The 54,344-nt window shown below is 42.2% G+C and overlaps 1 pseudogene; it reads right to left on the reverse strand.

Moving 5' to 3' along the window:
- Window positions 1-11,030: 11,030 nt before the first annotated feature.
- On the reverse strand, window positions 11,031-11,625 carry LOC103160188 (annotated as a pseudogene).
- Window positions 11,626-54,344: the final 42,719 nt, after the last annotated feature.

A 54,344-nucleotide genomic window follows, 5' to 3' on the forward strand; every position in this document is an offset into this window, starting at 1 on the left:
TCTTCTTTGATTTTTCCTTTTGTCATCTTGATCGTGATATGCACTGAAGATGTTTTCCTCTGCTCATGATATCTTGTGTTGGGGGGCGGGGATGTCCTTTGTACTTAAACATCTATTTCTTTCTCTTGATTTTGAATTTTTTCTGCTAGTGTTTCATTGGATAGATTTCTTTTATATTTGTTTAGTTTTTAATCTCAGTTCCTTCTGCTCCCTGATTCTCAGGTTTGTCCCTAGAACATTGTAACCTTGCTCCCTTTTTTGTTTTTGTGTTCTCTGTTGATAACTGAACAAAGTAATTCTTTGATCTTGTCTTCCATCCCTGATATTCTGTTCTATTCTATTCTATTTCATTCTATTCCATGGCAAGTTTATTGCTGATATTTTTCACTGTGCTTTTTATTTAATTTTTTCATTTCCAACATTTCTATATGAAAATCCCAATATACTTAAATGCCAGAAATGACCACAAAACATAAAATAGCAAAAAAAAAAAAAAAGTAAAGTGTACTATGAAGTTAAAAATCACTCATGGTAAGTGTATAATAGTGTATAAATGAGATAAAAGAAGACAGAAAGAAAAGCTATAAGGGAAGCAAGAAGCCAGGATAAATAAAAGAAGAGGAAAATAAGAGTGGAGGAAAATGTCGTGGAAGAGAAGAGGAAAAAGGAAGGAATCTAAACAGAAAGGGGAGACACTGTCTAAAAATGGGAAAAGTATAAACAAGTTTGAATATAATAAAGGGAATTTAAAATGTTAAAGCTTTTTTAAAAATAAGATCAAGTAGAGTGGCCCGGCTCAGAAACATCTGACACCAGGGGTTTGCTCACTGGATCCAAGCTCAGCAGCGGGATCTGACACACCTGGACACTGCCAAGACCCTGGTGACAGTCCCACCTCCATCCACTGGCCCGGGTGGGCCAGGGACTGTTTCTGGTTCCAGTTCAGCGGCCATGCTCAGAGGCATCTGACGCCAGGAGTCTGCTCAGGGGATCGGAACTAGGTGGCAGGATCCAACACACCCAGAACCTGCCAAGGGCCCGGTAACAGTGCCACCTCCATCCACGACAAGAGGCAGACATCAGAGTATTGGAACTGTTTGCATCTACCAGAAGGGAACCTTGGTCCCATACCCATCAGGAGAGGAAGGGACTCCTGCTACACCTACCAGTAGAAAGGATGAGAAGAGGACAAGGTAAAAGCACATTGAACAACAGAAAAACCCAATATGACACCACCAGAGACTAGGAACCATATACCAGCAAGACCGGAACATCACAATGCAGATGAACCAGAAGAGAATGACCTTTAAAACATCTTCATGAAAATGATAGAGGACCTCAAAGAGGACATGAGAAAATCCCTTAAAGAAATGGAAGAAAAAACAAACCAAAAAAATACAAGGTATCAACAAATCTCTCAAGGAAACAGTTCAAGACCTAAAAACTGAAATAGAAACAATAAAGAAAGCACAATCTGAGGGAATGCTGGAAAGAGAAAAGCTGGGTAAATGATCAGGAACTACAGACACAAGCCTAACCAACAGAATACAAGAGATGGAAGAGAGAATCTCAGGAGTTGAAGACACACTAGCGGAAATAGATTCATCAACCAAAGAAAATCTCAAGTCCAACAAATCCCTAACACAAAATATCCAGGAAATATGGGATACTGTGAAAAGACCAAACCTAAGAATAATAGGCACAGAAGAAGGTGAAGAAATCCAACTCAAAGGCACAGAAATCATATTCAACAAAATCATAGAAGAAAACTTTCCCAACCTAAAGAAAGACATATCAATGAAAATACAAGAAGCCTACAGAGCACCAAATGGACTGAACCAAAAAAAAGGCTCCTAGACACATAATAATCAAAACATCAAACATACAGAACAAAGAGAAAATATTAAGAGCAGCAAAGGAAAAAGGTCAAGTAACATATAAAGGCAAACCTATGAGAATTACACCTGACTTTTCCATGGAAACTCTGAAAGCCAGAAGGTCCTGGATAGATATTCTACCTACACTAAAAGACCATGGATGCCAGCCCAGACTACTATACCCAGCAAAGCTTTCAATCAATATAGATGGAGAAAACAAGATATTCCATGACAAAACCAGATTCAAACAATACATATCCACCAATCCTGCCTTACAGAAAGTTCTGGAAGGAAATCTGCAACCCAAGGAAGTTAACTGCAACCAGAAAAATAATAGGTAATAGATAATCCCACTTTACCAACAGCCAAAAGGAAAAAGGGATAGAATCCCTCACACAATTTCACCACCATCACCAAATCAAAAACAAACAAGAATGAACAATCAATGGTCATTAATATCCATCAACATTAATGGTCTTAACCCCCCTATAAAAAGACACAGATTAGCAGAATGGATAAGAAGACAGAATCCATTCTTCTGCTGCATACAAGAAACACAACTCAACTTCAAAGACAGATGGTACCTAAGAATTAAAGGTTGGGGAAAATTTTTCCAATCAAATGGACCCAAGAAACAAGTGGGGGCAGCAATCTTAATATCCAGCAAATTGGACTTTAAACTAAAATCAATCAAAAGAGATGAAGGAGGTCACTTCCTACTCTTCACAGGAGACATCCATCAGGATGAAATGTCAATTCTGAACATTTGTGCCCCAAATACAAAGGCATCCATGTTTGTAAAAGAAACATTACTAAAACTCAAATCACACATAAAACTGCACACAATTGTAGTGGGAGACTTCAACACCCTACTCTCACCACTGGACAGGAACACCAGACAGAAACTTAACAAAGAAACAAAGGAACTAATCAAAGTTATGGCCCAATTGGACTTAACAGATATCTATAGAACATTCCATCCAAATACAAAACAATTTACCTTCATCCCAGCACCACATGGAACCTTCTCTAAAATAGACCACATACTTGACAACATAGCAAACATCAACAGGTACAAAAAAATTAAAGTAACCCCCTGTATCTTATCAGACCACCATGCTTTAAAGTTAGAATTCAACAACAACACGAATTGCAGAAACCTACAAACTCATGGAAATTAAGTAATGTCCAATTGCACAATTCCTGGGTCAAGGAAGAAATAAAAAAAGAAATTAAAGATTTCCTAGAATCCAATGAGAATGTGGACACAACATACCCAAACCTATGGAACACTTTGAAAGCAGTGCTAAGAGGAAAGTTCACAGTGCTAAGTGCCCACATGAAGAAACAGGAGAATAATCTCACTAGAGAATTAACAGCACAACTGAAAGCTTTAGAAAACAAAGAAGCCAATATACCCCAGAGGAGCAGATGCCAGGAAATAATCTGACTGAGGGCTGAAATCAATAAAATGGAAACTAGGAGAACAATACAAAGAATCAATGTAATGAAGAGTTGGTTCTTCGAGAAAATCAACAAGATAGACAAACCTTTATCCAAACTTACCAAACAGCAGAGTGAACATGCAAATTAATAAAATCAGGAATGAAAAGGAGGACATAACAACAGACACAGAGGAAATCCAGAGAATCATCAGGTCATACTTCGAAAACCTATATTCCTCAAAATTCGAAAACCTAAAGGAAATGGACAATTTTCTGGACAGATTTCACTTACCAAAATTAAATCAAGAACAGATAAGCAACTTAAATAGACCTATAACCCCTAATGAAATAGAAGCAGTCATCAAAAGTCTCCCAACCAAAAAAACACCCAGGGCCAGATGGCTTCAGTGCAGAATTCTAACAGAAATTCAAGGAACAGCTAATACCAATACTCCTCAAATTATTCCACACAATAGAAGCAGAAGGGTCATTGCCAAACTCTTTTTATGAGGCTTCAATAACCTTTATACCCAAGACACAAAGAAACAACTAAGAAAGAAAACTACAGACCAATATCCCTCATGAACATTGATGCAAAAATTCTCAATAAAATACTGGCAAATCAAATCCAAGAACACATCAGAGAAATCATCCACCATAATCAAGTAGGCTTCATTCCAGGGATGCAAGAATGGTTCAACATACGAAAGTTCATCAATGTCATCCACCATATAAACAAACTGAGGGGATAAAACCACATGATCATCTCACTAGATGCCGAAAAAGCCTTTGACAAAATCCAACGCCTCTTCATGATAAAGGTCTTGGAGAAATCAGGGATAACAGGAACATAGCTCAACATAATAAAAGCAATATACAGCAAGCCAACAGCCAACATCAAATTAAATGGAAAGAAACTCAGTGCAATTCCTCTAAAATAGGGGACAAGACAAGGCTGCCCACTCTCTCCATACCTCTTCAATATTGTCCTTGACATTCTAGCTAGAGCAATAAGACAACAAAAGGAGATCAAGGGAATACAAAGTGAAAAGGAAGAAGTCAAACTCTCACTATTTGCAGATGACATGATAGTCTACATAAGTGACTGGAAAAACTCTACCAGGGAACTCCTACTGCTGATGAACACCTTCAGCAAAGTATCAGGATACAAAATTAACTAAAAAAATCAGTAGCCCTACTATATGAAAGAAGAGAAAGAAATCAGAGAAAGAAATCAGAGAAACATCACCCTTTACAATTTCCACAAACAACATGAAATAACTTGGGGTAACACTAACCAAAAAGTGAAAGACATATACCGTAAGAATTTTGAGTCTCTAAAGAAAGAAATTAAAGAAGATACCAGAAAAATGGAAAGATCTCCCATGCTCTTGGATAGGTATGATCAATATAGTAAAAATGGCAATCTCGCCAAAAGTAATCTACAGATTCAATGAAATCCCCATCAAAATCCCAACACAATTCTTCACAGACCTTGAAAGAATAATTCTCAACTTTATATGGATAAACAAAAGACCCAGGATAACAAAAACAACCCTGTACAATAAAAGAACTTCTGGAGGCATCACCATCCCTGACTTCAAGCCCTATTACAGATCTATAGTCCTGAAAACAGCTTGGTATTGGCACAAAAAATAGACAGATAGACCAATGGAATAGAGTTGAAAACCCTGATATTAACCCACAGACCTACAAACACCTGATTTTTGACAAATAATCCAAATTTATACGCTGGAACAAAGAGAACAGCTTCAACAAATGGTGCTGGCATAACTGGATGTGGACATGTAGAAGACTGCAGATAGACCAAATCCTTTCACCCTGCACAAAACTTAAGTCAAAATGGATCAAAGACCTCAACATAAACCCAGCCACACTAACCCTATTAGAAGACAAAGTGGGAAATACCCTTAAATTAATTGATACAGGAGACCGCTTCCTGAACATCACTCCAATAGCACAGACACTGAGATCAACAATTAATAAATGGGACCTTCTGAAACTGAGAAGCTTCTGTAAGGCAAAGGAGACAGTCAGCAAGACAAAACGGCAGCCCACAGAATGGGAAAAGATATTCACCAACCCCACATCTGACAGAGGGCTGATCTCCAAAATATACAAAGAACTCAAGAAGCTAGTCCCCCAAACACCAAACAACCCAATTAAAAAGTGGGGTACAGAACTAAATAGACAATTCTCAATAGAAGAATCTAAAATGGCTGAAAGACACATGAGAAAGTGTTCAACATCCTTAGTCATCAGGGAAATGCAAATCAAAACAACTTAGAGATACCATCTTACTCCTGTCAGAATGACTAAAATCAAAAATCCCAATGACAGTTTATGCTGGAGAGGATGCGGAGAAAGAGGAACACTCCTCCACTTTTGGTGTGAGTGCCAACTCATACAGCCACTGTGTAAATCAGTATGGCGACTCCTCAAGAAAATGGGAATGAGTCTACCACAAGATCCAGCAATCCCACTCCTAGGCATATACCCAAAAGAAGCACATTCATATAACAAGGACATCTGTTCAACCATGTTCATAGCAGCATTATTTCTAATAGCCAGAAACTGGAAGCAGCCTAGATGCCCCTCAACCAAATAACGGATAGAGAAAATGTGGTACATTTACACAATGGAGTACTACTCAGTGGAAAAAAAACAATGGAATCTTGAAATTTGCAGGAAAATGGATGGAACTAGAAGAAGCCATTCTGAGTGAGGTAACCCAATCACAAAAAGACAAACATGGTATGTACTCACTCATATGAGGATTTTAGACATAGAGTAAAGGATTACCAACCTACAATTCACACTGCCAGAGAAGCTAGGAAACAAGGAGGACCCTAAGAGAGACATACATGATCCTTTGGAGAAGGGGAAAGGGTCAAGATCCCCTGAGCAAATTGGGAGCACGGGAAAAGGGGGGAGGGAGCTATGGGAATGAGAAGGGGAGAAGAGGAGGGATGCAGAGGACATGAGGGAGCAGAAAAGTTGAGTCAGGGGAAGATTAGAAGATAACAAAAATGGAGATACCGTAATAGAGGGAAACATTTTAGGTTTACAGAGAAATCAGGCACTAGGGAAATGTCTGGAGGTCTACAAAGATGACACCAGCTAACCATCTAAGCAACGGAGGAGAGGCTACCTTAAATGCCCTCCCCTGATTATGAGATTGATGACTGAGTTATATGCTACCCGATCGCATGCATCCAGCAGCTGGTGAAAGTAGAAGCAGACACCCACAACTAATCACTGAACTGAACTGGAATCCAGATGCAGAGAAGGACAAGTGAAGAGCAAAGGGGTCCAGACCAGGCTGGTGAAACCCACAGAAACAGCTGACCTGAACATCGGGGAACTCTTGCTCCCCAGACTGATAGCTGGGATACCAGCATGGGACCGAACCCGACCCAAGGAACATGGGTTTCAGTGAGGAAACCTCGGAAATCTATGGGACCTGCTGTAGTAGTTCAGTACTTATCCCTAGCATAGGTGTGGACTTTGGGAGCCCATTCCACACAGAGGGATACCCCCTGAGCCAAGACACACGGGGGTGGGCCTAGGCCCTATCCCAAAGGATACGATAGACTCTGATGACGCCCTATGGAAAGCCTCACCATCCATGGGGAGCAGAAAGGATATGTGATAGGTAGGGTTTCAGTTGAGGGGGGGTGGTAGGGGCGGACGGGAAGGAGAAGGGAACTTAGATTTTCATGTAAAACAATCTTGTTTCTATTTCAAATTTAAAAAAAAATATGGAAGAAAAAAATGTAGTGGCTTCTGCATGTGAACTGCTCTTCAAATGTTTGTCAGTTTCCTTGTGTGTTTGGTTGTTTGTTTATTAGGGAATGCAGTGTTGATTCAGGGGGCTGCATGCATGGGACAAGCATTCTACCACTTAGGTACATCCCAAATTCTCAAATAATTTTAAAGGAAGACCCTAACACTAATGTCTATAAGCAAGAACCTGTCTTGGGTTCTGACAAAAGTTGTGACTGAACAAACATGCAGAGATCACCATGTCACTTTATGTGCTGCAAAATTTACAGCCTTTGCCAAACTGATCTCTTACAATCCTATGAGATAGGGCCTAGCAGAAAAAAAAAATCAAGTAAAAATGCTACTAAAAGGAAAAAAGAAAAGAGGAAACTAGGACAAAGTTGTTCAGAGTGTGGGTGGAGTTTCTGTCAGGTCCTCTAAATTCAGTCTTCAGGGTCAATACAGAGGGCAATTGAACATACGTGAGTACTGCATTTACATAATTTCCACCCTCCAAGCCCTCCCCTGCTGTCCAGCTGCTTCTCAAATTCATGAAGAAGGAGGGGTGAAGGAAAGAGGAAGGAGGATCTGTCTGTCTCCTGCCACTGAAGGGACACTAATCCTGGAGCCCCATGCTGAAGAACCAGGACTACCAGATGGCAGCAGACTCCACCCTGGGGCATCAGTACCCAGCTCACTCTCTGCAATGCACAACTCTGAAAGGGTTCTCATTTCTTTATAGTCAAGCACTCCAATAGCTCCTGGCATTACACACCCAAATACAACAACTTCTGTCCTTTGGAGGCACTTTCATTTCTTCTTCCCACCTGTTTCTCCTCCTTTGCAGAGCTGAAGACCACGCCCAGGGCCTTGAACATGCTAAGCAAGTGCCCCATCATGGAGCTACATTCCTACACCCCAGCTGAGTTCCTCTAAGAGTGACATAAATTCTCAAATCCTAGGAGCTCAAAGATTACAGGAGTGGAATATAAGAATCCATGGCTTCTTACAAGTGAAGGTACGTCAATTTGATAGACCTTTCTCTCATATCTATAACCATTTGGTTCAGCAGGAAACATCCATAGTAATAAGAATCAAAAAGAATTTAAGGAGACCATCTCTAAATGAATAAAGTGTCTAGGCAACACCAGAATGTGTCCATCTAAATATTTAATGGCAAATGGCCCAGATGTAAAAAGCTTAGAGTTTGCAAGAAAATGCTTTAAAAAAATAATTTAAGAATCTTTTTAAAGAGAGTTAAAACTCTCTGCTGCTGTGGCCCAACACCACAAGAACTACACTAGGCCTTCTCCCTAGGTGGGCCACTGGTCCTGAATGTCAAGTACCACAGTGGGCTGATGTATGGATGCCCTCAAGGGTTCCATGTGTACAGGTGTTTGCAATCACACTACGTGACTTGCAGCTTCTCTGGTGTTTGTATCTTTGATTTTTACACCGATTCTGGTCCCCTTCCATGTTGTTCTCCTGTTTGTGCCTTGATCAAGCTGCTGACCATATTCCACTATAAATTCGTTGTAGGCTGGGAAACCAAGGGGTGTTTGTTTGTTTGTTTGTTTTTTATGTGACCAAAATAAGAATCCATAAATGCTAAGATGGCACATTCTCTGTTTGGAGTCCATCTCCTTCCAGATCTATGTGATTTTTTAGCTGCCAGAATCACAGCTAATTTTTCTGCACAATTACCACGGATGGCTTTGCTTAGTTACTTTTTCCCTCAAACTCCAGGCTGGGTCTGAGAAAGAAAGCTTGGTTGGTGGGTGATACTTGGTCAAAAACAATGTCAGTGAATAAAATAAACTGCATAATAAGTGTTTGCAAAAGAAAAAAATGGGGTTCTTGGAGAAATGATACTGGAAAAGCCAAAGTGAAACCAAACCACTAGGAAAAGGGAAAAGGCCTCACTTGGTGCTGCCTGTTTCCAAGTACTTGGATGAGAACATGCTGTTTCACACTTAGAAGGTGTCTGTCTATAGAAACTGGCTGGAACCTATATAACTTATGTAACAAAAGAAGCTAGTGAGTTAGCTCATGAAGGGTACTGTTGGGGACCCACACTCTGTCTATCTCTGCTTAGCCATCACCCAGAAATTGTCAGTGTCCTTGTGATCATAAATGGTTGTGGAAATCCAGGTATCACAGCCAATGTTCAAGGCAAAATGAAGATGAGATGCTAAAGGCTTGTGACATCTGAGACCAGTTCTATTATCATCCATATCTAAGCCATCATCCCCCAGGGTTTTTCCCTATTATCTGAGATTTGCAGATAGATAAAGAACACAGATCTTCAAAAAAAAATACATGCTAGCATGAAGAGGAAGGCTACTTTCTGCTCTATAAAGAGTTTTCCATGGGACAACCTTCCCAAATTTTGAAGGAAGACTTTCCATCACCACAGAACCAGGGATAAAAAACATTCCCAGAAGTGTTGACAGTAGCCAAGAGCCTGTCTTGTTCTGTTTTACTTTCGTTGTAACTGAACACCACAGGCTTGGAAATGGATAATGGATAAATGTTTATTCGGATCATGGTTCTAGAAGCTAGGTGATCCGTGGCAAGGGTTCTTATCTGGCAAGTACTTTCTTGCTGAATGGGGACCCTGTGCAGACTGGAAGGGGGTACTGTGAAGTCTGGATGGGAACCCTGTTGCAGAATCTCAAAGTAACATGAGGTGCAACACGGTTAAACAGAGCAAGCATGCCACACAGCACCAACTTCTACAGCAAAGCACATGAATCGGTTAATCCACTGAAGACACCAGAGCCTGCATGACCTAATACCTTCTGTGGTGGTTTGAAAGAAAATTGCCCCCAAAGGGAGTGGCACTATTAAAAGTTGTGGCTTTCTTGCAGTAGGTGTGGCCTTGTTAAAGGAAGTGCGTCACTGTGGAGGAGGGCTTTGAGGTATCATATATGCTCAAGTCATGTGCAGTGTCTTGGACAACTTCCTGTTGCCTTCGGATCAATATGTAAGGACTCTTAGCTCCAGCAACATGTCTGCCTGCATGTTATGTCCCACCATGACAATAATGGACTAACCCTCTGATAATGGACTAAACCTGTAAACAAGCTACCAATTAAATGTTTTCCTTATAAGAGTTACCGTGGTAAACCTTCCCAGAGGCTAAAGACCACTGACAGGACGCTGGGAGATTAAGTCTCTGTGATAGCTACTTTTCTCAATTTCTGTGGCCAAATATCTGACAAAAGCAACTCAAGAGGAAAGAGCTCATTTTCACTCACAGGTTAAGGATAAAGTCTATCATCAGGGGAAACATAGCAATGGGGATGAGGTGTCTACAGTAGGAAGCAGAGAAAGATAAATGCTGGTGCACAGCTCACTCCATCTTTTTATGCCTTTTATTTGTCTGGTAGCATGGCTGGTGAGAAGGTACCCCCCACACACAACTTGGAGCATTTTCCCTAGGCAGTTCAATTTCTTTGGAAACTTTCTCACAGAGATGCTCAGAAGTATGGCTCTCAGGTGATTCCAAATCATTCCACATTGACAATGAAGACCAACACACAAGACTTGAAGGAAAAGCATTCAACAACAGCATCACACACTCTCTTCTCATGGTTCTGGAACCAGCACTGCTCTCACAGCCTCTTGCCATGCTGCCAATCCATACCCAGCAGCTCCACCATGCAGTATGAGAGAGTGTGTTAGGGTTTCTTATTGCTACAATCAAACACCAAGACCAAAAGGCAAGTTGGAGAGGAATGGGTTTATTTTGGCTTACACTTCAGCATTGCTATTCATCACTGAAGGGAGTCAGGACAGGAACTTAAACAGGGCAGGATCCCAGATGCAGGAGCTGATGCAGAGGCTATGGAGGGAGCTGCTTACTGGCTTGCTTCCCAAGGTTTGCTCAGCCTGATTTCTTTTTTATTTTATTTTTTTTACTTTTATCTGCATTTATTTTATGCTGAATTTATTCCCGTGCCATAAGTTTTTGTTTCTTCAGTTTCTTCTGGGATATCTTTTTCTTCTGTGCAACCTCCTCTTCTGGCTTTGGAACAATCTGTTCCTTTTCCGTGAGGATCATTTCCATGTGGCAGGGGGAGCTCATGTATGGGTTAATCCGACCGTGAGCTCTGTAAGTTCGGGCAACGTATCTTAGGTGATTTGTTCACCTGGATGTGTTCAACGACCAGAAAATCTACGTCTAGACACTTAAGCCCAGCATTACTCTCTGCATTTTTAAGCATGTGCAGCAAAAATTCAGCACTCTTTTTTGGCCACCGGCCCTGTGTCCAGCCCCACTGTTTGGCCCGGGCGCACCTGCCGACTCCACCATTGTATCACCGGAATGGCACACATTGCTTCTTCAATGTGACATCTTTCAGGTATTTGGTGGCTTTTCGGATATTCATACCCCTTGATGGCCTGGGTATTCTTAAAGTGAACCCGGAGATTTGAACCTCTTGACTTGCATGATTTTGTAGGGTTTTCTGGGTCGAGAGAGTAGCGAACCATCTTCACAGGTTACCTCAGGTCACTTACAGGAAAAATCAGCCTGCTTTCTTATAGAACCCAGGACTACAGGGATGGAACCACCTACCATGAGCCAGGCCCTCCCCCGTTGATCATGTATTGAGAAAATGCCTTACAGCTGGATCTCGTGGAGGCACCTGCCACACTACATCCTGAATGCTCATCAGCACCCTAACCTGGGAACTGAGAAGCAACAAGCCCAACCTTCCCATGCTCCTCTCGCATCTCTGCCTAACTCCAGTGAATCAAGACAAGGTGGTGTCAACTCAGGTACCTTCCCCCTTTCCAGCAATGCTATCGTTTGAGAGTACACTGTGGGAACTAAAATCAATATTCCTTTCTATCTTATTAAGACTCCTGCCTGGGACTCATGATAAGCAACCTTATTAATTTTCTTTTGTATTTAAATGTTTCCAGAAGAAAATAATGCAGCATTTTACAAAGGTATGAAAGAGTGGTGATTGCATGTTAATTCTTTTCTCAGTACTTAGAAACTCTCTCAATTCCTATTCATCGCCACATTCCTTCCATAATCACTGTTCTGAAATGTGGGCACAACTGGGTCAGCTAAATGATTGGGGCTGCTTAAATACATCCCATTATCTACAGAAAAAATTCTTAACCTTGGGACCCTTGGGAAAACTTCATGTCCTCCTTTATATTGAAAGCAAAATTATTACATGCATATGTGTCTTAATATGGAGACAGGGTCCATAGATGGCATTGAGTTGGCCAAGGTTATATGTATCATTTTCCTAAAGTAGCCATAGCAAGTCACCAGAAAGGTGGTGCCTTTAAACCACAGAGGTGTATTCTCCTGGAGTTGTGAAAGTGTGAAATCAAGGTGCCAGCAAGGTCGTGTATACTGCAGAGGTGCCAGAAGGGACTCTTGCCTCTTCCAGATCCTGGTTGAAGCTGACATCCAACCTCTGCCTCCATCTTCACATGACTTCCCTCCTGGTGTTTCTACGTGCCTTTGTCTGTCTTGAATGAAGGCACTGTCATTGGATTTAAGGACTATCCCAATCTAGCATGATCTCAACACTATCCTTACCTTAATACATCTGCAAAGATTCTAATCCCAAATAAAGCCACATTCTGAGGTTTAGGATTGACTGAATTTTGGGGCGACACATTTCAAACCACCACAAGGATCCATGACTTTAAATAATTAAATAATGGGAGATGTATAGGATAAAATCCCAAAGACCTAGTGTGACCTCCAGGGTCTGAAAGCTCTGCCCATCTCATGTCTCTGACCTCATCTTCTACAGCTGTACTCCATCCATCCTACATACTGTTCCTACTTCATTCTCTACTGCCCTGCTCTGCTTCCTGCCCTCTCTGGACAGCTCCCCTCAGCAGCTCTTCCACATTCTTGCACCTTTGGTTTGCTGCTACTTACAATGGTGACCCTCAACCACCATGTTCCCTTCTAGGCTCACTGGAGAACTCAGACACTCTTAAGGTTGTCTCTACTTCCTTCTGAAAGACTTGACAACTGAAACCTGCATCCCTGACACAATGACACCATGCACAGAAAGCAAACAGTCACCAATACTTCCTTTGTTCCTTCAGGAGGTAACCCACTCTATGCAACCCACTCCCAGGAGGTAGGCAATGTATTGCTCATTTACAGATTACAGAAATGTGGGTATACGAGCAAGACATCTACCTAATATTGTTTAGCTAGCAATGAATGACTTTGGATTCAGTGAAATCCAGAGCCTAAGCTCTTGACCATGAAGAATATACTCAGCCTATTAAGTACCAAGAGAGAAGGTGTGCCTGGAACAAGGCTAAAGGGAAAGCAAGCAGAAAGTGGGATCTTGCTAGGTAAGTTTCACCTATATCTAAGGGCTAACAGCAACAGTGTCTGTGGCAGTAGTCCAACTGGGATGCTACACTGGATGATATCTCAGAGGCAATTATATTCGCTTTATTTTGTTGTGTTTTGTTTGCTGTTGGGGTTTTTGTGTGTTTTGATTTTGTACTGAATCCAGGGCCTTTCACAAGCAAGGTAAATGCTCTACCACTGAGCTACAACCACAGACCTAAATGTTATTATTTGAATTATGTGTGTGCACCTGGGCAGGAAGACAGAAATGGGTGGCAAATCCCCTGGACTTGGAGTTACAGAAACTTCTGAGGGACCTGATGTGGGTGCTAGTATCTGAACTCAGGTCCTCTGATATGTGCTCTTAACTCCCAATCCATCCCTTCAGCCCCTCTTTTCTTTACTATTTTTTTATACAAACAGTTTCACTACATTACCTAGGTGAACCTTGAATTCACTCTAGACTAGGCTAGCCTTGACCTTAAACTCCTCTTGTCTCAGCCTCCAGAGAAGTGGATATTACAAAGAACCAATGATGTACACAATGGGGATAAGGTAGAGTGACCTTGGCCTTCACTGAGCTTATATTTTGTAGAAAGAGAAAGGCAATAAGCAAATAAACAATCAGACAAGCCAGTGGAGATAGCCATAGGTACTGATGGAAGATTACAGCTACTCCAGATTGGCAGGAAGCAGGAGAACGGTATGGAGACTATTCAGGGAGACAGCATTTGAACTAACTAACATGTAGTTGATGAAGGAAAAGCCAGTGAAGATGGACGGGAAGATTCAGAGGAAACCAAGAGAAAGAGACCAAAGTAAAGAGAGCTAGTTTGCTAGTGCCAGGATTGAGGAGAGGGAGGAGACCAGGGACTCAGCATATCAGATATTAATGTTTCTATTACAGCATCTACACATCCCTGATAGGGCTTGGAAAGGTGAATTCTATCATCTGGATGCCCTGGACATTTCATTAATACTGGTTAGTTGAGGATGATAAAATCAGGGCAAGAATAACCACTCAGACTGTGGTAGTTTGAAAGAAAATGGTCCCTAAAGGCAGTGGCACTAATATGAGTTGTGGTCTTTGTTAGTGTGATGGGGAATGTCCTCCTGTGTATGTTTACCTTATTGGTTGTTGAATTAAGTACTGTTGGCCAACAAAGAAGCAAGTTAGGCAGGACTAGGAGTCAAGGAGGATTCTGGGAAATGTAGTAAAAAGAAGTCTTGTGATATAGGCAGGAAGTGACATAGCAGGCAGACTCATATATAAGCAAGGACAAGAAGGAAGTCATCTCTTTTCTCTTGCTCTTCCTCCTGCTCCTGCTCTCTTCTCTCTGGAGCTGCCATGTGAGCCTGGGAAGAGGACGCCAACAGAAGGCGTCCTCCATAAGATAAGTCTTATGATTATGCTTGATAATTAAGACTGAGCTAGCATATAAGAAATCCCAGTCATTGGCCAAGCAGCATTGTAAACTAATATAAGACTCTGGGTGTTATTCGGGGTGCCATGTGGTGGTGGGGCTCGAGAGGATGGAGTAAAGACTTATCATAACAGGAGTGGGTGTGGCCTTGTAGGAGGAAGTGTGTCACTAGGGAGCCAGGCTTTGATGTCTCATATATGCTCAAGCCATGACCAGTGTCTCAGTCCACTTCCTGTTGTCTTTGGATAAAGATGTAAGGATCATCAGTTCCTGTTCCAGCACCATGTCTGCCTGTATGCCACCATGTCACACCATGATGATAATGGACTGAAAATGTAAGCCAATTAAAGGTTTTTCCTTTATAAGAGTTGCCATGCCATGGTGTCTCTTTGCAGCAATAGAAACCCTAACTAAGACACAGCCCAAGCATTGCCATCTCTAACTCTTCCTTTTCGGCAAGAAGCCTCTCCAACAGTGTTTGCTATGCTGGGCATCTGAGCCCTCCCAGAGCTACAGGAGACAAGGCAGACATGAAGTTTTCAGTACATCCAAATCAACACTTTCAGGGGACAGGTATGAAAGAGGACAAGAAGCTCATCTATCTTCAGAAGTCTGTGACATCACTGTAAACTTGTGATGCTGTCAGAAGCCTGGGCACCAGCCCTCCCCTCCCCCCTCCCCCGTGCCTTCTACCATATCTCCTTTCTACAACAAGGCTTCTACAACAAGGCTGGCCAAAATGGAATTAGGACCCAGACCCTGGGCCTACCAGGCTGCATATGTCACCAAAAGACCTTCAGAAAGTCCTGAAGGACATTTCAAATCTGTGTAGGGAACATTGGTCCACAGAGACTCATGACAAAGCAGAGCCCATTCTGAATAACTGGCAGGTGTCACTATCATTTGACAATTCTCACTGACTGTTCTGTGAATCAGATGACCCTTAACCCTATCTAGCTTGCTAAGGGCACATTTTATTTTATTACACAAATAAAAAAAACATCTCAAGGAGCCAACTCTTTTGTTAACAGTTGTCCTATGACTGGTCTTTTCTCTGGAAACAGCAATGGGCAGGATAAGGGCATAGTAAGGCTTGAACATCTGATAGCTCTGTGTTTTCTTGCTGCTGAACCTCACTCATCTTGCTCTCTCCACCTCTCCAAATACACACACACACACACACACACACACACACACACACTAACACACACATGCACACACACCCTCTAACAAACACACTCACACACATGAGACACAAGGCTGTTATGTACTGTTATGTTTTCCTGGGACTTTTCTAGATAAGAGAAATGATTAGTATCAAATCTCTTCCTAGGATGGTTCTCTTATGCTGTCCCGCAATCCCTCCTCAGTCCCTCTCTCCATCTCCACCTCTCTAAGGGCAACTCTTATAAATGAAAACATTTATAATTAATTGAGGGGGTTCACTTACAGTTTCATAGGTTCAGTCCATTAGCATCATGGTAGGACATGACAGCATGAAGGCAGATAAGGTGCTGGAGAAGGAGCTGAGAGTCCTGTATCTTGTAGGCAACAGGAAGTGGTCTCAGTGTCACACTGAGTGAAGCTTGAGCAAAAGAGATCTCAAAGCCCACCCACACAATGGCCCACTTCCTCCAACAAGGCCACAACTACTACAACAAGGCTATACCTCTTAACAGTGCCCCTCCCTTTAGGGGCCATTTTCTTTCAAAACACCAGAGTTTACTCCCTGGCCCCCAAAGGCATGTAGTCTTATCATAATGCAAAAATGTATTCAGTCCAACTTCAAAACACCCACAGTCTCAACAATGTTTTAAAATCCAAAGTTCAAAGTCTCTTCTGAGATTCATGCAATCTCTTAACTGTAATCACCTATAAAATCAAATAAAAAAAAAACAGACCATATACTTCCAGCATATAATGGTACATGATATACTTTTACAGGTCCAAAATGTGGGGAAGGGAGCAAGGAAACACTGAACCAAAGAAAGACCAAAATCCAACTGAGCAAACTCCAAACTTTTGACATGTCTGATGTCAAAATATTCTACAGATCTCTAACTCTGCTCAGTTTTGTTGACTGCAACACACTTCTTTCTCTTGGACTGGTTAGCAGCTCTCCTAGGCAGGTATCCCATAACTCTGGCATCTCTAACATCTTGGAGTCCCCAAGGCAATACAGACTTCAACTTCACAGCTTCACACAATGGCCTCTCTGGGCCTCCATTCAGAGACACCCCTGACACATCCCTGGCCTTGGGGGCTTTCCTTAGTTGTGAGGGCAAATTCCATAACCCCTTTTTTCTGTCCTTTATGCTAAAGCCAGAACCATGTGACCAAAGTTGTCAAGTTCTGCTGCCTGCTGAGGCTGGAACATGGCCCCCTCCTTCAATTATGTCTTCACCAGCTTTCTGTTTTCCACCTTCACTGCCTAAGCTCACCTGTCCTGAAATTGGATCTGTAGACCAGACTGGCCTCAAACTCAGAGATCTGCCAGCCTCTGCCTTCTAAATTCTGGGATTAAAGGTATGCACCACCACCAACTGGCTCTAAGATTCCCTTAGTTCCTTTTCACAAATTGGAAACATGGCTAGGTGGAATCTTGCCCTGAGGTCACCACTCCCTTTATTCTATTTCTTACTCTGTTTATCTCCTTGAACACAGGATTTAGATCTATTCTACTTCCGGGTGCCTTTCTTCTCAATCTGTACATTTTGTGTTTTTATTTTCTCAGCTTGCTCCTTTTCATTATAAATCTTCATAAGCCCAACAAACCTAGTCTGGATTGTGTTATTGGCAACAGAAAACAAAAACAAAAACAAAAACAAAACAAAGAAAAAAAAACACTCTTTCTGCCAGAGACCTGAGGATAATTAAGTCAGATGAAGTCGGTTATCACAGTGAAGAACTCGGGTCCCAGTCCCAGATATCTGGGAATTCTAACCCTCCATCTGTACTTGGTACTTTGTTTAAGTCTATAAAACTGTTGTAAAATTTGGGTCCCGGGAGACGGCTCAGCAGATAAAAGTGCTTATCATGCAAGTGTGAGAACCTGTGATTGAATCCCCAGAACCCGTATTAAAAAGCCAGTCTTATGGGGTAAATCTGTAATCTCAGCACTCATGAGATAAGTGGGTAGCAGTCAGGAGAATCCCTGGGAGCTTGTGGGCCAGCTAGCCTGGTGTATACAGTGGGAGAAAAAACAGCAACAGAGACATTAGAAGAGACCCACTGACAAGAGGGATGGAAGGCAAGGATCTACACCAGAGGTGTCCTCTGAACTCCACACACCTACCTACACACACACACACACACACACACACACACACACACACACACACACACACACACGCACGCACAATAAACTAAAAAAGAAATAAAATGGCAGCCCAGTTACCATGAAATCTTTTCCGTACTAGGGGAAAGGTCAGTAGGACCATGACTCAGTCATTCCAAGAGCTGGAAGAAATACTTTGTTTTCACCTTTTACAAAAAAGTTCATCTACTTTAAAGATCTTCCTGTTTTCAAAATCTAACCAGTAAAACTCAGGATCCTGCTGTCATCTTATTTATGTTAGAGGAAGCTCCTGGAGTCAGAGGCTGCCTGCTTAGGCAGATGCTTTGCTATTTATCTCTTTATACAAACCCTCCAACAGGAGCTTTAATATCTTCCAACATTGCCATGGTATGCGTTTTTACCATTAAGGCCTCTGTAAAAGGCTACCTATACATTCTTTTAAAAACCTTGCTTAATTCTTCTGTAGTTATAGAGGTTTGCTTAAGATTAAAAAGAATTAAATTTCATTTTTTTCTTTTGTGGTCTTATTTCTTAAAGATTTGTTTTATTTTTTAAATATTTTATAAATATTTTGAGAACTTCATACAATGTATTTCTGTCATAGTCAATATCAATGCCTCCCAACTCCTCCCAGATTAACACTACTTCCCTACACCCCAAGTTTGTGCCCTCTTTTTTTTTTTAATAATCCACCAAATCCAATCTGTGCTGTCCTCCTGAGTATGGGGTCATCTGTTGGACTGTGGTTGACTACAGATGGAGGGAGCTATACCCTTAAAGAACACTAACTTTCCCTCCCCAGAACCCATCAACATTTTAGTCTTAATTAGTGTAGCTATGGATCACAATGTGCTCATGAGTGCAGTTACCCAAGGCCAGAGAGGGTATTGGTTCCCCCAGAGCTGGAGCAACAGGCTGTTGTGAACCTCCTTGGTGGGTGTTGGTTATAGAATTTGGGTCCTCTGAAAGAGCAGCAGGCACTCAACTGCTTAACCATCTTTCCTGTCCCTTGTTTTGTGGTGTTATTAACCTACACATGTCACTTCAATTACTCACTCCAACCCTAATATAGCATGAACTTTCAGGAAGGGACTAGCTAAGCAGAAACACTTAAGAATGTGTCCTCACCATATACAAAGCAATGAATTTTTTAAAAAATCTTTGTCTTAGAAATTTCATTTTATTTTTTGTTTGTTTCTTGTTTGTTTGTTTGCTTGGTTGGTTGAGGGTTTTTTTTTTTTTTTGAGACAGAGTTTCTCTGTACATCCCTAGCTATCCTGGAACTTGCTCTGTAGACCAAGCTGGCTTTGTACTCAGAGAGATCTGTTTGTCTCTGTTTCCTGAGTGCTGATATTAAAGGCGTATGTCACAAAAAAAAAAAAAAAAAAGAATGTGTCCTCACTTTAATGGGGGATGCCTGTTTCAGGGAATTATAGACATTGGGTTTCCTGTCTCTTTATTAAGAAAAACTGCACTGTGGAATGTTTTTAAAACACAATGATTCTTCAACATTATCTCCCATCAGTCTTAACTTGTGTAGTCATTTATGAGCCTACAGAAATTGCAAGCCACCACTATAAATAAGTCTTAAAACTTTGGTGACATATTTTAGGGTCAAATTCCCAAATGTAAATAAGTACATTATGTTCTTGCCTCCTGCATCCAGTGTCTCATTTCTTTTTGTTGTTGTTGTTTTGTTTTTATTTTGTTTTATTTTTCGAGACAGGGTTTCTCTGTATTGCTTTGGAGCCTGTCCTGGAACTCACTCTGTAGACAAGGCTGGCTTCAAACTCAGAGATCCACCTGCTTCTGCCTCCCTAGTACTGGGATTAAAGGCGTTCGCCACCAACGTCTGGCCCGTCTCTCATTTCTTAACAGAATAGAATCCAGTTGGTGTGTGCCAGCTGGTGGTCAGGAGCTCGCCTCTGGTTGATTTGTCTTCCATTCTTCCAGTATTGCTTGATGGCTAGTTAGAGGCTGAATACCAAAGGTACAGCAATGAGCAAAGCCAACAATAGTCCTTGCCCTCCTGGGGGAATGGCAAGTAAAAAGGAAACAGAAGTAGGTGTCACAGAAAAATATGAATTGGCTGGGTAGAAAAGCATCACATGATACACAACGGAATAAAGAACAGACTTGGCTGCCTGGACCATCTTCTTAGTGGACATCCAGGTGGCCCATGGGCTTCCAGTGCCTTTGCCTCTGTGGCCATGAAGAACTCTCAACCATTTATTCTCCAGTAAAGCCCAGGCTAAAATAAGTGCTGTATCTGCTGTTTTCTCTCTTGTGCTCTTCCAAGTCCTTCTTTAAGCTTTTTGCTAGACAAACAAAGATTTATAATCACAGTGGTATCATATTCTCCAATGAGATTAGTAGAGACAGTTGATCCCTTAGAACACAGGCTACCCACACCTTCCAACCTCAGGCCCTGAAAAGCATACTTCTATATCTAGTTCTAAGTTCAACTCTTTTAGATTCCACATACAAGCAAGATGATGCTGCATTTATCATTCTTAGGATTCTTAGGATTTATCATTTCTAAATTCAAGAGTACCAGTAAAGAGTTGGCAAGATGATTCATCATGCAAAGACACTGCCACCAAGCCTGAAGAAATGAGTTCCATCCCCAAGACCTAGCAGAGAGAATCAACACCCACAGCTTGACCTCTAACCTCCATACAATAATATCCCTGTAACCAACAAGCCTGAAGAAATGAATTCCAACCCCAAGACCTAATCAAGAGAATCTTGATTAGAAGACAATGGATTGTCTTCTAACCATACAATAATATCCCTGTACCAACTCTAAAGACAAGGGGATCCATGGATTCCCAGGAAATAACTGATAACAATCGCTTTCAACAAGCAGAGAAACACAGACAAAAAATATCAAAAAAGCAACCCATGAATTAAGCAAGAAGTTCAGTAAAGAGATAGAAATTATCAAAAATGAAACACATATTTGGGGACCAAAGAACACAATTCATGGAGTAAAATAAATGCAATAGAGGGTGTTATAGGACCTTGACTATGTAGAACTTAAAGATGAGTCATGGGAAGGCAGGTGGTCAGAAAAGAACAAAGAAAGGGGGTGAGAAAGAATTGTCATAACTCTAGGACACCAAGAGTGAACATTATAAAATTTTCCAGAATCTATTGAAAGACATGGGTATCCAGATACACATAGTTCAAAAGCTTCCAAGGAAGAAATAGCACACTAGTGCTCATCCACTTATATTGGGGTTACATCCCAATGAACATCTCATAGCAAATATTAATTTAACATATAACCTGCAGAACATCACAATCTAGCAACACAGTGTGCTACAGAGGGTCAACTGTTAATCCCCATGACTATATGACTGACTGGGTGCCATTGCTACCGCCATAGTACTGCATCACACAGGAGTTGCATGCCACCTCACCAGCAGGTAGTAGGCTCTCAGAGGCATTGGCATCCTTATTCTGTGACTGGCAAATCAAGTGCTCTGTTTATGCTCATTCCTCTTCATCTGCTGTCTGTGTGATCTGCCTCTCAGTGAGCCACAAGAACAGTAATTCAAAGGAACTAAATGTTCTCACAACAATTGTTAGCAAGACATGAGGATTGGGACAAAGATCTGTAAACTTAAGTCAAATATCCAAGATGGTTCTTAGGCTCTAAGAATATATCTTGATTCTAAATAGAGCACTATAAAATGAATAAAATGAGTAAACAGACAGATGAATACATACATACACATGCATGCATGCATATATACATAAATGTAGATCAGATAATAGATAGCAGATAAACGAATATATGCATACATAGATAGTAGATGATTAACAGATTGATTGATGACAGATACATATATACACAGATGGATAGATAGATACATACATTTGTGCATTACACATACACATAGATCAAAGTATATAGATGATAGATGATAGAGAGGGGGAGATAGATGATAGATAGATAGATAGATAGATAGATAGATAGATAGATAGATAGATAGATAGACGAAAAAGATAAAAATGTTCCCACTCTAAAAAAGATTGTGCAGTAACAGAGAGGGGGATACCAGGGCTTCTTCCTAAGCACTATTCAAGGAACAACCTGCTTACTCTGGGCACATCCATGCTGAGGGCAGAGACACATCAGGCCCTGGCAATAAATTTCCAGTCACACACTTTATTCTCATTCTCAACCACTTTGTATGGTGGTTTGGCTTGCCATGAAGTTTCCCCAGACCAGAAGCAGATGCCAATCTGACAGATTGTCTATCTCAACGTTGTTTCTTATTATCTGCCTGTGTGTTGGATTCTCAGAGGCTTTGTTCTTGCAGGTCTGTGGGTCTTGGATGTACTCTAGTACAAAGGAAGACCTAGATCTTCAGTCTGCAAAGATGAAGGAGAAAATTGCTCTGCTGAAAGGTCTACCACTATCAATCAAGGACACCCTGGCGGTTAGCTGTTCATCTCCCAGAGCAACACTTTTGTGTGTGTGTTTTGCACATTCCCTTCCCTCAACCAGAGAGCAACTTAAGACCAGAGAGAAAGGAAACCCAAAGACTCAGTTTCTTTTTGATGGTATTTTTATTTTTCTCCTCTATTTCCCAAGAATACCCACAAAGCCTTTGCTAGAGTACTGTGGTAAAGGCTGGCACACCTTCTCCTGATGACAAACACAAACAAGCTCCCCATGGTGACCCACTGACAATCCTCCCCTCCTTCACAACCTCTCCTCAGCTCAATCCACTTGCTGTGTGAAGATTCACTCCCTGAAGAAAGCCTGGAACTTCCTGAGTTGACTTGGAAGTCTAGCTTGTTTAAGCTTGATAATGAGGGCCAGCATGGCCTTCACAATGAGTTAGAAACATGAGAGAACAGAGGCTTCTAGAGGGCCAGGAAGTTTACCAGACACAAAATGTAGCCTCTGGGCAAATATCTGAGGAAAAAAATGAGAATCAGGACAAACTGAGGATAGTTTCAAGTCTAGTTATCTGTCTCCTTTCCCAACCCTGAAACATGTCTGCAGCCTTACAGCTCCACGTTGTACTCATACCTTTCATTTGTCCACAGAGGGCCAGCCACCGCCCGTGGCTTTCTCTATCCTAGAGGATGCTGTGTTTGAGTTATATCCATTGACTCTCCCTCCCACTTCCTTTTGAAATATTTACTTGTATTTTATGTATTTGGGTGTTTTGCCTATATGTATAGACATCACATGTATGTCTGTATGCCTGGTCCATGGAGGACAGAATGGGAATTACAGACAGTTGTGAGCTGCCATGTGGGAGGTAGGAACCAAGCCTGCTTCTTCCAGAAGAACAGCCAGTGCTTTTAACAGCATGCTGAGACATTTCTCCATCCCCACCCCTCCTGCTTGTTGTTGTGTACAGTGAATGAATGGCATGAACAAGACCAAGCGGGAAGGAGGAGGCTGAGTCTGAGCAGTTGCTGTCTGGATTTTTACCATGCTATTAGCATCATGCCATGGGTGTGGTCATCTAAGGAAGACAGCTGTTCTGGTTTGATTACTGTTGCTGGGGTCAACACCATGACCAAAAGTAACCTTGGGGAGAAAGGTTTATTTCCTTTTTTTCTCCATTTTTTAATTTGAATTAGAAACAAGACTGTTTTACATGTCAATCCTAATTCCCTTTCCTTCCCCTACTCCCCTGCCCCCCAATAACACCTTACCTATCCGATACCATTTCTGCTCCCCAGGGAGGGTGAGGCCTTCCATAGGGGGTACTCAGAGTCTGTCGTATCCTTTGGGATAGGGCCTATGCCCTCCCCCATGTGTCTAGGCTGAGGGACTATATGTCTATGTGAAATGGGCTCCCAAAGTCCATTCCTATGCTATGGATAAGTACTGATCTACTACAAGAGGCCCCATAGATATCCCAGGCATCCTCACTGAAACCCACATTCATAGGGTCTGGATCAGTTTCATGATGGTTTCCCAGTGATCAGTCTGGGGACCAAGAGCACTCCCTTATTCAAGTCAGATGTTTCTGTGGGTTTCACCAGCCTGGTCTTGAGCCCTTTGCTCATCACTCCTCCTTCTCTGCAACTGGATTCCAGTTTACTTCAGTGTTTAGCTGTGAGTGTCTGCTTCTACTTCCATCACCTGCTGGATGAAAGCTGTAAGATGGCATATAAGTTAGTTGCCAATCTCATTATCAGGGGAAGGCATTTAAGGTAGCCTCTCCTCTGTTGCTCAGATTGTTAGTTGGTGTTATCCTTGGAGATCTCTGGACATTTCCCTGGTGCCTGATTTCTCTTTAAACCTATAATAGCTCCCACTATGATGGTATCTCTTTATTTTGCTCTCCTCTATTCTTCCCCCTACACAACCTTCCTGCTACCTTATGTCCTCCTCACTCCTCCTCTTCTCCCCTTCTCATTCTCCTAGCTCCCTCTCCCCTCCACCATGCTCCCAACTTGCTCAGGAGATCTTGCCCCTTTCCCCTTATTCTGGGGGATCATGTATGTCTCTCTTAAGATCCTCCTTGTTTCCTAGCTTCTCTGGAGGTGTGGATTGTAGGCTGGTGATCCTTTGCTCTATGTCTAAAATCCATATATGAATGAGTGCATACCATATTTATCATTTTGTGACTGGGTTACCTCACTCAGAATGGTTTCTTCTAGTTCCATCCATTTGCCTGTGAATTTCAAGATTCCACTGGGTCCCCCCCCCCTCTGAGTAGTACTCCATTGTGTAAATGTACCCCATTTTCTCTATCCATTCTTCAGTTGAGGGGCATCTAGTTTGCTTCCAGGTTATGGATATTACAAATAATGCTGCTATGGACATAGTTGAACAGATGTCCTTGTTGTATGAATATGCATCTTTTGGGTATATGTCTAAGAGTGGAATTGCTGGATCTTATGACAGACTCATTCCCATTTTCCTGAGGAATCTCCATACTGATTTCCAAAGTGGCTGTATGAGTTGGCACTCCCACCAAAAGTGGAGGAGTGTTCTCCTTTCTCCACGTCCTCTCCAGCATAAGTTATCATTGGTGTTTTTTATTTTAGCCATTCTGACAGGAATAAGATGGTATTTCAGAGTTGTTTTCATTTGCATTTCCCTGATGGCTAAGGATGTTGAGCACTTTCTTATGTGTCTTTCAGCCATTTTAGATTCCTCTTTTGCGAATTCTCTATTTAGTTCTGTACCCCACTTTTTAATTGTATTATTTGTTGTTTTGGAAACTAGCTTCTTGAGTTCTTTGTAAACTTTGGAGATCAGCCCTCTGTCAGATATGGGGTTGATGAATATATTTTCCCATTCTGTAGGCTGCTGTTTTGTCTTGCTGACTGTTTCCTTTGCCTTACAGAAGCTTCTCAGTTTCAGGAGGTCCCATTTATTAATTGGCAACCTCAGTGTCTGTGCTACAGGTGTAATGTTCAGGAAGCTGTCTAGCTAGAGCAATAAGACAACAGAAAGAGATCAAGGGGATACAAACTGGAAAGGAAGAAGTCAGACTTTCACTGTTTGCAGATGATATGATAGTTTAGATAAGTGACCTGAAAAACTACCAGGGAGCTCCTACAGCTGATAAACACATTCAGTAAAGTAGCAGGATACAAGATTAACTAAAAAAAAGTCAGTAGCCCTACTATATACAGACAATAAGAGGACTGAGAAAGAAATCAGAGAAACATCACCCTTTACAATAGCCACAAACAACATAAAATATCTTGGGGTAACACTAAACAAATAAGTGAAAGACCTGTATAGCAAGAACTTTGAGTCTTTAAAGAAAGAAATTAAGGAAGATACCAGAAAACAGAAAGATCTCCCATGCTCTTGGATAGGTAGGACCAACATAGTAAAAATGGCAATCTTGCCAAAAGCAATCTACAGATTCAATGCAATCCCTATTAAAATACCAGCACAATTCTTCACAGACCTTGAAAGAACAATACTCAACTTTATATGGAGAAACAAAAGACCCAGGATAGCCAAAACAACCCTGTACAATAAAGGTACTTCTGAAGGCATCAACATCCTTGACTTCAAGCTCTATTATAGAGCTATAGTCCTGAAAACAGCTTGGTACTGGAACAAAAATAGACAGGTAGACAAATGGAATCAAATAGAAAACCCTGATATTACCTACCTACGAACACCTGATTTTTGACAAAGAAGCTAAATTTATACAATGGAATAAAGAAAGCATCTTCAACAAATGGTGCTGGCATAACTGGATGCTGGTATGTATATGACTACAGATAGATCCTTGTCTATCACCATGCACAAAACTTAGGTCCAAATGGATGTAAGACCTCAACATAAATCCAGCCATACTGAACCTCTTAGAAGAGAAAGTGGGAAGTACCGTTGAATGAATTGGTACAGGTTTATTTCAGCTTACATGTCCAGTCCATCACTGAGGGAAGTATGGGCAGGGACTCCGGGCAGGATCAAGAGGCAGGAAGCATGGAGGAAGGTTGCTTAGTGGAAGCCTCACAGACACATGCTTAACTAACTTACACAGCCCAGGACACCTACCCAGGGGTGGCATACTCACCATGATCTGGGCCTTCACTTACCAATCAATAGTCAAGACAATTCCCCACAGTAATGGCCAGAGGCCAATCTGATCTGGACAGTCGCTTCATTGAGACTACCTCCTCCCAGGTGACTCTATGTTGGGCCAAGTTGGCAATATAAATTAACCAGGACAGCAGACATGTATATAAACACCTCTGTGTTACTACCATCATCCCTACTTTGTCTCTTTAGGTCTGGGATGGTGATGCTTCTTGTGATTCTTCAAACTTTGCCCATACCTTTGTAAGTAACCACTTTACTGATCTGTCCTCAGACTATCTAGATTGTATTCGTGGCCTTCTCTAGGCTGGATTGCCCATCTGACCATCTCTGCCTCATGACATCATGCTGGTGTGCCAAGAAGAACAGAGCAGCTTCAGTAAGAAAGTACTGACCAGAGGCCTGACGACTGTGGCTCAGATATGGAATCAGTGACAGGTTCAATTCCCTGGAAATGCGTGGTGGCACCCACCCACAGGGTGTCCTGAAGGTTAAGCAAATGTCAGCCTTTGTCCCCTTGACACAGGTAGGGATTCAGTACAGATTTTTTTTGTTCCCAAAGCATTGTTACCAACTTCATTGAAATGTCATTTCTAGAGAGAACACTTCACCCAGTTAGAGTATCTGATCCTATAGCTTTTCAAACACCCGCAGGGTTGGGCACACAACACTACAGTTGGTTTAAGAATGGTTTCATTGCTCTAAACAGGAACCCCTCTTCCCCTAACCAGCATTTCCTCCCTCCCTCCTCCACCATCTCTAGGCAACCAGTAATCTACTTTCTGTTACCATAGGTTTGTTCACTCCAGGCAACTTATATAAACAGAATTATGGGGTGTGTGATGCTTTGGGACTGGCTTCTTATGCTCAGCACATTTCAAGGTTTGGGCACATTGTCCCATGTATTAGGACTTCATTCCTCTTTTAGGTCATCCCTTTTAGGTTTTATCTCACTCACCAGCTGATGGACTTTTGAGCTCTTCCTGATCTTTGGCTCTCAGAGATTCAAAGACTCTGTGGCATTTTGTGCAGGTCTAGGTGGGATCTCATCACACTAACATAATCACAGTCGTTATGATAACGCGTGCCCTCTTCCCAGTCATTACTTTGTAAGGAGTCAGATTTTGGGGACTGAAGAGCCACATGGCCAGGGGCTTTGAAAAGATGATTTTGAGATTGTTGGGGTCCTGACTCACAGAAGGCTGAAAGAAGAACAATACAAATTATTCTTGAGTGCTGACTTTTGTTCCAAAGTGTCCTACCTTACCCTAGTTGAAATAGCCACTTCCAAGAAACAACAACCAAAGCTTGCTGGTGAGAATAAAGAGAAAAGGAATCCTTCTCCATTGCTGGCGGAAATGTAAATTAGTCCAATCATCGTGGAAATCAATACAATGGTTCCTCAAAAATTAAAAACAGAACCATGATCTAATTCAACCATGCCACTCCTATGTAGGTACCCAAAACAATTAAACTCAGCTTACTATATGATGCCGGCACACCCATGTTCATCACAGAACTAGTCACAAGGGCCAAGCATGAGCCCAACCTCGATGTCCATCAGTGGATAAATGGATAAACATGGTACACAGCAGATACCACAGAGTTCCTATTAAGTGAAATAAGCCAGACATAAAGGCAAGTATTACACATTTTCTCTCATGTGTGGAATCTGGGGGAGGATGATTGGGGGTAGAGAAGGTAAAGAAGAGAGGGATAAGGAAGTGTAGTGTTGGGAGCCAAATCTCAGGGCTTGGCATGAAATCCTAGGCCATGCTTGGAAGGCCACATAGTTAACCTTTGCATAGCAGCTCCTTAGAACCTCAGCTCAAGAAAAGAAACAACCTGACCCAGTCGTCCACCCACAGGCTCAGTCACCTAAGCAACCCTTCCTGGACCTCTTACTCATAAACTCTTTACCTTGCCAAACATCCTCTTTGTGGCTTCCTAATATCCTGCCTACACTAACACCTGGCTCACAAACAACCCATTCTACCCCTCCCCATATCCTGCTCTGCCGACTATATAAGCTAGCCTGAGAAAAATGTAAAGTTTGCCACTTGATCAGGATCCTGTCTTGTGGTTGTTCTTTCTGTGTCTCTTGTCCCCATTCCCTATCCCTGACTCTCTTGCCCCAGGTTGATGTCCTGCTGGTCAGGACAGGGTAGGAGGATACAGATGATCAAAGCACATTATATGCATGTATGAGCATATCATAATGAAACACATCGCTTTGTGCAAATAAAATATGCAGATAATTTTTTAAAAACAACAGTAAAACAAACCATTTAAGGAGTCTGGCATAAAGTAATGTTTAGTAAGAATGTATGATGAAAATCTAAGATGTAGAGAGAAGAAAAATATCATGTGGAGAGGCTGAAGAGGTGCTCAGCATTTAAAAGCACTCTGCTCTCTCAGAAGAGTCCAGTTCCCAGCATCCACATCAGGCAGCTCACAGCCCCCTGTAATTCTAGCTCCAGGGAATCAGACTCCTTCTTCTGGCCTCCATGTGCATGCACAGTCATGTGAACCAACATGCATGGGCACCTGCACTCATGTCAACCTGCACTCATGTCAACCTGCACTCATGGGCACCTGCACTCATGTGAACCTGCACTTATGGGCACCTGCCCTCATGTGAGCCCGCACTCATGTAAACCCACACTCATGTCAGCCTGCACTCACATGCACACACACACACACACACACACACACATATATATTAGTTGGCTGGGCGTTGTTGGTGCATGCCTTTAATCCCAGCACTCGGGAGGCAGAGGCAGGCGGATCTCTGTGAATTCGAGGCCAGCTTGGTCTCCAGAGAGAGTGCCAGGATAGGCTCCAAAGCTACACAGAGAAACCCTGTCTCAATATATATATATATATATATATATATATATATGTATGTATGTATGTATGTATGTATGTATGTATTCAGAGAGGTAGAGAGCAAGAGTCAAGGGGGATTTTTTTCTTCCACAAAACAGTTCTACAAAGAAAGATCATTCAACTGCAATGGTCATGCCTGACCCCTAAAAAGACCTGAAAGAAAAAGTAAGACCAAAAGAGATCTTAGAAAATTCTATGTTACAGTAAGAAAGAAGTTAACCTTACAAGTACATATACGCCAAAAGATTTTATCTAATGTCACTGCTAAACTAACTGAAGGATGTGTCAAACAGAAGTCATACTGGAGGCCTGGAGAATGTCTATCCTCCCCTGAAGGCTGGAGGAGAACACACCTACATGCTGAATAATGGTGAGTGTGCTTTTCTCATCAGTGCCTAGAGCAAAGCGTTCTGTATCCCTGTCCTTGAAAACTCAGACACACATAAAAACGAGAAATTACTCTTTAAATGAAGGTTTTACTTTCCAGTAAATCCTTGTTGACCTGAGGGAGGTTGGTAGTGGGGTCCCTAAGGACAAGACGTGATGTGACAGAAGCAACAGAAGAATGGAGTGACACTGGGCATTAATGCCTTTTCTTAGCCCTGCTTTTCTCTTTCGGCCTCTACATCTGAGCCATCATCTCATGTTCAGCAATAAACAACATTTGTCCCATGAAACATATGCACTTTCCACACTATAAAGTAGCACCAGGGAAAGGCATTCTTCACCTATCCATTGTCACCCACATCACCACAGACACCCAGCATATCTCACCATCACCTTCAGCCTGGGGAAGTCCTTCCTCAGTTACTGTAACAAATGATTTCTTAAAATAGACAACAGTTTAAAACAACAAAGATAGAACAAGCATACAACAATCCATCACACACTGTGTGTGTGTGTGTGTGTGTGTGTGTGTGTGTGTGTGTGTGTGTGTGATCAATCTCAGGCATTGTTCTTTAAGAGGCATCCAACTTGTTTTTTGGGACGAGGTCCCTCACTAGGACCTGAAATTCACTGATTCTGCCAGGCTGACTGGTTAGCAAGCCCTAGGGAGCCTGCTGTCTCCAGTTCCCCAAGGCTGGGATTATAATCATGACACCACACCCAGATTTTTTTTGGCTGGGCTATCCCCCAGCCTTGTATCATACACTCTTACATAAAATTAAGGCTAATTAAGCTGGGCATGGTGCCCAGGCCTGTAATCAGAGCACTTGGGAATTTGAATCAGGAAAATTTGGGGTCAGCCTGGGCTACATGGTGAGTCCCAGGCTAGTCAGGGATACAGTGTGATATAAGAAAGAGAGAGAGAAACAAATGGAATCGAAAAATATCCACCTCTCATGGTCAATTGGATACAAGCTTCTATGAGTTGAAAATAATCGACATAAACATAAATCCATATATAAACTATAACAATAGAATAGCACTGGGGACATGAGCTCAGTTGGCAAAGTGCTTTCCTCAAAAGCATGAGAACCTGAGTTCAACTCTGAGATTCCGTGTAAAACTGCCAGGCATGGTGGTGTGTGCTTAGAATCAGTGTGGGAAGCAGGGACAGGAAGATGGCTGGGCTCAGCCACCATCCAATCCAGGCAAATGGTGAATTTCAGGACCGTGAAAGATCCTATCTCAAAGGAGGTGGCATTCCTGAGTATGATACCTAAAAATGTCCTCTGGCCTCTACACATGTGTACATGCACACATACATTACAAAAGAACAGTTACATGGGAAAGACATAACATTGTCCAAATCTCATTTAAAGGCACAGGAGTCATTTCAGATGCTCTGACAAAATTTCAAATGCCCATTATTTAAATCAATATTGAATGAAAATTAAAACAAGAATATTAGAGATGTTGGCAGGCAGATGACAGAGATTGCGCTGAGTGGATATTTCTACAAAAAAATGCAAATAAATGGAAGCGATGATCCAAAAACACAGTAAAATAAAGGATTAGAGCTAAGCATTTTGAGTCAGGTGATGGAGATACACACCTTTAGTACCAACACTTGGGAGGCAGCGGCAGGCAGATCTCAGTGAGTTCCAGACCAGCCTGGTCTACAAAGAGCAGACAAGTAAACATCCTGTCCCAGCTGAAGACATGCAAATACTCAAAGGACAATAAATAACAGATGCATAGTGGGTAAGAGCACTTGCGACACAAGCCTGCGGATGTGATTTCTGATCCCAGCGTCCACACAAAAAGCTGAATATGGCAGCCATGAGGGACTGGAGGCATGGAGACAGGTGGATCTAAGGGCTGGATAGCCAGTTGGTCTAGCTGAACCCAGGTTCTCAGTGAGAGTCAGAGACAGAGAGACAGAGACAGAGACAATGAGAGACCCTGCCCCGAGGAAATAAGACAGTGTAATTGAGGACACTAGGCACCTTGCTCTGGCTTCCAACACAAATGTGTACACCTGCACACACATCCACACATGAATATAATACCCTCAGGAGGGAGGGAGGGTAGGTGGAAGGAATGAACTGAAGAGGGTCTTTGGGAGTACACAGCCCAGAAGTCAGGTTATGAGAGTCCCTTGAAAAGGGAACTCCTGTCTGCTCTCCTGACCTTCACATCTGTTCTTCTGGATAACCAAATGGTTCACTGAGACTTCCACCTCTCCCACTGAAACTTCTCTCACCAAGGAAACTAAGATCCTTCTTGCAGTCCAGTATAAAAGTGAAAGTTCAAACCTGGCCTTGGATTCCCAGCAATTTTCAATGCCCTGAACTATTCTCCATCACAGATATGAAGACCCCAGCTGCAGGGCTGTCTACTTTTCTGGTGTCTTACCCACTTTTCCCAGGTTTTCTTTTTTAACTCATGCCCCTCCTTTCCTGAACTTTCTTTCTCTACTCTTTAGACAGCCTCCTGGGCTCCTCATGGCTGCACAGATACAGTTTCTCTGGACAGTTCCATCTTCCTCCTGAGCCTCCTTACCACCTGTTCTATTTTCCTTTTAAGTTACTATGATAAACAGCTGAACCAAAAACAACTTAAGGAGGAAGGGGGTTCATTTCATCTTATGGGTTACAGTCCATCACTGAGTGAAGCCAAGACTGGGACTTATAGCAAGAGCTTGAAGGAACACTGCTTACTGGCTTATGCTCTCAGACTTGCTCAGCCCAGGCCCACTTGCCTAGGGATTGCACCTCCCATAGTGGACTGAGCCCTCCTACACCAATTAACAATTAAGAAAATATCTGAGAAACTAGTAAACAAGGAGGACCCTAAAAGAGACAAACATTGTCCCCTGGAGAAGGGGAAAGGGTCAGGATCCCCTGAGCAAATTGAGAGCATGGGAAGAGGGGGGAGGGAGCTACGAGAATGAGAAGAGAAGAAGAGGAAAGATGCAGAGGACATGAGGGAGCAGAAAGTTTGAGTCAGGTATAGATTAGAAGAAAGGATATGTGATAGGTAGGGTTTTAGTTGGGGGGTGATAGAGGAGGAAGGGAGGGAGAAGGGAACTGGGATTGTCATATAATTCAATCTTGTTTCTAATTCAAATAAAAATGATAAAAAAGAAAAAGAAGAACAAAAACAGAAAAAACAAAAAAAAAAGAAAATATCTGAGCCCTCCTACATCAATTAGAAATTTAGAAAGTGGTCTCACAGACATTTATGTTTTATTTCCCTAGTACAAGTAACCCTGGCCTCCTCGTTTCTTTCCTCTCTCAAATTTACTCCTGGAATGTCATTGTCTAAGTCAATAAATGGCACCATTATCTATTGTGTTGCTCAAACCATAAATATGTGAATTAATTTTACTTCTGTATATACACTATATGGTGGTGTGAAAGAAAATGGCCCCCAAAGGGAGTGACAATATTAGGAGGTGTGGTCTTGTTGGAAGAAGTTTGTCACTGTGGGGGCGGGCTCTGAGGTCTCTTTTGCTCAAGCTTCCTCAGTGTGACTTTTAGTCAACTTCCTGTTGCCTCTGAGTCAAGATGTAGGACTCTTCAGCTACTTCTCCAGCACCATATCTGCCTGCACACTGCCATGCTCCCCACCATGAGGGTAATGGACTGAACCTCTGAAACTGTAAGCGAGCCCCCTCAACTAATTATAAATGTTTTCATTTATAGGAGTTACCATGGTCATGGTATCTCTTCACAGCAATGAAAAACCCAAATAATACACACTGAAAGACTTGCTATTTTCCACATCCATATATTTCTCTCCTCAACCACTATCACCTAAACCCGACACAAATATCATTCAATTAGGATTGTGTAATAAACAATTTTCTAAAAGAGCTGAACATTAGAAAAGTACAGTGGAAAAGAAGGAATGCTGAACTCTGAACCTAGGCAGGGCTCCAGGGACCAGTGAATAGAAGTATAAATGACTGATGAGAGATAGGTACTGACCTTCCTATGGTAGGTGGGCTAGAGCACAGCAGGGAAGCACAGGGACTGTGTGACATCAATTTACCCACACATAAGGGGTGGGAGCAGGAATATTTCAAATTAGAGGCCAACCTGGACAACACAGTTAGATCATGTCTCAAAACTAAAAAAAAAAAAAAAAAATAAGGCCAGGTATGATGACACACACCTCTAATCTCAGCAGGTGGATTTCTGAGTTCAAGCCCAGCCTACTCTATAGAGCAAGTTCCTGGATAGCCAGGGCTACACAGAGAAATCTTTTCTGAAAACCCAAAAAGTAAAATAAAAATAAAACATTATATACCATAAGCATATGGGATTCATCCCAAAAATACAAGGATAGCCCAATAAATAAGAACTAATATAATATAATATAAATTAAAAGAATAACCAAAGACTCTACATGGTTGTCATAGCTATTCTTGGTTGTCAACTTGACTGTATCTGAAATGAACTACAATACAGAAATGGAGAGCATACTCGTGATCCAGATATTGAGGCAGGAAGACACACCTTTAATGCAGGCCACACCTTCTGCTGGAAGCCTATATAAGGTCATGGCTAAAGGCAGGTTCCTTCTTTCTTTGCCTGCTTGTCCTAGCCTTGGCAGCACATCAGGATTCAAGCATTTACAGAACACTGTCTGAGACACCCAGCCTCATGGGACTGAGCAACTTGGATTCTTGGACTTTCCAAGAATCCGTTGTTGGACTGCAGCCTGTAAGTCATTTTGATAAATTCCATTTTATATATAGAGAGAGATTCACTCTATAAGCTCTGTGATTCTAGAGGACCCTGACTAATACAATGGCCATGTAAATTTATATAGAGAAATATTTAGCTAACTCCAACAGGCTTTTGTGAAGAATTTCAACAATCTAAAAATAGGAAATTTCTCAGTGTGAATAAGGACATTTATGAGAATCTAACTAACACCCCACCTGATGAAATGTTAAACGTGTACCTGCTTTTTTCATTTCTACTCAACATTGTAGTTGAGGTTTTAGCTAGAACAATTATATAAGAAAATAGAGTCTTCTTAATTTGAAATGAAGACATGAGGGGCTGGAGTGACAAAACAGCAGTTAAGAGCACAGGCTGCTTTTTTAGAGGACTAGGGATCAATCCCTGCAGCCCACATAGAAGCTCACAACCATCTGTAACCCCAGGCCCAGGGGGTCCTGTGCCTTCTTCTGGTCCCCAAGGACACTGCATGCATATGCTATACAGACATGTATACAAGCAAAAGATTCAGAATACAAAATAATAATTAATAATTTTAAATAAAATAAAGAAACTATTTTCATAGATTATATGATCTTATATAAAGAAAGCCACAAGAAACCATTGAAACTAATTGATCAATTAATTCAACAAAATTTAACACACAAAACAGCTAGTTATTTCTACACAATAGCAATGTATGACCCAGCAAGGAATGAAGAAAAAATTCTAAGTTCAATAACATCAAAAAGAATAACACACTTAGGAATGAATTTGGTCAATGAGATGCAAGATGTGCACACTAAAAACTACGAGACATCCAGGCATGTTGGTACACACCTTTAATCTTAGCATTCCTGAGGCAGAGGCAGGTAGCTCTCTATGAGTTCAAGACCAGCCTGATCTACAGTGAGTGCCAGGCCAGTGGAAGCTATACAGTGAGACCCTGTCCTCTCCCCACAAAAAAAAACTATAAAACATTCCTGAAAGAAATAAAATAGTGTCTTAAAAATAGAAAGGCATGCAACAAGATGGCTCAGTGGGTAAAGGTGACTGCCACCAAGCCTGACAACCTGCAACCCATACAGAGGAGATAGAAACAAACTCTTTCTAAGTTGTTCTCTATGTTGTGTGGCACAGGGGCAATAAATAAATAAATAAATAAATAAATAAATAAATGTTGTAACATTAAAAAAAATACACAGTATCCCATGTTCATGGATTAGATGATAATTATGGTTGAGATGCCAGTACTCCCTAAAGTGATCTACCAAGTCAACAAATATTAAAGTTACTTCAAAATGAACTAAATAACTAAGTCCATAAATTAAAACTAAAAAACATTTTCGAGAAAATACAGAAACCTTTATCACCATAGAAGATACAGAACAAAAAGCTCTCCAAGGGTCTGGAGAGATGGCTCAGCAGTTAAAATCTCTTGCTGTTCTTTCAGAGAACTTGGATTCCATTCCCGGCACCCACATGGTGACTCACAACCATCCATAACTCCAGTTCCAGGAATCCTCTAGTCTCTGGGGGGCACCAGGCACATATATAAAAGGACTAGTGAGATAACTGATGACCTGAGTTTACACCCCAAAACCCATAGGGAGACAGACACCAAAGCTGAGTCTGGGCTAGGGAAGCAGAAAGAGAAGGCCAGCAAGCCCTGACAACCTACTCAACAAGCTCTAGGTACAGTGAGAGCCTTATCTCAAAAACTGAAGTAGAACCCATGGGTGGGGGGGTAGGGGGTGTGGGGGTGGGGGTGGTAGTGGTGCAAGCCTTTAATCCCAGTACTCAGGATGCAGAGGTAGAGACCAGCCTGGTCTACAAAGCTACACAGAGAAATCCTGTCTCAACAAAAAACAAAAAACAAAAAAACCCTGAGGTAGAGCGCTACTGAGGAGCAATTCCCCAGACTGTCTTCTGACCTACATGTACACGCATACACACACACACACACACACACACACACACACACACACACACACACACAAATAAGCTAATAAGAATGGTACTATATAAGTGCTTGGCCGTGCTATTTTTGTATGTATAACTAACTTTGAAGTTAACTCTAAAAGGGAGGGAGGGAGAGGAGAGGAGGGAGGGAAGGAGAGAGGGATGGGGAAGGAGGGAAGAAACCACAGAGGGAGGAAAGGAGGGAAACGAGAGGGAGGGGAGAGAGGAGAGAAAGAAGGAAAGGAGGAGAGAAAGAGGGAGGGAGGAAAGAAACACAAGTAAAAGACATGAGTGACGCTTAAAATAGTTACTAAGTTACATCAAGACAGCCAAATTTTTCTAAAACCTTATCATATTCCTAGATGGAAAATATTCAGTATCGAAAAGAACTAACATTTTCCCCCAAATTAATCCTTAAATGCAATTTGATTCTAGTCAAAATACCAGCGGGATTGCTCTTACAGGATCTGACAGAGTAATTGTAAGTTTGGTCAGGGTGATAAATGAGTGAGCACAGCCACGGAGATTCTGAAATTAAAGATGGAGAAGCCACCCCACACCAGAGATATATAATATGGTACCGGGTAGTGTGGACCATGTGCACACCAGAGACGTGTAACAGGGGACCCAGTGGTCTGGACCATGTGTGCTTTCCTTGCAGAGGAAGAGCAGTTCAGCTTCTTTCAGCTCAATGGTGAAGGGTTACATGATAGTTGCAATCTAGCAAGCACCTTCTATAGACTGTAACAGCTACATTTGAAATGTCTATATTTTTATTTTTAAAATAGAAGACCACAATTGGGAATGAACTAAAAAGCTCTACTGTGTAAATTAACTTGTGTATTTACCAAATTCAGTATTTCACTGATCTGTGATTTGAGTTCTGAGTTACTGCGCAATTCATTAAAAATATCATTTTTATGTAAAAAGGAAATTTGGGGCTGGAGAGATGGCTCAGCAGTTAAGAGCACTGGCTGCTCTTCCAGAAGACCCTAGTTCCAATGACAGAACCCACACAGTGGGTTACAATCCTCTGTAATATCTGTCCCAGGAGATTCAACTCCCTCTTCTGGGCTCCTGGGTATTTTGATTTTCCATATGAAGTTAAGTATTGTTCTTTCGAGGTCTGTGAAGAATTGTGCTGGGGTTTTGATAGGGATTGCATTGAATTTGTAGATTGCTTTTGGTAAGATTGATCCTACCGATCCATGAGCATGGGCAATCTTTCCATTTTCTGATCTCTTCCCCAATTTCTTCAAAAACTTAAAATTCTAATCACATAGGTCTCTCATTGTTTTGTTACAGTTACCCCAAGATACTTTATATTATTTGTGGCTATTGTAAATGGTGTTGTTTCTCTGATTTCTTTCTCAGCCCATTTACCATTTGTATACAGGAGAGCTACTGATTTTTTTTTTTTTTTAGTTAATCCTGTATCCAGCCACAGCCACATTACTGAAGGTGTTTTCAGCTGTAGTAGTTCCCTGGCAGAATTGTGGGGGGCACTTATGTATACTATCATATCATTTGCAAATAGTGAAAGTTTGACTTCTTCCTTTACAGTTTGTGTCCCCTTGATCTCCTTTTGTTGCTTTATTGCTCTAGCTAGACCAAAGAATGGATGAAGAAAAATGTGGTACATCTACACAATGGAATATTACTCAACAGAAAAAAAATGACACCATGAAATTTGCAGGCAAATGGATGGAACTAGAAAAAAATCACCCTGAATGAGGTAACCCAGACCCAGAAAGACAAACATAGTATGTACTCACTCATAAGTAGACATTAGATGCAAAGCAAAGGATAACCAGACTACAATCCTCAGCCCCGGGTAACAAGGAGGGCCCTAAGAGGGATGCATAGCTCTCCCTGGGAAGAAGAAACAAATGAGATGTCCTGAGTAAACTTGGGGCTGGGGTTGGGGGAAGAAGTAGGGGTGGCCACATGAAGGATCATGTTGGGGGAGTTGGGGAGAGACAGAAAAGGGAGAATAATGAAAGAGATATATTGATAGAGGCCATCATAAGGTTAGGGAGAAAACTGGTGCCAGGGAAGCTCCCAGGAACCCCCTCAAAGATGACCCCAGCTAAGACTCTAGCAATAGTAGAAAGGAAGACCAGTAGAACTGGTCTTCCCTTGTAATCAGATTGGTGACCACCCTAACTGTCATCACAGAACCTGCAACCAGTAACTGATGGAAGCAGATGCAGAGATCCACAGCCAAGCACTGGACCGAGCTCAGGGAGTCCATCTGAAGAGAGGGAAGAGGGATTATATGATCAAACGGGGTCAAGATCATGACAGGAGAAACCCACAGAGACAACTGACCTGAGCTTGTGGGAACTCATGGACTCTGGACCAACAGCTAGGGAGCCTGAATGGGACCAACCTAGGCCCTCTGCATCTGGGTGACAGTTGTGTAGCTTGGCCTTTTGTGGGGCCCCTAGCAGTGGGACCAGGACCTGTCCCTGATGCATGAGTTGGCTCTGTGGAACCTATTTCCTATGGTGGGAGGCCTTGAGGATGCCTTGCTCAGCCTTGATGCAAGGGGAAGGAACTTGGTCCTGCCTCAATTTGATATGCATGGTTTGTGGACTCCCATGGAAGGTCTTACTCCTTCTAAATGGAGACAGAGGAGGAATGGATGGCGGGGAGGCAGAAGGGAGGTAGGGGAAGGGAATAGGAGGAGAGGAGGAAGGGTTAGTATATAAAATTAATGAACTGATTTTTAAAAAGAACAGTTTGGGACTGTGTAATATAGTTCAATGGAAGGATTCTCACCTGTCATGTGCCTGGCCCTGGGTTTGAACACTAGTACCACACAAAAATTAAACATCTATAGGGTGCAGAGACTATGTCAAATAGATAAGGATTACAATAAAATAGATCAGAATTCACAATTTCAGACAAAATTTAAAAGGCTCAAAACAGCAACACACACACACACACACACACACACACACACACACACACACACACACACACACACACACACACACGTATAGTAACTGTCCTGTCTCAACACAAGAAGGAAAACATGAATTATTCAACATTTTCTCTGAGGGTACAGACTAGTCATTTGTTAGAAGAAATAAAGCTAATTTTATAAATCACACTACACACAAAACTGAATCCCAAATGGATTAAAGAATTTAGCTTCTTCCCACATTTAGCAATTATTTACTAAGGAAAACCTGCATGTACACTCACCACAGCAAGGCTTCAAGGACATGGCAATGAAGAGAAGCCCAGCTCCTCCGTTCTCATGGAGCCCACAGTCAGCTGAGACATGGAAGAACTTCACAAAAACTGGAAATACATTCTAGTATGACATGGCGGGGATCCTGTCCCCGCTACCTCAGGTCTTCTCCCACATCTCTGCCTTTCCTAACAGCTGAGCAAGTAAGCTGAGCTCTTTCTGGGTGAGGAGCCTCAGCAGCCTACCTGCTCACCCTGGAGAAACATTTGGCAAGAAAGGGAATTGGGCTGAGAAAAAGTAAAAAGACAAACAAGCAAAATGGTTTCTTTAGCATTCATGGGCAGATGCTAAAGATGAAAAGCCAAAGGCTCATAAGATGGCAGAGGGATCCAGGGAGACGGTTCATCATCTAAAAGGTGCTTGCCATGAAGCTTGAGGACCTGAGCTCAATACCTAACATCACAGGGTGGGAAAAGAAAAACACTATGTACATTATTCTCTCTCTCTCTCTCTCTCTCTCTCTCTCTCTCTCTCTCTCTCTCTCTCTCTCTCTCTCTCCCCTCTGTCTCTCACACATACTTATTACATAAATAAATGAATAAATAAACTAATTTTAGTTTAGTGAATATAGCAGAGAATGATCTCTCAGAACACAGGGCAAAGTTTGCTCTGAGGAGTTCTTTTATCCTGCATCCCAATAACATTCTCTCCATCAGTGTCAGAATTAACTAACAGACACAAGAGAATTCAGCCCCTCCCCATCCCTCTCTCTCTCCCTCCCCCCTCTCTCTCTTTCTCTCTCCCTCCCCCCCCTCTCTCTCTCTCTCACACACACACACCTCAGACTAGGATGTCAGCCTTATATCTATGCAATGAAGTGTGGCATGTGGACAAACAAGAAAACTGCCTGCAATTCTAATTCTACCTCCCAACTATTTCCACCTTAATTGACGTGACAATCGCTGCACGGAGACCAAAGGTTGATTGCACAACCCACCATTTAGCTATAACTGCCTCTGTCACCATGCCAGAGAAGTTCAGGGTGAAGACACACCAGGGGCTCTGACCTTACAACAGGGGTGAGATGGAATTTCCCTGAGGGCATCTGAGAGCTCAGGAGGGAGAAACAGGAATTAAACAGACTGTGCCTAAAGAACAGTGGCAGGAATGAATGAGACTATATGCATGAAGAGGATAGAGGACTCCAATGTTGGGGAGAAAGAAATGGGGAGGGAAAGGAAGAGGTGACAGAGGTAAACCAAAGAAATTGGGAGTTTGTCTTCTGTGAGCCTGAGGTCTCGACAATGGTACCAATGACTTAAGGACTAGCCAATGAGATAGGCTGTAGCTTGTTTGTATAATCACAAACACAGGAAAGAGACCAAGTTCAGCACAAGGCAAGGCAGAGTGACAGCAGGAAAGCCCAGAAAATTAAAAAAACATTCTGGGAATTTGGTCTCTAGCCAAAGGAAGACTCAGAAATAGAAAAGCAAATGTGGGTTCATCCACTTACGAATGGCTTCTGAAGCCACTAAGGTGGACCGGGTGTCCCAGAAAGAAGACTGAGGAAAGAAAAGAGGTTAGACTTGAGTCTTGCAGAGCTCCAGTACTTGAAGACAAGATTAGAGAAAGAAGCACAAAAAGAGACCTAGAAGAAAGTGTGTCCAGCAAAGGCAATGGGACACTTGATCTGACTGTCAGTTTGATGGGGTTTTGAATCACCACAGACTCAAACACACCTCTGAGTATGTGTAAGGCCTTTTCCAGAGAGGTTTGACCAAAGCTGGAACATGGGCAGCACCATCCATGGACTGGAGCCCTAGACTGAATAAAAAGGAAAGCAAGCTAAGCACCAGAACTGATCTCTGTGTTTCCTAACTTGAGATGGAATGTGAGCAGCTGCCTCTCACTGCTGACGCCATGCCTTCCCCGCCATGATGCGCTATACCCTTAACTATGAGCTAAAACAGCAACACATTTGGATAGCAATGATACCCATAGAGAGTGGAGTCTGAGAGGCCAAGACCAAAGAAAAGAGCCCAACACTGTCCAGTGCCACAAAAAGACCAGAGGTACAGAAGTTCATTTAATGAGATAAGAACATTTTAAATGGGGTGAATATTCTGCAAGCTTCTTCTGCATATTTTTGTACTTGAGTGCATGTGCCTGTGTGTGTATATGCATGTATGTACATGTGTGTATGCTGCTGTGGAGGACAGGAAGAGAAAAATCAGACTGGCAAAGGTATGCTATTTGTGGAAGCTGGATAACAGATTCATGTAAGCTTATATATTTTTTACATTTATGTAATTTTGTAAGACTCCATAATAATCAAACATATAACTATGAGACAAGAAAAGGCTGATACAATATTCAAAGGAATAAATGTTCCTTTTGACAGCTAAGCCAATTCTTGAAGAAAAAATGTTACTTTATGGCAGACAAAGGAAAAAATACTAGATGCAAAAAGGACTAAAAAAGCAAGCCACAAAAACACATTTAAAAATAGGAAAGTGGTTGAATGCATAAACAGGCTGGTATTATTGTCAACAGATGAATATTTATTTGAGAGAAGTTATAGGGGCCATAGAGATGGTTCAGTGCGTAAAGGTGCTCACCACTGAGCCTGACAACCTTAGTTCAATCCCTGAGATCGACATGGCAACAAGAAAGAACCAACTCTCACAAGTTGTCTTTTGACTTCTACCTGTGCACCGTGATATGTGCTCATGTGAGTCCATTCACATGAATGTGCACTCATGAAGACAGTAATAAATGCAATTTAAAATTTTTAATACAAGTTGTTGTATGCCAGAAAAGGCAACGTGTTACTCTCCTAACCAACCCCCAAGTGTCCTTGTGTGATGGTTCATTTATATTTGACTAGTCTTGGTCAAACTATTCCAGCTAAGACATCAATTCTTTTCGCATCCTCTGCACTCCTGGTTCTCAGGCCTTCAGACACACAATGGACCCTCTGCCACTGGTGTGGTGATATATTATTTATGATTTATTAAAGCTTGCCTGAGGATTCAGAAAAGCTAAGTCAGCCTCAAGCCATAGATGCTCAGGAACATACATTTTTAATCCCAGCAGCCAGAAGCTAGATGGTGATACACACCTTCAATCCTGGGAATCAGGATTAAGAGGTAGATGGATCTCTGTGAGTCCTAGGCCACCCAGATCTACACAAATATGATCTTAGCACCTGGGATCACATGCCTTTAATCCTAGCATTGGGGAGGTGTATAAGACTGGAGCAAGCTCTCCGTATCAGGCACTCATTCTCCAGCCACATTGAGGATAGGAAGACATTCAGTCTCAGGATTCTCCAGCCATACTGAGCAGAGGCAGCAAGATCAGCCCATTTAGTCTGAGGTAGTAGCAAAAATTAGTGACTGGCTACTTTGCTTTTCTGACCTTCAGCCTGAAATTTGAACCCCAACATCAGTCATTATAGGGGAAGGGCATTTAAGGTAGCCTCTCCACTACTGCTTAGATTCTTAATTGGGGTCATTCTTGAGGATTCGTGGGAATTTCCCTAGTGCCAGGTTTCTCATTAAGTCCATAACAGCTCTCTCTATGTTCATAGCAGCATTATTTGTAATAGTCAGAACCTGGAAGCAACCTAGATTCCCCTCAACTGAAGAATGGATAGAGAAAATGTGGTACATTTACACAATAGAATACTACGGTGGGGGGGGGGGACAAAACAATGACATCTTGAAATTAGCAGGCAAATGGATGGAACTAGAAGAAACCATCCTGAGTGAGGTAACCCAGTCACAAAAAGACAAAGATGGTATGTACTCACTCATATATGGATTTTAGACATAGAGCAAAGGATTACCAGCCTACAATCCACACTGCCAGAGAAGCTAGGAAACAAGGAGGCCCCTAAGAGAGACATCCATTTTCCCCCAGAGAAGGAGAAAGGGACAAGATCTCCTGAGTAAATTGGGCACATGGAGGAGGGGGGAGAAAGAGGAGAGGAGAAGGGGAGCTGGGAGGAAGACATGAGGGATCAGGAAGGTCGAGTTTGGGGAAGAATAGAGGAGAACAAGGAAAGAGACACCTTGACAGAGGTACAAATGAGTTTTAAATGCCAGTATTGATATCGGCCTTAATGCCAGTCCAAGGGACAGACATACAGTTGTACTGTGGTCCTCAGGGGAGAACAGACTGAAAAATGATTTAGTAAAATAGAGTAGGGTCATTAAAATAATCATAGTCTTGACTCTATAGATTCTCCATAAGAAGTCTATGTCAGGTATGGAGGCATTAAATCTAAAACCCTGTATATTAGCCAGGGTTCTCTAGAGAAACAGAACCAATAAAATGAATATATGTTGAAAGGGAACTCATTAGATTGGCTACATGATATCAACATGGTAGTCCAGTAATAGCTGCCTTCATACGATGGAAGCTGAGATCCCAATAGGTGAAGGTCATGAGGCCAGGTACCTTAATCCCAGAGTGATGGGCTGCAGGTGACTGGAGAGCCACTTGTCTTTAGTACATGTTAGAAAGCTAAAGAAGCTGGGTTCTGGTATCAGTGTAGAATGACCACAGCAGCAAGATGCTAGCAGGGTAGATGAACTTGACACGCACATACATACATATATAACACATACATACATACATGCATGCATACATACATACATACATACATACATACATACATACATACATACATACGCACATACACACATACATGCATACATGACAATGTAATGTGAAGGCAAGCAAGTAGAAACAAAAGCTTTCCTTTTTCCAACTTCCTTTTATCTGGGCTGCCACACCAAAGAACTGTCCGCATCTAGGATGGGACTTCCCACTGCAATCAAACTGATCAGAGAATCCCAGGCTTGCCCAGCAGCTTGCCCGTTAGTTAATTCCAGATCCAGTCAAGCTGACAGCCAAAATTAGGCATTGTACTGAGCTACTTAAGAGTGAAGTGGAAGCATCTTGACTATGAGGCTAACCTGGGATGCAGAGTATAATCCTGCCAAGAAGGAAAGAGGGAAGAAAGAGGGTGGGGGAAAGAGAGAAGCTAGCGAGAAAAGAATATGACCAAAGACTCATATGCAAAGAGATTGAAGTTACAGGGGTTAGCAAAAACTGTCTACCTCCTATATGACAGGCCATGGCCTTTAAGCTCTGAGCAGTAGAACTCTAGAGTTAAACACACAGAGAAACAGCAGGCCCAGAATATGGCCAACTAGTTAGGAGTCACACAATTCTGCCATTATCTGTCCTACATGTTGAGTTAGACTTGTAACATTTTTTAAATTGTCAATCTACCCAGAATAGAATGTAAGATCTAGGAAGAGGGTTGGAGAGATGGCTCAGTGGTTAAAAGTACTTGCTGCTCTGTCAGGACCCAAGTCCAGTTCCCAGCACTCAAATCAAGTGTCTCACTGCTGCCTGTAACTCCAGTTCCAGGGGATCTGATACCCTCTTCTTGCCTCCTCCATCACTTCACCGTGTATCATGCACATAAATTCACACAGACACACACACACACACACACACACACACACACACATACATAAAAATGCATGCATACATCTTTTTAAAGATCTGGGAAGAACCTATCTATGGGTCAGTTTGCTCTCAAGTTCTCAAAGCTAAATAGAGTGTTTGACTCACGGGCACTGATAAAAATCTGTCTTGGGCTCCATCCATTCATCCCTCCCATTACCTAGCGCAGCTTCACATTCTTTATTTACAGGAGTGAGTCATCACATCTGGCCTATTCACGTCCATTTGCAGTAGTATTGTAACAAACCTGTATGCTTATTCTAGGTTCATGTTGTTGCTATGATAAAACACTCTGACCAAAAGCAGCTTGGGGTGGGAAAACAGCTTATTTGGCTTACACTTCCGGATCATGAGTCCATTTTTGAGGGAAGTCAGAGTAGGAACCTGGAGGTGAGAACAATGAAGCAACGCTGCTTGCTGAACCACTTTCTGCCTTGCTGACCCTCTCATGCTTACCTAGCATCCTTACACACCCAGGACCCTGTGTCTAGGAAACAGCACCACCACCAATGGGTTGGCCTTTCTGCATCATTTAATAATCGAGACGGTCACTCTTCCCCAGACATACCAACAGCCAATCTGATCTAGGCAATTCCTCAATCAAGGTTCTCCTCTCAGATGGCATGTAGGCTGGGCCAAGCTGACACTGTACATGAACTAGGATATGTATGCATGCATGCTTCCTAGAGTCGATTGCTAAACATTTACCAGCATTTTCACTGCCTAAAATATTTCTTTGGGTAACCAAAATAATCATGATTTGCAAATGTAACCACAGCTGAAGAAATCAAGCAGCTCCTAGGAAGGGGCCACTAGAGCGAAAATGTGAAGGTAGACAGAAAAAGTCCCTCTTTCTAAGTAGGGCAAAGAGGAAGTAAGCACTTCTGTGCCTGTGCCTGGTGTGGAGGGAACCCGTGAGAGGCTGCTTCCTCATCTGTCAGGTTCCATCACATGGAGGAAAAGAAAGCCAGAAATCTGAGAGGAGAAAGTTCAAAAGACCAGCTCTATAATTAGCTTAACGAGAGATTTAAATTGCCTGGGCTCCCAGAGGCCACACAGAAAGCAATGAGGTCCTATGATTCCTACCTGTCTGAAGCTTCTGTGGGTCACCCAGTGCACTGTGGTTCCTCTCCTAATCGCATTATGATTAAAAGTGGTAAACCAGATTTTCCATGAATGGAAACACTACTTTATCATTTTCAAATATGATTATATGATCTTCTCACCAAAGTTTTAGAAAGAAGAAATAGTTATATCTTAAAGCAGGGGAAAATCCAGGGAAAATAAGGAATTTTGTGAGCTTCGTTCAGTCCTGGTTTTAAAACCAAGCTTTAGAAAAAATACGTGTGTGTGTGTGTGTGTGTGTGTGCGCGCGCGCGCGCGCACATACATATGTACATACATACCTATGAAGGATAGAGGGCAACCTTGGTTCAGGTGTCATCTACCTTGGCTCAGGTCAGGAACATTGTCTACCTCTTTGGGGCAGGGTCTCTCACTGGCCTGGGGCTCACTGATTAGGGTAGGCTGGATGGTCAGTGTGCCCTGGAAATCCTATCTTTGACTCCCCAGAGCTGGGATTACTAGCTCATGCTAACATGCATAGCACTTAGACTGAGCCATCCCCCTCCAGTCCCCAAATGCTTTTTACAAGCTGCTTGTGTTTATTTTTATTGCACTTGGGTCTGGTTCCTTAAACACATTGCCACACCTTTACTTCCACAGGGTACATACATCCTTTATCATTCTTCCTGGGAAAGAGGACAGAATCACCTGGTTATTATTCGCTAAAAGGAAGCCTGGCTTTTTGTGTGACTGTGGTCTGTGTCTTTATTCTGAAAACTTCAAAAAGGCAGATGTTCTCTTGACCTTCATTTCCTTCCTCACTATGGAAACTTACACATGGTACCTCTCCAAATACACTACCTAGAAATGGTTTCATTGCGTTCCAAGTTCAAGTTGTCAGGAATATTTTCCTGCTGCTGAGGAAGGATTTTTTTCTGGCTCACAGTTTAAGGAGACACATGTTGTGGAATATGAGTTTAAGATGTATTACATTTGTTTATGTTGTGAAATATTTGTTTAAATGATACAAAGATGTGTTGCATTCTCTTATGTTGCATTTGTTTATCTCGGTTTCTTTGCCTGCCTAAAACACCTGATTGGTCTAATAAAGCCCTGAATTACCAATAGCTAGGCAGGAGAGAGAAACAGGTGGGGCTTGTGGGCAGAGAGAATAAATAGGAGGAGAAAAAAGGGATGACAGAAGATCAAGAAAAGAAGGAGAGGAGGACACCAGGAGCCAGCCACCCAGCCACCTCCATGATACAGAGTAAGAAGGAAAGAAAGATACATAAAATAAAGAAAGGTAAAAAGCCCAGGAGCAAAATATAGTTAAAGAGAAACAGGATAGTTTAAGTTAGAAAAACTGGCTTGAAGCAAGCCAAGGCTGGGCATTCATAAGTAAGAATAAGTCTCTGTGTATTTATTTGGGAGCTGGGTGGCAGGCCACCAAAAGAGAAAAAAAAAAAAAAACCTTACAGACACAGTCCCTCATAGTGGGGAAGGAGGGCAGTGAGTGGCTCCATGGTAGCATCAGGGTACAGAAGTTGGGTAGGTCAAGAGGCAGTGAAAGGGGATGACAACCAGACCCAAGCCAGCTTTCACCTTTCTCCTTTTCAGTGAATGTGGGGCAGTAGCCACTGCATTCTAGGTGGGTTGTTCCTCTTCAGTTAATCTTCTCTGGGAGCAGCTTTATAGACATACACTAATGGCCTAGGCACAGCATAATCTAATCAAGCTAACACTCAAAATTAACCACCTCAGGGCCTAGAGAGATGGCTCAGCAGTTAAAAAGCACTTACTAAATCTTGCAGAGGACCAAGGTTAGATTCCTTCCCAGCACTCACACGGTGCCTCATAACCAGTCGTAGCTCCAGTTCCAGGGGACTTGACACCCTCTTCTGGTCTCTTGGGCACCAGACACGAAGATGATGCACATACACATATGTAGGCAAAACATGTATATACATCAGGTAAAATAAAGAGATGTTTAATTAACCACCTCAGAAGGGGGAGATCAAGTTTACACACTGCTGTAAACTGCCCCACCCTCACAAGAAAGGTAGTTGTCTGTCACTGCAAAGAGAGTGTCAATAGCTCCTTCTCAGAGAGCAGGGTGTGGAGGGAACAGGAACATTCCAGAACATTCAGGGACTGTATCTGCTGATCTTCACTAATTAGACCAGATTGACCTTAAGTCTCAGTTTGCAGGTGATTTTTCAAAATTGAACGTCATAAAAGTTAACTTATAGACTGATATCAATCCCATGGCGGTGGCTTAAATAAGTAAGGGCCCCCATAGGCTCATGTCCCTAATCAGTTGGTCCCCTGTTGGTGAGGCTGTCTGCAGAGGCTGTAGAACCCTTTGGAGGTGGAGCCTTGATGGAGAAAGTAGGTCAGTGGTGCAGGGTGTGGAAGTTTATAGCTTCAACATGCTTCCTGGTCCCTCTCTCTGCTTCCTGTTTGAGAGTGAATATGTGATCTCCTGCTACACCAAGCCAGTAAGCAGTACCCCTTCTCCCGCCTCCACATCAGCTCCTGCCTCCAGATTCCTGCCTTGTTTGAGTTCCTGGACTGACTTCCTTTGGTGACAAACTGTGATGTGAAAATGTAAGTAAAATAAGCCCTTTCCTCCCCAAGTTGTTTATGGTCATGGGGTTTTTTTTTCACAGCAACAGAAATCCAGTAGCATATTCACTAAAGATGTATCTATTACTTCAAACACCATGAAGTAGGGTAATGTGTAGACCAGATCCTGGCCTTAAGCTCATTATATAGTCAAAGATATAACCTTGAACCCTTGATCATCCTGCCTCTACCTTCCAAGTGATGGGATCACAGTGGGGGACCACCATACTCCATTTTTTTCAAGGATGTGCATACATGTGAATGCAGGTGCCCTTGAAGGCCAGAAGAGGGTGTTGGATGCTCTGGAGCTGGGGTTACAGTGGTTGTTAGCTGCTAACGCCCTCTTCTGGATGCCTTTAATAACATGCTTGGGCACACACAGAGACAGGTACATATACACATAAGTTTTAAAATATTAAAATAAATCTTTAAGAATAACATGTAAGATAGACACTCTAAATTTCTACTTCTATGAAAAATATGCCACTTTTGGAGTTAAAGTGCTTTGGAAAATAACATCAAAAATGCTTCAGTGCTCCTGAGTACCAGCTAGATTGAAACACCAGGAGACAAATTGTATGACCTAAAATAACTGCTGTATGCATGAAAATCACTGCCATTCTCCTTCCCCTATAGGCTGCATGGTGGGGACAAAGCTTCTTATTCCCTATAACAAATTTTTTCAGTTGCAAATTTGACTGTGTGAAATATACTCCCAAGCACAGTGCATATAAGAAATAATTCCTTAAAGCTAGTTTCTAGTTTAATGAATAAGCCCCTTCAAGAATGGCTTGTTCCCCCAATTCTATACACACCATCTTCAAGCACAAGAAATTCTTCAGAAATTATGGTCAGTTTCAGGGGAAGATTTAAATAGTTATTTTACTTTATTAATATGTATGTATGTCTATTTGTGAGTGTATGTGCTGTGTATGTGCAGTGCCCTCAGAAGCCAGAAGAGGGCATCATATCCCCTTGTGTTAGAACTACAGGTGACTGAGCTGTCTGTTGTGGGTTCTAAGAAACAAACTCAAATTCTCTGCAAGAGCAGCAACCACTAAGCCATCTCTCCATCTCTTTAGAGGAGGGTTTTGTCCAAGAGAGACATTTTCACTAGAGAAGATTTTATACAATCTATTAAAGGAACTGCTAGGTTCCTGGAATCCAAAAGCAGGGAACTGGTCGAGCTAGAAAAGAAACAGTAAATTTCTCTACTAATAGATACCAACTTCATACAGTAAAACAGTTAAGAAACCAGGTTCTCAGCCAGAGGGATGGCTCAGCAGACACAGGAGCTGCCATAGTTGAAGATCCAGTTTGATCCCAAGGATTCAAATAGTGGAGGAGGAAACAAAATCCCACAATTAGTACTCTGACCTTCACGCACATATGGGCACACACATTTTCATGTATACATGCACATTCATGTACATATGCACACTAAATAAATAAATAAATAAATAAATAAATAAATGTAATTTTAAAGTAGAAGCCAGGTTCTGAAGCCAACCTCTTGGGGTTAAGCACCTGCTCTCCCACTCAAACAAGTTATCTAAACCTTGACAAAGCACTCATCTCCGAGACCCCAGGTGCCTCTCACAGGATGAAAAGGAGTTCAACAGAGAAGTGACAACCGATACAGATGATGTGCTGGCTAGTCTTATGTCAACTTGACACAAGCCAGAGTTATCTGGAAAGAGGGAACCTCAATTGGGAGAATACTTCCATAAGGTCCAGCTGTGAGGCATTTTCTTAATGGGAGAGGAGCCAGCCCATTGTGGGTGGGAACACCTCTGGACTGGTGGTCCTGGGTACTATAAGAAAGCAGGCTAAGCAAGCCATGGGGAGCAAAAGTAAGCAGCTCACCTCCTTTGGCTCTGCATCAGCTCCTGCCTCTGGGTTCCTGCCCTGACTTCCTTTGAAGATGAACAGTGATAGGAAGTGTAAGCCAAATGAACCCTTTCCTCCCCAACTTGGTTTTGTTTTTTTGTTTTTTTGTTTTTTTTTTTGATCATGGTATGATGGGGGAGGTCCTTCTGGATATATGTTTGTCTTATTGGTTTATAAATAAAGCAGTTGGACAATAGGGAAGCAAGTTAGGCAGGACTAGGAGAGAAGGAGGATTCTGGGAAATGTAGGAAGAGAGGAGAGTCACCATGTGATCCCAGGAAAAGAGGACACATAAGGCCGGCATCCTCGGTAAGATAAGCCCTTATAAAAATATATAGAATAGTGGTTATGGTTGATAATTAAGACTGAGCTAGCAAATAAGAAATCCTAGTCATTGGCCAGCAGCATTGTAACTAATATAAGATTCTGTGTGTTAAAGCGACGGCAGAACCCAGGCAGCTGGCAGAAAGAGTTATTGCTACAATGGTGTTCCATCAGGGCAATAGAAACCTAAACTAAGACAATGATGCAAAGAAAATAGCTTAGGAGTCAGATGAATACTGGGGTGTGAGGACCCTCTGTCTGTGGATTTGTGAAGTACAGAAAACAGACTTGGTATACTTAGCTATCATCCCTGTTACACTTGCACTCTTTCTTCCAAACCAAAAAAAAAAAAAAAAAAAATCCATGTACATCGAAAGCTAAAATTCTCTAAATAGACACAGTATTAAATCAGCTCTTCACAGCTTATCCTCATACCCATAGTCTAGTGCATCTCTCAAATCTCATCAGAGAAGTTTCTTCTTGCAGTAGAGGGAGATTAACATAGAGACCCACAACTGCTAAATGAGTAGAGACTGAGAGACTCCAGAGTGCTACTCCCAAGGTTCAGGGGTCACCAAAAGAGGAAACAGAGCCAGAGGGGGTGGACAACTACAGAAATACAATATTTTCTGGGCACAGTGGGATAGTTGTACACATGAACTCATGGCATGTGTGACAGCATGCACAGGAGCTGCAAAAGACAAAGCTAGACAAAATCCCAGCATGGAGGAGGAGGACATCAGGAAGTCCTACCCTTAGGTGAGAAGCTACTGCAAGTAATGGTTGCCTGAACAGGAAGAGCCAATACTTTACAGGACTGCAGATTGCGAGAGGCTACCCATGCTCCAGGAGATGGTCCCACATTCATGCACATACTGGAAGCACTAAGTGGACTCCATAGGTTTACAAAAAATATTTTAAAGAACACATGAAATTTGGAGGTAATAGTGGTGAAAAGAATAGGGAGGCATTGGGGGAGAGGGAATTAAGGGTAGACTGGATCAAAACATATTATATACACGTACGAAATTCTCAGTCAAAAAATAATTTTTAGAAAGCTAAAATGATGCCTCTTTTATAGTTATTCTAAATATAGCCCAAGATAACTTGGCTCTGGAAATACAACATCCCAACTCTCCACAATCAGGAAGTTCTCATCAGTCAGCCTTGTAGAAGTCACACCTTTAATATAGGTGTGGCTTTTTTTTCTGAGAACTTCGGTTTATAGTAGAGCCTGACAACTCAGTGATTAGGTTCCACCTGTCATGAGGCCACCGAGGTACCTTGCACTTTCCTCTCCTGAGAACTAACTGCAATCACATCTATAATTCAACAGCTATATCTATAATTCTCCACCCTCTGTGGATTCTTCCAGAACACAGATTGGAAGTTTTATTCCAAGATCTTCCTTATCTAGCTCCTGGATTCCTGAAATGATTTAATGCCATCAATTAAGGTATGAGTAGGACATTCTCTGAAGGTGTGCTGGAACACAGCATTGAACTGTAACTGTGCATTTTCCCACAAGGCATGACTCTAGCCAAACGTTGCCTTGTGGCTCAGTCTTGTTTGCCCTGCAGGAATCACGAAAAAAAGCAAAAGACCTGAGCTTGTAATGATTACTATTCGTTGTCCATGAGACTGCATCTGGAGTCAACCAAAAGGCAACCTGTGCACTTCTGTAGGGAATGTTCTTCATCATATTATTAGAGGGGAACACCCACCCGAATGTGGGTGGCAACTTCCTGTGGTGGCACAGATAAAAGGAAGAGAGAAAAGGGAAGCTTTGCTTTTTGCCTATTTACCTTCATCATCATCATCGAGATTTATTTTATATGCATGAGTGTTTTGCCTGTCTTTGTGTCTGTGCACCACATTGTGTCTGGTGCCCTTGTGCCCTTGGAGTCCAGAAGAGCATACTGGATCCCCTTGGAACTGGAGTTTTACAGTTATGAGCCTCCATGAAGGTGATAGGAATCTAACCTGGGTCCTTTGCAAGGGCAGTCAGTGCTCTTAACCATGAGCCATCTCTCATCACTGTTACAGCAAGCTCATCCATCCTATTGCAGCTGCATACCTTCACTGGTATTAGAAGTAGCTTCCTCTTGGTTCTAACACAGCCTGAAGCCCAGCAGCTCTCCAGGAATCCCCCAGGCTATCTGTGCCAGATGGGGACTGAGGAGACATCCAGACTGAGCCAGAAGCATATTCTTAGCCTCTGCAATGTGAGGCAGCACTGTTAACCTACCCACAATGCATTGTGTCAGCCAATCTAATAAACCTCTGTTTAATATATATTCATTCTATCAATTCTGTTCCTTGAGAGAACTCGTGACTACTAGTGTACCCTAACACAGACTGGGGGTGCTGGCATTCCACTATGCAAACCAAGACAGAGGCTGGGACTACAAACCAATGGTAAAGTGTTTGCAGAGTAATATCACGATGTCCAGGGCATCAACCCACAGCACCCTAAAAAATCAAGCCAATCAATAAAGGTAAATAAATAAAACCAATATAGGGTTCTCCCTAGAATGTTGAGAGGGGCACCATCTTGTCCTGGTGCATGGCTTCTCTGGAAAGGACCCCAGCAAAGGGAGGCAGACGGTGAAAAGTAAGACTCCTAAAGCAACTCCCCCAAGCCAATGGATGCACTTCCTAATGAGACTTCCTTGACTTCCCTGAAGGAAACCTTCCTGTGGCTCCATCTCCCACTTGCTCTCTGCATAGACACAGTCCATACTGAAGAACCTGAAGGCAGAAGAGTCATTCCATCCTTCAATATTCAAAGCCACAAGGTCAGGTCACCACACCTCCTATCCCCAGTTGTGATAGGGCAGTAATGCTGCTTCCAAAGCAACTAGGACATTGTGTTTTACTGACACTGCCGAGAACCCAAGTTCATACACATGCATTACTAATGCCACAGAGAACCCAGGTGTGTGCACACAGACAAATACACAGGCACACGCAGGTAAGTACTCAAC

This window comes from Cricetulus griseus, chromosome 3 (assembly GCF_003668045.3).
Source record: "Cricetulus griseus strain 17A/GY chromosome 3, alternate assembly CriGri-PICRH-1.0, whole genome shotgun sequence".
NCBI lineage: Eukaryota > Metazoa > Chordata > Mammalia > Rodentia > Cricetidae > Cricetulus > Cricetulus griseus.